The 72,089-nt window shown below is 36.7% G+C and overlaps 6 protein-coding genes across 6 annotated transcripts in view; 4 read left to right on the forward strand and 2 right to left on the reverse strand.

The window, feature by feature from the left end:
* LOC121751043 (lamin-like protein) overlaps nt 1-401 on the forward strand; it is a 963-nt gene extending 562 nt beyond the window's left edge. The window contains exon 2 of the mRNA XM_042145751.1: nt 1-401. This exon is cut by the window's left edge and continues 101 nt beyond it. Coding sequence (XP_042001685.1) covers nt 1-219 — 219 coding nt within the window. The 3' untranslated portion in view covers nt 220-401.
* A 2,047-nt stretch (nt 402-2,448) lies between these two features.
* On the reverse strand, nt 2,449-5,022 carry LOC121752942 (putative receptor-like protein kinase At1g80870). Its single transcript, XM_042148045.1, has one exon. The coding sequence runs from the start codon at nt 4,836-4,838 to the stop codon at nt 2,661-2,663; it is 2,178 nt and encodes a 725-aa protein (XP_042003979.1). The 5' UTR covers nt 4,839-5,022; the 3' UTR covers nt 2,449-2,660.
* Nucleotides 5,023-19,033: 14,011 nt separating this feature from the next.
* On the forward strand, nt 19,034-21,446 carry LOC121751072 (phosphatidyl-N-methylethanolamine N-methyltransferase-like). The gene is made up of 2 exons (XM_042145787.1): nt 19,034-19,334; nt 20,794-21,446. Exons 1-2 carry the CDS (start codon nt 19,090-19,092, stop codon nt 21,041-21,043), a joined length of 495 nt encoding a protein of 164 aa, XP_042001721.1. The 5' UTR covers nt 19,034-19,089; the 3' UTR covers nt 21,044-21,446.
* A 5,906-nt stretch (nt 21,447-27,352) lies between these two features.
* Nucleotides 27,353-31,013, forward strand: LOC121752030 (probable GMP synthase [glutamine-hydrolyzing]). The gene is made up of 5 exons (XM_042146902.1): nt 27,353-28,226; nt 29,712-29,769; nt 29,860-29,943; nt 30,055-30,196; nt 30,516-31,013. The coding sequence occupies exons 1-5, from the start codon at nt 27,686-27,688 to the stop codon at nt 30,879-30,881; spliced, it is 1,191 nt and encodes a 396-aa protein (XP_042002836.1). The 5' UTR covers nt 27,353-27,685; the 3' UTR covers nt 30,882-31,013.
* A 954-nt stretch (nt 31,014-31,967) lies between these two features.
* LOC121752031 (probable WRKY transcription factor 40) lies at nt 31,968-33,666 on the reverse strand. The gene is made up of 4 exons (XM_042146904.1): nt 33,301-33,666; nt 32,872-33,216; nt 32,666-32,782; nt 31,968-32,566 (listed from the first exon to the last, which is right to left on the reverse strand). Exons 1-4 carry the CDS (start codon nt 33,448-33,450, stop codon nt 32,210-32,212), a joined length of 969 nt encoding a protein of 322 aa, XP_042002838.1. The 5' UTR covers nt 33,451-33,666; the 3' UTR covers nt 31,968-32,209.
* Nucleotides 33,667-37,386: 3,720 nt separating this feature from the next.
* LOC121752615 lies at nt 37,387-38,882 on the forward strand. The gene is made up of 4 exons (XM_042147736.1): nt 37,387-37,462; nt 37,649-38,024; nt 38,082-38,256; nt 38,343-38,882. The coding sequence occupies exons 1-4, from the start codon at nt 37,387-37,389 to the stop codon at nt 38,880-38,882; spliced, it is 1,167 nt and encodes a 388-aa protein (XP_042003670.1).
* The last annotated feature ends 33,207 nt before the right edge of the window (nt 38,883-72,089 follow it).

Consider the following 72,089-nt stretch of genomic DNA (forward strand, 5'->3'; position numbering starts at 1 on the left):
AAGGATTTCATACTCCTCGACAAGGCCAAGAGGTACTACTTTATCTGCGCCAATGGCGGCTGCTTCAGCGGCATGAAGGTCTCTGTTCTTGTCCACCCCCTCCCGCCTCCGCCCAAGTCTTCCATGACCGACCACACCTCTGCTGCAGCGCCTCCGCCGATTCGAATTTTGGGGGTGATTTTCGGTGCATTGCTCTCTGCTTGTTTTGGAATGGATTAGGCTAGTGTGGCGATAGTGGTTGTGGTGTGTGCGTAGAAAGTTTTTGGACCCCATTTCTATTTCCTGTTTTTTTTTTTTAAATTTTTCTCTCACTCTTCATATATCCAATTGTTGTACTCCACTTCGAGAATTTGAGTGTAAACTGGGACATTATGAATGATTATGATTTATGAGATTGATTATGTCGTGTATGTTGTTTTAGCTTTGCGTTGAGCTATTTATAAATAGACTCGATAAAATAAATTTGTAACTTACTTATATGCATCAAATTATAATCGAGTAATCCCTCGTAAAGTGGTTGACTTAAATTGTGAAGTTATTAACTTGGTACGACTTATACACCTTAATTAGGGCATCTCATATTAACTCTATCTTTAATAAGAGAATAACAAGTTTTGATAAATGTAGCTTACCTTAGTTTTATAATAGTATTTTTTAGGATTCACCAACTATAAGTAGGCATAAACAAATTAATAAGAGCATCTCCAAAAGGAGAGGTAAATAGAGAGGTAAACTAATATAACTATCATATTTATCTTTTTTTTAAAAAAAATTATTCTCCAAGGATAGAGGTGTTTGAGAAGGTATTATACATTTTCCTATTTTGAAGATATATCTTTACCTCCCCATCAATGGGGAAGTAAAATCTTATAACTACCATATTTGCCTTCTTTTTATGAAAAAACCTTTCTCCAAGGGGAAATCTATTTGAGAAGGTATTACACTTTATGTTTTTTTAATGCATTTTGTACTATTATTTTATTTTAAAAAATAATTTACCTTTCAATATGTCTTTTCCATTTGGAATGTTACTTTTTAAAAGGGTATATTTCACTTTTTTAAGAAGGTAAATACATAATATATTTTTTCTATATACTTTCTTCCCTTGGAGATGCTATAAGAGAGCATAATCTTCAATATAATAGTAATGAAATGTTTTTGTTAAAAGAAGAAAAGATGTGATCAGTAGATCATTTAGTTATGTTAAATAAGAACGGAACATTTGTCTGGTAGGAGTAGTTTACATTAGATAAATATATCCAATAAAAACAGCTATCTCACACCCATAGTCCCACAGATTCATACCCAATTGGAGGTCTCTGTCGGGCAATGACTACTTTTTCTATTTAAAATATAAAAAAATAATAAATACAATACTAGTAAAGTATAAAGAACACCGATATAGTTGAAATTAAACACACACAGGTTCTTCTATTTTTAATCTTATAATCGAATTCGTTCATTTTTAATTGACTAGTTAACTATATAAAATTATCTATAATTTTTTCGGTATTTATGATTATAAGCACAATTTAAATCACATAATCAGACGCTTTGAAACAAGTTTTTGTATGATTGTATCTAATTTTGACATAATATGATGTTAGACACTGATATGGGCGATCAATTAGATTACAAGTTAAAATACCTAGTATGTATTATTTCAAATATACATAGATAATTTATACTCCATTTATTTCCACAAAAATGTATTCCATTCGCAATATCATTTAGATAAGGCTCTTTCTCACATAAAAAAGCAAATGATATTGCATAATTTTATATCTAAATTGAGTTTCCAAAATTTATTGCAACTATATTAACTTAATGCGCATCAATAATAATTTCAAACGGAAAACTATATCGGATAATATTAAATTACATATATTGAATGGGCGGCATTAAATTTGAATTGAAGACTATTGTCCAGAATTAATGACTGGTCGATAGCTGCCTATGTAATCAACAAACAATGATGTACTAGTATATCTTCTTGAAAATACAAAATTATAAGAGAGAGTTCATTTTCGCAATCCTTCTAAAATTTCTACATTTTCAACCAAATTACAGAGTAAAAATTGGAGAAAGAAATCATTTTTATAATTTATATTCCCTGTTATATTTAAGCCTCATTTTTTGGGCTAGCCAATTCTCACATCATAAACAAAAATGATTCTACCAAACATTTCAAACATTAAATACTGTTTCGGCTCGTTTGGTTTTAAAATATTCCTACACAACCAAATATTACTACTACTTAGGTGAACCATAATAAATCATGATTCCAATGCAGCTGGGGTGGCTCATTTTTGTAATAAATATCCCTAACTACTGAGCCAAGACCATACTTCAATTGTCTTGTAGATTCCTTGTCCCTTTCACACTAGGACTTTCTTCACTTGTCAATTGTCATATTAAAATTTTGTAAGTTTGTTAGTTTTCTTAAACTCAATTGGAACACAAGTTCTTGAATTCAAAAGGGTCTAACTCTTAATATTGAATCCTATCTTGTGTAAGTAAGAATCTGATCAATCCACATAAAAGAAGGCAAAGCTTAAACTTGATCACATCAATCCACAATTATAAACATCATTTGGTAAAAATATTGAAACATTCTTGATCAAGCCCTTTTCCTGGTCCGATCCTACGAAATGACCAAGCTAATCCGCGCAGCTCTTGAGTCTTCGTCTTGACCGGCTGTGAAGCTTGGGAGGCGGGGAAGGGGAGAACTCGAATGGCAGTGAAGGGAGCTCCATTTCGCCTTTCAAAACCTTGACAATGTCGCTGATTTCCGGCCTTAACTCGGGCATTTTTTGAAGGCAAGCAAGGGCTAAATTTATGCACAAAGTGGCTTGTTCCTTGCTGTACTCATCTCTCAGCCTTTGATCAACCAGCTCAAGTGTGTTCCCAGAGTGAGCCAAGCTCTTGCACCAGCTGATCAAGTTGGCCTTCTCAAGCTTCATGGGCGAGGACAGCACGTGCAACGGCCTCCTCCCGGAGATTATCACAAGGATCAGCACTCCCAAGCTGTAGATATCAGCCTTCTCCATTAAGTAGCCATAGCCGTTGTACTCTGGCGCCACATAGCACAACGTGCCCCTCATGCTCGTTGTGCTGCTCAGCTCCCGGCTGAAAAGATCCTCGCTCCCCATGGAACGTGGTGGATTCTTTCTCCTCCACCCCTTTCTGAAGCTAAACTCCATGTTCTGATCATCTGCATTGTGATGATGATCATCTCCATTCCTCAACTTTTTCCTATTCTTGAACTTGAAGCATTTCCCTAGTCTCAAATGTGGCACTTTGAACCTACCCCTTCTCCAAACTAGAAGCCTACTTGCCTTCTTAGCTTCATCCATTTCCTCCTCTTTCCACCATTCATGCATCTTCCTATGCTTCCTTCCGCGAGCCCTCCGCCTTTTCGAATCCTCCTTCTCAACACCCTCCCCACTAGATTCAAATGCCGGTTCTTGAACAGAATTCTCACCCACTTCCTCACATTTATACAAATGCTTAGCATGATCCGAGCTAGCTTTCTCTTCGACTGCCCCCTTCTCCTCGTCCCAATCAGTCGAATGGCAAATCTGGCTACCAATCCACTCCATCACATAGTCCTTGCTACAAAACTCACCACTCCCATCCTGCTTCCACCACCAATCCTTCCCCCATTGCTTAGCACCCGCATCTTCTCGACTGCCATTATCTTCACCAACGATAGCAGCATTCGAGTTCAGCTCCTTGCTATGATCCACACTGCTCAACTCATCATCATAAGGCACAAATTTACTCCACTCCACCCCACCATTTTCATTTGCTGATAGCTCCTTCCCCTTCAATTCCCCACCCCCCTTATTCTCACTCCCACAATCAGGGCTAAAGTTGAAATTCAAAGAATTTATAGCTAATCCCATAACATTGTGATAAACCCTACAATTACTCTTGGAAGAGGCAGATGCTTGCAAAGCCAATGCAAAATCCACCTCATCATTCTCATGGCTCTCCACAGGAGTCCCTACATTAGGAGTACTCTCATTCTCCCCACCCCCTCCCACACCGGCATTCGAGTTTCCTGAGAGTTCTTGACTCTTCCACAGATCCTGACTGAACATATCAACACCAATCTCACCCTCACTCTCAACCTTCAACCTAGACAAGCCGAAATCGGAAAGCTTAGCTCTGAACTCAGTGTCAAGCAACACATTGCTTGGCTTCACATCCCCATGTATCACAGCAGGATCACATTCATTATGCAAGAAAGCTAAAGCCTTTGCAACATCATGAATTATACCAAACCTCCTGCCCCAACTCAGTCTCGTATCACCACAGTTAAGGCTGTCTGATTCAGAGAATAACGATTCTTGCAAACTTCTGTTAGGCATATATTCATACACCACGAGCCTCTTCTCTCCCTCCACACAAAAACCCAACAGAGAAACAACAAAAGGGCAGGATTTTATCCCACCAAGAATCTTCAACTCATTCTGAAACTCCTGTTCACATTGAAAAGAGGCTGAATCAAGAAGCTTCACAGCCACCAATTTCCCATCCCTCAAGATTCCTCTGAAAACAGTGCAAGAACCCCCTTTTCCTATGCAGTTGGAGCTACTGAAGCTGTTGGTGGCATTCTTGAGTTCTTTGTAGCTGAATCTTTGGAGCTGCTTCAATGGAGAAGCTCCATCAAATGGGCTGGTTCTTGACCTGTGAACTAAAGTGTACCATAAATAGTAAAGAAAATATAGAATTGCAGAGAGAATGATGAGTGAAGTAGAGATTGTGATTGCAAGAAAAATTATGCTGGTTTTAGGCCTTGGATTTGGTGGGAATGGCTGCCTTGAAGCCATTTTTTTCAGTTCTGGCTTTCACAGAATGTTGAAGAAAACTAAATAAATTTGGTGACGTGCAAGTGCTGGAGTTTGATGACCATAGAATTATGTAGGAGTATATATTAGTACTACTGTAGAGTTTGCTGAAATTATGAAAAAATTGAGTAAATTAGATAATACTGTATAACAGATTTAGGGAGATATGGTTTAACTTAATGTAGATGATTGAGTTGAAATTGGGGAGAGAATTGAAGAAAAAATAAGAGGGAACTTCTTTTTTAGGTCCATGAAACTTTACCAAAATATCATTTTAGGTCCGTTAACTTTGAAAATATCATTTTAGGCCCGTCAACTACAATTTAATATCATTTGAGGTATTTTGAACTTTTTTCGGATGAAAATACCCATAAGACCTTCAAAGGTCAATTTGGACAATTCTTTCGCCACTCATCTTGAGTCAGAGACCTAGAGTCCAACAATTTTTAACGGCAAATTTCTATATATAAATTCACTTTGGATGTTAATTGATCTCCATTCTGAAACTCATACAAATAATACTCCGAATGACAATCCAAATTAATAGCTATCTAATTTCAAAATAAATAAACTAAATATATTTCACAAATCACCTATAGTAAATTGTTAAAATGCAGTTTACATTGAAAAAATAAAATAAAGTATCAAGTCTCAATTCACTATCCCTAAATAATTGGTCATCTAAAAATTGAAAAATTAACACATATTTTTTACGGCAATTTTTAATTATATTTAAATTCAATTTGGATGGTAATTGAATTAAATAGTAGTAAAAAAAATTATTGGACTCTAGGTCTTTGACACAAGATGAGTGACGAAAGAATCGTCCAAAGTGGCCTTTCAAGGCTTTAAGGGCATTTTCGTTGGGAAAAAGTTCAAAATATCTCAAATGATATTAACTTGTAGTTGACGGACCTAAAATGATATTTTCAAAGTTCACGTGCCTAAAATGATACTTTGCCAAAATTTGTGAACTCGAAAAGATGTTTACTCGAAAATAAATTGAAAAAGGTGCCCATATATTGAAACTTTTGACTAAACAGACATGCATTTGCAGCTTTGAAGGGAGAATTTTGGGGTATCGGTATGATTGGTATTCCATTTTTTTCTTGTTTTTTAATATCTATTCAAATCCTTTCTTATAAATATAGCTACTGACAAATGTTATTGTTTGATTGCTTAGAAAGCCATGCACGTCGTTATTTGATCGATGTGCCAGAATTACGGAAATGGGTAATTTTTAATATTTATTCCTTTAATGTGAAAAAAGCTTCAATTATTGCGTTATGTACTATGTCCAACTCCACATCGATGATATGAAAAATAAAATATATACTGCATAAAATAAAGAGTTTTTCTATATCCACAAATATTTGTCTTTTTTCATTTCGTTGACCATACGGTGTTGATTTATATTGTCTAAACTATGAAGTATATTCGTATTATACAAAGTGCATGTATACAAATATTATACGCAGTGGTAAATGAATTAAAGTAGACTTATAATTTAGTGATGATAAAATAAAAATAATTGTTATCTGCAAAGATTGCTAAATAAAACAAAATCAACAAAATATTTGAATTAAGATAAATAGTATAAATAATAAAAATAATAATACGATAGGATGCTTAACTCCCCTCTTGTTTCTTTTAGCAACAATTAGAAAGTATTGCTCATTTATCAAGGAGCCTAGTATAAATATGCATTATATTGAAAATTAATTCAAAATGAATTTCAAATTAATTATTCTGCAACAATTTAGAAAACATATAAAATATAAATTAAATATCTACAAATTTAAGAAAAAAATAGTATATATGATATAATTATTTTAAATCCAACTCGAAATCACTGAAAATTTTCATAAATTTTCAATATCATTTATTTTTCATTGTTAAAAACTTACACAAAGAGTACTAATTAACAACAAAATTAATTGGTAATTTAGTTGAATTGAACTTAAAATTTAGGAGTAACATTTATATTAAATCTTTCTGAAAATGACTACATTTTTCAAATTTGGAAATAAGCGTCTTTCTAGGCTTACCAAATTAGCATAATAAAATGCTAAGTCGTACTAATAATTACTAGTAGTATTTGACAAGTGAAAGTAGTCCATACCATATTACCTAGTGGAAAATTCACTTTTTTTAACAGAAAAAATGAATAATTCCAAAATATTGTACTATGTTTTCATGTGCTATTCCATATACTAAGGTTCACTCCCTATTAGAGCATCGGCGCAAAATTCCCGACAGAATTCTCCGCGCAATTCCCAAAAACACCTCCTGCCACGTCATACGGACTTCCCACTGCACTGCCACGTCATAAGGAATTCCCACTGCACAGTGGCGGACATCCCGAAGGACTTCCCACAATTAAAAAAATTCACAAATTAAACAATTTCCGGAAGTAAGAAATTTACGGAATTAAACAGTCGACACAAATACGGAGAAAATGTAACCACTTTATTTAAAAAAACATACTTCATTATAAAAAAAATACATAATTACTAAAAAAATTACATTATTAAAATAAAAACCAGCTTCTCACTCCTCGGATTCCCCGCCGCCGCCGTCACCCCCTCGCCGTCACCGTCCGACATGTCTCCGACCCCAAATCGCGCCGCATACTGTTGATGAGGGGTTTAAGCGACCGCTTGTAATGGGGGTCGGTCGATTGGCGTCATTCAACCATTGCACGTAACAAGGTTTCATGTGCCGCGATGCGGGCGAATGAGGGGTTCTCGGGATCGTTTTGGGCGGGTGCTGCCGATTGGGCCTCGGCGGATCCGCTGTTGCTTCCCCTCGCCATCCGCGACGCGGGCATTTGCCCAACCGGGCGACGGCGGCGGGCCGATGATGTGGGTGTCGGGAACTCTGCTTCGGCGGGGGGGAGTTCCGCGGAACCGGCACTGCTACTGTACTCTCCGGAGTCACTGATCTTCGTCCGCTTCGGCCAGCCAGATTCAACACCCGCAGTGAACTTGGCCAAAGACTGCACCACAAGAAACACCGGCCAATATTTGAATTCCCCGAAGCCCAACTGAGTGTCGGGGAACTGCTGATGAGACAGGAGGTTCACATCCTCGGCAGACATGCTGCTGGTTGCCGAGCGAAGGTTTTTTGTGTAAATGTTGGCAAATCGGTTGAGCTGCCTCTTCAGCCGATCCCACTGTTTCCGGCATTGTTCTTTGTTGTGAGCCTTCCCCCCTGACGGTTTGAACTGGAGGTAGCTTTGGCTAATGCGCCACCACTTCCGGTCGATGTGCTGGTTCGCCCCGATGTAAGGATCCTCCACTACACTAATCCACGCCTTCGCCCACGCGACGCACTCGTCCATGATCCAGACGGTCCTCCTGTTCCCGTTGGATCCCTCCCCCACCTCAGCGGCCCCCTCCTCACCTTCGTACATCGGGTCGCCCCGTCCCCTGCCCCTCCTTCGCCCTGGCCTCCCCCTCCTCACTGTCGCGGGTGGTGCGTCGGTGGGAGAATCCCGAATCGGAGAAAGCCCCAACTCCTCGAGCAAGAACGTGTCATTGCCAGTGAACTGAGTCTCAAGAGAAGAACTCGTCGGGTTGTTCGTCGACAGTAAATCCATATAGGACCGATAGACGTTGTCCACCGGCGATTGGGGGACCCCCTGCCTACTCCCCCGCAGCGACATGCGATCCCGGCATCATCCCGGGCATCATCATCCCCGGCATTCCCGGCATCATCCCGGGCATTCTGGCACTCGCCCCGGGCATCTGGGGCATCATCCTATACAAATGCGGGTACATGTTGTAGTACCCGAGCATCATTCCCGATGGCATTTGAGATTGGGGCATCATCCCCGGCATTCTGGCACTCCTGCCGACGGGAAAATAATGCGTCGGTGACTCGCTAGTGGCGGGGGAATCGCTATCGTGGTGCTCCATTGTTCTTCGAAAGAAATGTATTTTTAGAAAGAGAGATACTCATTAATACAAGTGGTGCGAATGAAATGAAGTTCAACATGACGTATTTATAGAAATTTAAAAAAGAACATTTAATGCAATAAACGGGAATTCCGCGCCGACGTCCGTGGGAGTCAACGCAATGGCGGACGTCCGTGCGGCGTCGCAACGGAATTCCACGTAAACGCCGCGGAACTGCGGTGTCCTCGGCGGAATTCCGTATCCTTGCATACCATGCACAATGGCGGACGTCCGCCGCGGAATTTCGATACGCCGGTCGGAATTTTTGCCGGGACGGACGCCATTGCTGATGCTCTTAGTGCATCACTTCTTATTTTTTGGTTTTTCAAAATATCTATTCCACTAAATTTAACTTACCTCTCCCCTGAGGCCCTGATCAATTCTTTGCTCTCCCACTTGCATTTTGGCTGTGAGTCATTTCTTTGTATTTTTCTCCTTTTTTTTGTTTTTCAAAATGTCACTTTTTTATTTTTGTCAAAATATCTAAAATTAACTTATGTATAATATGTATTCAATTCTTTGCTTGTCAACCTGCACTTTTTTCTGTGAGCCCATTTAAATATTTCCAAATATTATTTGAAAATTCTGAAGAAAGAGACTCGCTAAGTGCTATTTCAAAGGTTTGATCAAATGTTTGAAAGAAAAAATCTCTAGTTGCGAAAACATAAAACTATATTTAGAAAAAACAAAAACTGTTTTAGAAAAAACTAAAACGATATTATACCGTGTAATATGTTAACTACCACAATTAAAAATGAATTCCTTAAATTGAGGAATAGATAAGATGACAAGTAATTAAATGTTAAATGTCTTCTTAATTAAAATTAAGTAGAAAAGATTGATGTGTTATATTTTTGAAATTGTTACAATATTCCGAAATCAAAATTATATAGTACTAATTGTTATATTTAAAAATTATTATCAATAGCGGTCTGGCTATTTACAATAGCCAAGAGGTGACAGGTTTGTTGTATTATATATTCAAGATTTTTGAATATATATATATATAGGGTTACGTTAAAGATAGAACCATTCTTAAGTGTAGAACCTAGAACTCTACATATTTTATTCATTGGATGAGGAAAAAATGACGGTCAAGATTAAAAATCATACATATTAGACTATGTTTTCACGACATTCCGGACTCAACAAGTGAAAAAACTCACATGTTGATGGAAGAATGAATGAAACGAAGAAGAGTCCATGCATGCTTTATTTTTTCACTTATCTGCATTCACCCATTAATAATAGTTTTGGTTGTAATGGGAAGTTGTTGTGCAAATCAACACCATTGGATTAAAAGATCTAACGACCTCCGTTTGGCATTTGTTCTACGTTTAAGAATGGTTCTACGTTTAAGAATGGTTCTATCTTGATCACAATCCTATATATATATATATATATATATATATATATATATATATATGGCAAGATTTTTGAACAACATGTATTTCACGTATTAACCACAAACATAATATGATCGAAACATATCTTGACGATTCATTGCAGAAGCGGTTGAGGAAGGAGAAGAAGATTTCCTTGAACTTTCTTCGGTGTGGTGGCGCACCTCCAACTCCAATGATTTATTTCTCTCTCTCTTTCTATCGTTTATGATGTGATTTGATGTGATCACTACACTTGTATTTATAGGCAGATAGATGATAAACTTTAATTAACCAATTAATGCCTTTTCCTTCAAATTAGCTATTTATCATTTCTTTTTTATACCAAACATAGCCGAATCAATGGAATTGATTCTTGAAATCATTATCATATGTTGGTCTAATAGTTTGACCGCATTATAGGAATTAAATATTTCTTCAATGGGTTATATGATTTTATTCTTCCAAACTCAATCACCAATTGTACCATATATACTTTGAATGGCTAATTAATGGTAAATATATAACATTATATTGCATTTTCCTTAATAGCAATAAACTATTAGGAAACATATATATTTAGTCAATAACTAAAGACTAATTAGAAAACCTTCTCATTCAGATCAATATATTCAATTAATAGCTAATTAATTAGGAAAAAATATGTCTTATACCAAGTTAATAAATTACATCAAAAATTCAATTCTGTTTAGAATTAGCATGTCTCATATGTGAGACAGAAAACTTACAAGATTCACGCTATAAAACGAAAAAATCCAATAATAAAAAAGGTCGTATGATTTTTTTCTATAAAATTCCCCCTGTAATATAAAAGAATAATGAAATGGGAAATTGATCCCTAAAACCATAAACTTTGCCCAAAACTTGGTATTTCCCACGAACTTTAAAATTGGTATATAATATCACTAACTTTGCACTTTGTTTGGTATTTCCCACAACATGTCTATTACTATATTTGACTAACTTACGAGTCATTTTTATCATACTTGACACAATTAAATCAACCTGATTTTCTACATGACTTTTTATCCTACATGCTATGAACTTAAAAGGTGTTTAAAATATCATAAAACAAATCACGGTTGCCTACATAAAATAAGATTTGATGAAAATATCTTATTTGAGTAAGTTTAGAAAATACCAAACAAAATGCAAAGTTTGTGATATTATAGACTAATTTCAAAGATCATGGGAAATACAAAATTTTGGCAAAATTCATGATTTTAGAGACTAATATTCTTTACTTTACAAGAGATTTAAGGCTCGCGCTATAAAATGAAAATAATCCTGTAATGAAAAGGGTCGTCTGAAATTTTTATACAAAAATTCCCCTCGTAATATAAAAGAATAATGAAATCTCCAATATTCTTTTACTTATTCATTGTTAGGCCACTTAAATTTCATATATATATAGAGGAGTGGTAAGATCTAACTAATTTTAAGTGTATAACTAGAGAATAAATCACAACCATACAATATGTCAATCCAAAGGCTAAAAATAAAGGCAACAAATCTTTCATATTTAATTAACAAAAATAGAATAAGGGCATTATTGGAAACCAAATTTTATGGTAGAAGCATTCAATCTCACCCAGAATTGCTCACACAAAATCAAACTTGGCGACACCGTCCTCCGCTCCGCCACCGCTCACAGCACCGGCAGACCTCCATGCCCGTGACCTCGCCTCCTCCTGCTTCTCTTCCGCCTCCTGCAACTTCATATCCCTCTCATCCATCACCGCCAGCCACTAAGAGGTCTCCGACGTCGTCGATGTGGAGCGGCGTGGCAACAATAGGAGAACTCCTTTCTTCCTCGACAAATTCCATCGCGTCAACAAGACGTAGCAAGACTCATGCTGATTTGCTGCAATCTTCATCGTTCACGCTCACCCTCAGCAATCTCCATTGTTAATTGCAAAATCTTCATTGCAAGAGCTGATTTCTCCTTCTCACTTGTGGATTTCGCGATCTACTATATCTATATATCATCTCAAAAGATGATTTCTCCATCGTCAATTGTCAATTTCAAGATCTGCTAATTCAATATTTCATCACAAGAGTTAAATTCACCATCTCATGAATTGAATTATGAGATGATCGAAGATGATGCACTTTAAGATAAAAATTAGTTCACTTTACTTCACTAAAATATCAAACATCATATTTAATTCACTATAAACAACATTTCACTAAATATTATATGCATCACTATATGCTCAATATACTTCACAGAAATGAAAAAAATATTACACTATAAGACATGCAGAATTTACTTCACTATATACACAACATACATCACTATATACTCATTATACATTATAAGACATGCATAATATGCATCACTATATGCTAAATATACTTCACTGAAATGAAAAAATTGTACACTATAAACAATATTCTTCACTGAAATATCAAATATCATATTTACTTCACTATAAACGAAATTTACTTCACTATATACACAATATACATCACTATATGCTCATTATACCTCACTGAAATAAAAATCAGTGCACTAAAGTGATGTATATTGTTCATAAAGTGATGTATATTGTTCATAAATTGAAGTATATTCTACATGTCTTATAGTGTACTGTTTTTTCATTTCAGTGAAGTAAATTGAGCATATAGTGATGTATAATGTGCATATAGTGAAGTATATTGTGCATATAGTGATGTATATTGTGCATATAATGAAGTATGTTCTGCATGCCTTATAGTGTATTGTTTTTCCATTTTAGTGAAGTATATTGAGTATATAGTGATGTATAATGTGCATATAGTGAAGTATATTGTGCATTTAGTGATGTATATTATGCATATAATGAAGTATATTGTGCATATAGTGAAGTATGTTCTGCATGCCATAAAGTGTACTGTTTTTCCATTTTAGTGAAGTATATTGAGCATATAGTGATGTATATTGTGCATATAGTGAAGTATATTATTCTACATGTCTTATAGTGTACTGTTTTTTTTTAATTTCTGCGAAGTATATTGAGCATATAGTGATGTATATTGTTTATAAAGTGAAGTATGTTCCGCATGCCTTATAGTGTACTGTTTTTCCATTTTCAGCGAAGTATATTGAGCGTATAGTGATGTATATGCTTTGCGTCTAGTGAAGTATATTGAGCATATAGAGATCTTTCTCCGCGTCAAGCTCTTTGAAACGTTGTCAACAGAAATACACTGCACAAGATCACACCAAATGAATGTTCAAACCTCACATTTCAATAAGAAAAAAACAGGTAGTGATACTTTTTTCCGATTCTCCAACTATTTCTCAAATAAAAAAAATCAGAAACTTATAAGAGATTTTAATTTTACAAACTAGATTAGAAGAAAACACAATCGCAACGATCGTGAGGCCGTGAGGAATGGAGGACACATCGCCTGAAATTGACGGAGGAAAGAACGGTGATGAGCCCTAACTACGCGACGATGAGGAATGGAGGAAATGGCGGCTGGAATGGAGGAAACATGACGAAGAATGTAGGTCACAGTGGCGGAACCCTATGTATTCGACGGAGAGAGAAGGAGGTTTAGACAAGAGACAGGCGGAAGTGGAATGTTCAAATTAGGGAAAGAGAAGACCCACCTCATTTTAATTCAGCAAAATGACCAATATACCCCCAAGTGAACTAAATTATTCATATAGTGAATCAAAACATGAATATAATGCTAGAATTCTAAAAGTAATCTTAGCCCTTATTCTTGATCTTATGGCTGAAATTTCTCTAGTTATATACTTAAGGGGAACCTGCCCCATATCACTAATATATATATATATAGAGAGAGGTGTGATCAAATACAAACCCCTATCTATAATACAAACTACAAACTTTAATCCTACACACTCCTTGTAAGTAATCAACGGTTAGCAATGAGATTCATATGTCAATGTCAACACCTAATACAAATTATGTCACTGGGGGGAATGTCAACGCCTAATACAAATTCTGTCACTGGGGGAATGTCAATGTCAACGCATAATACAAATTCTGTCACTGGGGGGAATGTCAACGCCTAAAGTTTGTATAGTTTGTATTATATATATATATATGGATGTATTCATTTCCTTTTTGTATCTTTTGTTCTTTGTTCTTTTTAATCTCAGCCCCACGATTTTGTCATCCGACGGTTAGATTGGTGCCACGTGTCATTTAATAATGCAGATTTTTAGTTGAATAATGCACACCGACTAATAATACACCATTATAGTGTAATAATGCAGATTTTCAGTTGAATAATGCACACCGACTAATAATGCACCATTATAGTGTAATAATGCAGATCATCTGGACCGTTGATGAATGAGATCTAACAGCCCATATTAAGAAGAATAAAGAATCTAAGGGATGAATAGGAGAATAACTCGTATATATATATATATATATATATATGGGTGCATTATAATGATAACCCCAATTTCCGTAATAACCCTATAACTAAATCTGGACCATACATTTTTAAAATCACGCGGTCTAGATTCAAACTTAGATTTACTTCATAAAAAAAAGCGCGTGGGTAAATATGTCATTTCGCTCACGATAAAATTTACGTATCCAAATTTCGCTCATTTAATTTCTGAATTTCGCTCATTTTATCATTTTATCAGTCAGTCAAAAGTATCATTTTATCAACTCAGAGTATCATTCTATCCGGCAAAACTATCATTCTATGTAATAAACCTATCATTTTATCAGTCAGTCAAAAGTATCATTTTATCAACTCAGAGTATCATTCTATCCGGCAAAACTATCATTCTATGCAATAAACCTAACATATATCATTTTATCATTTTATCAGTCAGTCAAAAGTATCATTTTATCAACTCAGAGTATCATTCTATCCGGAAAAACTATCATTCTATGCAATAAACCTAATATAATCGGCACAATACATAATATACAAACCTACAAAGCAGTAAACGTATCATTTTATCAACTCAGAGTATCATTTTTATAAGGTTACTGTCATTTTATTCGCTTAGATTATCATTTTATCAGGTAAAAGTATCATTTTATTAAACAAAAATGTCATTTTATACACCAAAAATACCTATCATTCTATCGGCTGAAAGTATCATTCTACCCGGCAAAAGTATCATTCTATCGGCTTAAAGTATCATTCTATCCGGCAAAACAACATTTTATGCAGTAAACCTAACATTTATAAGCTAAAAGTATCATTTTATCAACTCAGAGTATCATTCTATCCGAAAAAACTATCATTCTATGCAATAAACCTAACATATATCATTTTATCAGTCAGTCAAAAGTATCATTTTATCAACTCAGAGTATCATTCTATCCGGCATAACTATCATTCTATGCAATAAACATATCATTTTATCATTTTATGTGATATTTAGCGAAATTCAGAAATTAAATGAGGGAAATGACAGTTTTACTCCCGCGTTTTTTTTTTATGAAATAAATCTAAGTTTGAATCTCAAAACTATCATTCTATGCAATATACCTACCATTTTATCATTTTACGTGATATTTGGCGAAATTCAGAAATTAAATGAGGGAAATGACAGTTTTACCCCGCGCTTTTTTTTATGAAGTAAATCTAAGTTTGAATCTCAACCGCATGATTAGAAATATGTGTGGTCCAGATTTGGTTATAGGGTTATTACGATATTTAGGGGTTATCATATGATCACGACTATATATATATATATATATATATAGGGTTTTGATCTATGCAAAACTAGATTTAAATACAGAAACGCAGAACAATATCATAATTAGGTCACTTTTAGGTCATAATTAGGTAATTTTTAGGTCATGCTAACAAAGCATGACCTAAAACGATCTTAGCATGACATTAAACCCAAATATTATAATATGACCTAAAATTGCTTAATTAAGACCTTCCGTGTTTTTGGTTAATTATTGACCATTAGATCATCTAATCCTAGGGCCAAGATTTGGTCTGCATTTCTGGATTTAAACACATACTTATTTTGATCATCTCCCTATATATATATATATATATATATATATATATATATATATATATATATATATGGGTGTGATAAAATACAAACTCTCTAAAATACAAACTATACAAACTTTAATCATACTCACTTAATACAATTAATCAACGGTTAATATAAGAGATTTTTCTAATGTCAACATTTTGACATCGAAAAATCAGAATTTGGACACCCCCGTCGACAGAATTTGTACACTCCGTACATTCCCCGATGACATAATTTGTACATTCCGTTGACATCGACCCCCGGTGACAGAATTTGTACAGTCCGTTGACATAATTTGTACACTCCGGTGACAGAATTTGTACAGTCCGTTGACATAATTTGTACACTCCGGTGACAGAATTTGTACACTCCGGTGACATAGTTTGTATAGTTTGTATTTTAAAGAGTTTGTATTTGATCACACCTCTATATATATATATATATTGTAACGTTTATAGAATAATCGATCAATCTGATATTCGGTCTGATATCCACAACTTATGTTTCCCATAAAATTAAATCGGATTTGTATTTTTGGTTTTTGAACTAGATCAATATTAATCGACGTGGAGACACTATTTTGATTGGATAAAATGCGAAATAACTATTGAACTGTTTATTGGAGGAAACTTGATTGAGCATCTTTTGGTTTGTCTAGTAATAATGGATTGGTTCACGAAAAGCAACCAAAAGGAAAAATAGTGAGTAAATAAAGTTGTGATTCATAATTCCACTGCATAGATTGAAGAATAAAGAAGAATCAATCATTGAGAGGAACATAAAGTTGTAACATAGGGTCTCTATATATGAACAATGCCCAACCAAAAATAATAATGAAGAAAAGTTTTGAACATTGGGTCTCCACCCTTGTCGTTGCATAAAATATTTTTTTAAGAGGATAAATACCGGTTTCCTATTTACTTCCACAATTATTTAGATATCCGACCTATTGAATAGGGAAAGATTATCTTGCCAACTAAGTTGTGTTTTATTGTTTATAGGATATTCACTATAGGATGTTTCATCAATATTGTTACAATACTATCATTATCATGACATTTGATTCGAGTCTCCTCTGTATAGATAACGTGAAAATTATAAGTAATAATATATTTATAAACATTAATAAATTAACATATGCTAAATTTGATACAATTCATATACGCCCACCAAATGAATTAAACTCCCTATTTATTAATTGGAGATAAATATCTTATCAAATAAGTTTGTGTTTCTTAGGAAAAAATGTGATTATTGAAACCCCTAAAAGATGAAAAATGTAAACACCTTTGTTCGGATATCTTTTTTCTTTTTAATACTACTCTCTTCTCTTCATCCTTGAAAAGTATGAATTCTTTCCTATTTAGTCTGTCCCTAAAAATTAGGAAATTTCTAATTTTGGAAACTTCTTTCCCTCTAATGAAGCGAGACTTATTCTTCGCTAACAATACTTTAAAAGAAATTTATTCTCTTACTTTTCTAACTATATGCATTAAAATCCGTGTCGAACCAAAATGGTCATACTTTTTAGGGACAGGGAAATAGTATGGGGGATGAGGTTTATCTTCCTAATAAAATAATTTAAGAAAAAGTATTTGCATAAAAGAAATTAAACTGTATTCTTTCTAATAAAACACCTTAATGTTTGCTGGCTCTACATGTGTAATATGACAATAACAAATGTCAAATGCCACCAGTCCAGTATGGTGGGCATTTTAGGTATATGATGTAATTCATCTTTTTATTTAGGAATTATTATTCTTATCCTATATGAATTGTGTAATTACTATTATTGCGTGTTGGAAAGTCATGTTAGTATTATTATTTGCGGATATATGAATTTCTATGTTACTTTAGTTTCCTCTAATTAACAATACTCATTAGTAATATACTTCCACTACTGTCTCATTAAAAATGAAATGTTTCCTTTTTGGATTGTTTCATAAAAAATGATATGTTTCCTATAATAAAAACAACTTTATTTCTACTTTTTCATATCTCTTATTTTACTGTCTTTTTTATTAACACACAAAACAACATTAAAAAAAATCCCGTGCCAATTCCCAAATACTTATTGCATATTTAATGGGAATATGTTTTTACAGCTGAATATGTTGGAACGTACAATGAAGATGTGAAAAGCTAAATTTAGCGAAATGGTTGGAGACAACTTGATTGCGAATTATTATTGCGATTAGCGAGAATTTAAATGACAATTATCACTTTTGCATGTATATATCCAACGAAAGTAGCACCACCACCAACTACATGTCACAAATCATCTATATAATCTACGCTCTCAAACCAAAGAAAATGCATGCATTGATTTGTCAATTTATTTTCCATTGATAGATAAGATAAAATGTTTGCCAAAAGCATAGTGCTTTTTTGGTTTATTAATTTGGAAACAAAAGAACATGGGATGGTAGATGGAGTTAGGCCCATTCACCATTAGAAAGTAAAAGAAAAAAGGGGGGAATTTGAGCATGGGGTTATAAGATTCCATGATATTCTTGCTTTTCTAGCATCACTTTTCAACCCTTTTCTTGATAAATCACTTACTGTAAAAAAAAATTCACTCATATTCTATTAATTTAACCTTTGCTAGGTTGGTACATTTTTCAACTTTTCTTTTTTGTCTTTATTCAATGCAACTAAGTTTTTGTATCATATCTTTAAGTTGAGGCCTTGGCCCAATTTCGATCTACAATTTGGGCTAAACTCATAACGATATGTTTTGGCAAAATACGGCCCAAATTTCCAAACCCAAACCCAATTTTCCTGCATTGAAAAACACAAAATGAATACATCAAGCTAGCTCTGTACAGTGAATCTACATCTGCTCCGGCAAAAGAGACGAGGAAGAAGGAGAAAAAATGGGGATATTGGCGTGCATAGGTGTGATATTGCCATTTCCATTTTACTACTATCTTTGGAACCACCCGCAGTCATGGGTAAATCTGTGTGGGAGGAGCCGTGACCCCTGCAAAATCATGGCACTGGTGTCGCATTTCATTAAGATCGTTCAGTTCGTGTCGCTCTTCTCCGTCTCCGATCTTCATTGGCCTCCGCCTTTCTACTTCTGGCCGCTCTTCTTATTCGGTCAATTTCTCAACTTCAGGTTCGCGGCTAACTGCTCTTTGCACGCCATGTGTTTGTTGTTTAGTTTCAAACAGTATTTCGAGAATTTTGATTGGGTTTATAAAAATGTGCGGATCACTATTTGTTGCTCTAGTGAATATTCTGAACTTCTCCAGTTTGTCTCTTTGCTATTGGTGTTCTACTAGATATGTCATTAGCTAGTTTGAAGTTTGTTAGAGGTAAGAGGCGACGATGAGTAGAAGATGTTTGGGAACTGAAATATAATATATTATTGTGAATGGGAAAGCAAAGATGACATATGTAACTCTCCTTCAAAGAAAGCCCACGGCAAGCCGTTCAATACTAGATAACTTTTTCTCCATTCTTCTTCTAACAGCCATAGATTATATAAACTATACTGCTAAGAGAGTAACTCCTGGACTCATCAGCTTCTCCATTATTATTGTATTATTGTAGTCATAAGTAACTGACAGTTTCACTTTATTATTGTGGTAACAGTTCCCTCCTTTCATATTCAGTTTCCCCTAGTCAACAACCCTTTGACTTCTACGCTTGTAGACAAGCCATGGTCGTTTGGTATCAAAGTTCTTGTTGGTTAAGATCTTAAACATAATAGACAAGCTTGATCATAATTTCTATGATCGGTTTTTGGAGAATTTGTGAACGTTTAGCTCAATTAGAGCTTATTTATTGTAGTGTGCTCGTTTCAGTTCTGCTCATCAAATTACAATTAAGAGCCTTATATATAGGCTAAGTAAAAGGCTAACTAACTAATAAAATGCTAACTAATTACATATGATTTTTCTAATTTCAACAGATATGGTGGATAATTTTCAGTTCCTGTAAATGATTCACCTTCCTTTCGGGTGAACTAGTGTTAGTGCAGGCTGCGTTTGTCTTTTCGGATTAATGTATTCCACTGTTCTGCCTATTTGACTAAAAAATTATATGCACGTGAGACATTGGTCGTTTGATAAGAACGGTGAACGCATTTAGGCCGTCTGAGTGCTGACAATGGAGTCTCATTAGATGCTAATTTAGGATCCAATAACAAGTTTTCAATCCTGTGTTAAGTTCCCAGGCCTGAGTAGGCCATTTCAGTTGGATTAGACAGGAAAAGCACAAGTACGAATGTCCATGTGTTTGGATACCGATGGACGAGGCAATTGTATTAAAATGATTGGAATGAAACAATGTAAATGTCTTGATTCTTGCTCATACAACGGATCTTTCAAATTTGTTGGCACTACCATATTTTCAATCTTTCGATTTCTTTTAGTTTAATTCAGTGCCTGCTGTCAAGGAACACAAAAAGAGCAAATGCAGATTAGGAGTGGCTTCAAAATTTAACAGACTAGTAAAATGTTTTACCATGGATAGATGAAGCATTTACCAACCTATTTCATTTAGCACTGTGACACTGTAAGCATATTTGTTCGTATGAAAATTGACGGCTATAATTGGCATGGTGTATGCAGGGTGTACCAGCTGTTGGGAGAACCGGGAACCTATTATGGTGTGCGTTTTGGGAAGAACATACCATGGGTGACTGAGTTTCCCTTTGGAGTAATTAGAGATCCTCAATACGTCGGAAGCATCATAAGCCTTGTCGGCTGTCTTCCTTGGGTACCTTATTTATACATCGGCCTGTGGGTTCTGGGCTACGTATTTATGATACAAGTTGAGTCGAAGGAAGATCCTTCAACTCGTGCAAAGGCTCTCTGTTGAGGTTAGGTGCAGAAGCTTCAATATGGTTTCTTGAATAACCTGTGTGTTGCTGTGAACATGTTTCTGTGAACCTCAGCAATGTGGCTGGTGCATTCGAATCTATTCTTGATAATTAGAGCTGTCGAAATCTAGCTCCAGGCATAATGCCCAAATGGAAGAACTCTCATGTCAGGTCGAGCTTTAAAATCATTCGGATCTAAAAAAAGCATAGCCGCAGCCCAACCCCAAAACTGGGCTGGTTTGTAGCCCAATCTGATGTGAAAAATGGGCTGGCACCGTAGAGTGTAGTGGGTCAAATTTTACTACAATTTTATCGATATTTGACCATCGTAATTCCTAATTTAGTGGTGAAGTATATATGTATTTGGCAATAAGTTTTCCATGCATAGATTGAGATTTAAAAGTCCATCAGTGATATATTTGTCTCCTGATTATGAATCATGTTAAACTAATCAAATCTCAATTTGATCAAAACTAATTTGAACTTGTTCAGTATAGCTCTTTAACCCGACGAGTTGCACTAGTTATTAAATTGATTAGTTATTAAATTGAATGCTAGTACTCCGTATATAATTGCACTAATCATCTCTTTAATCGATTCGTTCCCCCCAGAAAATGATCTTAAATATGAATGATTAATAATTAAAGCTTCAAATATAAATGATCCAACGATGCATATTGATATCTACATGTAACTATGTAAATATGGAAATATATAATCCTCCCCTTGCATTTATATATACATATATAGGGAGTATTAGATCAATTTTTAAAAACCGGACCGGACCGGTTCAATCACGAACTGGTAGGCAGTCTGGTCCAACACTTTTACCACTCCACCATATGACCATTTTGAAATAATATGAACATTAATTATTCTTATACACTAAAATATGATATTTTTATCCACATAAAATAATAATTCATTTTAATTTTATATTCTTTTAAGAAATTGTTAATTATAATATATATTTTAATCATGCTTTAATAATCACTAGATTTTTAAAATATACGAGTTTGTAATTACACATAAATTTAATATGTTTTATATGTAAATATAATGTATTATTACTTAATATTAATATTTTTCTTATACTATATATTTAATTTATATACACTAACCATTAATATTAATATTTTTACATAAAATAACTAATTATTCATGTTTAATAATTGCTTAATATAATATTAGTTCGTTCAATACACTTTTTTTAGTTATAATGAAATTTATCTATTTACATATAAAATATAAATTTTTTATCTACAATAACTAATGAATCATATATTTAATTTTATTTACCATCAAAAATATTTATGAAATTTAGTCATTTACTAGTAAATTTTAATATTTATATTACAACTAAAATATAAGGTTAATATTTTTAATATATTATTAATTAGGGAGATGATCAAAATATAACTAATATTAAGTGTATAACTAGAGAACAAATCTCAACCATTAGATCAAAATGATCTAGTTCATTATATGGGCGATTTAGTTCACTATAAGAGTGGTTTAATTCACTACAAGAAGGAGTGAACCAAAACACCATTATAGTAAAATATTTACTTCGTGAAGGATTTAGTTCACTGTAAAGGCGTTTTGGTTCACTTCTTCCTGTAGTGAACTAAATCGCTCTTATAGTGAACTACATTCGTGTTCTCTAGTTATGCATTTAAGTAGTGGTTTTCCTAGATCACTACTCTAATTATATGTATTTGCAACAGTAAAACAGTTTGACCAGTGATTGAACCGGTTGGACCGGTTGAACCATGAACCAGTAGCTTCGCTGGTTCGGAGACTGGTCCGATTTTTAAAACATTGCATGAGATGAACATAAGTAGGTAGGTTGTAAGTGAACCTCAAACGATAGGTTTCATATTATAAAAACCATAATTTTATTTGCAATGATTGTAAACGTCAACAAATATGTGAAGATTCATTAGGGTCACTATGCGACAAATTTATACGAATTATGTATGAGAAGTGGGGGAATATCAATGCCATCCTTATATTACTAATAACTAACTTTGTCGGAAGTGGACCTTGGCATGTATTCTTAATAGGTTGATTGATACCATTGCAATAAAGTGTAAAGAACTTTCATCTTCCAAGAAAAATAAGATTTTTGTTCAGAAAAATAAAAGTATTTATAAAAAACAAATGGAAATTATCATCTTCACAATATTAACGAGTGAAGAAAGAGGCATAATATTCTTCTTTCACAATATTTGAGGGTCACGAGCTTATTTTAGCTCACACAAACTCTAATAATTTACATTTGAATTTAAGTACATATGATAATAAAATTAATTCATTCATATCTGGTAAATTTGTTTAGTTTGTCTGTCAATATCTCGCCATTTAATACTTCTCTAGCCATGCTAAAATAGTCTATATGATTATAATATTTGAAAGAATTACGAAGTAGGCAAAAGTTAGTGGCGATCATCCTATTAAAAGTACCATCTGTAGACTAACAATTGTATTTATCAATTTCCAGAAAAACGCAATGTTATTATCACAAATTTACAATGTTGCAAATAGAAGCTGTGCGTATATACGATCTGCTATTAAATAGGAGTACTCCATTTGTTCACCGTTAGATTTATAGATTAGTAGTAGTATTATTTTTAGTTTATTCATATTTCACAATTAATATATAAAAATATAGTAGTAATTCATATTCCACTAATTTCTTTTATAGTATTTCTTAAATTCCAAATTAAAGTCGGTTATTTATTAATGGACGTAGAATGTAAGTATCTATCCTAAGGTCATCCATTATGCTGTCTCTATACCGTCACTTAAACTACTATTTGAGGGACCCACTGTACTTTTTTACTTCATCCATTAACCGTCCCTTAAATTACTATTCATTCAATTTCATTTTTTTTATTTTTTTTCTCCAACAAATTTAATTAATAAAAACCGCACTTCATTAAAAATAAAATAACATTACAACTTAAAATTCAAAAAAATAGAAAAAGACATAATTAAAATCCTAAAAAAATAAAAATGACATAATTTAAAATACAATTTTATAGAGACAACCAAGAATGAGTTTGTCTCACATCGAGAGTGGAACATAAAACATTCAAGGATGTCTCTATAAAAGAGAGACAACCAAGAATGAGTTTGTCCCACATCGAAAGTGGAACATAAAACATTCAAGGATGTCTCTATAAAAGAGAGACAACCAAGAATGAGTTTGTCCCACATCGAAAGTGGAACATAAAACATTCAAGGATGTCTCTATTAAATAGAGACAACCAAGAATGAGTTAGTCCCACATCGAAAGTGGAACATAAAACATTCAAGGATGTCTCTATAAAATAGAGACAACCAAGAATGAGTTAGTCCCACATCGAAAGTGAAAAATAAAACATTCAAGGATGTCTCTATAAAACAGAGACAACCAAGATTGAGTTTGTCCCACATCGAAAGTGGAACATAAAACATTCAAGGATGTCTCTATAAAAGAGAGACAACCAAGAATGAGTTTGTCCCACATCGAAAGTGGAACATAAAACATTCAAGGATGTCTCTATAAAAGAGAGACAACCAAGAATGAGTTTCATTAATTTGCAAGTCCATCAAATATATATGGGTATACGAATTTATTGTATTCATTTATTTGTAAAAATTATTTTTAAAAATAAAAACAATTTTTATAAATAAAAAATATTTTTAAAAAAAAATATTTAAAAAAATGAATTATTGCGTCAGCGTGACGACGCCCACTCGCGGGCCGGCGAGTGGGCGTCACGCATGCCCTAGGAGCTCGCCACGTCGCCTCGGCGCGTGGCGAGACGTCGCGTCCTGCGTCGCGTGGTCGCGGGCTACGGGACGGCATGGAGACGGGCTGGGGACGGAACGCCTCGCTGCAACGCGTCCCGCGGCGGTTCCGTCCCTCCGGAACGAAATGCGGGACGGCCGCGGGACGCATAGTGGATGCTCCAATCTAAAGTGCAAGTTTGATGAAAAGTCCTTAATGCCCTTTTTTGAGGGAAAATGAAAGGATGAGGTGTCTTCTATTCAAAAATAATTTTTTATGGCAAAAACAATTGGACAAATAATATCCCAATAAAATGCTAACTTCTTGAAGAAGTTTTAAAACACATTTAAATAGTGCACTACCATTAAATTTTTTATAATTAAGTTATTAAATTTATATATTAATTAGACTTATATTTGAGTTAAATTGGAATTGTGATAGAGAGTTTAGTTTGCCTTCCATTTATTTAGGTTAAAATTGAGATTTAATCATTTATTGCAATACTTTTTCTCCGAATTAATTCACAAGCTAAACGACAACACATATATGTAATGCTTACAATTTCCATCCTATATTTACTCAATTAAAGTTTTTAGTTCTTATATTTTAATTCGCCTCTAATTAAACAATACTACTAAGTTTATAGATTAAACTAAGGAATAAGATGACATTATATATATTTAAAATTAAATCTAACTTATAAAGTTTGTATAACTTCTTAATATAAAGAGTAGTGTAAATTCTCACATTATTCAAAACAACAAGATGCATAAAATATTATCGTTATTTTAAGTGATAGTAGTAATTTACTTTTTATACGTATATGTGGCGGGAAGTAAGAAATTTATTCTTTCCAATATAAAAAATGCATTTAGTCTTTGGCAATGTATATCAAGTTATGCTATGGTCTGAAATTAAAAGAAAGAAATAAACAGTCAACTAAAATGTGATTATTGGATAATACAAAGTTTCTAACTTGACTTCTCAAAGAAGTTTTAAATTTATATGATTTAAATTATTCATATATTTAACGTGGATATGATTCCATATATTTTTTTCAAATAAATTTTTTATAAATTAAGCTATTAAATTTATATATTAATTTGCCTTTTATTTGGATTAATGACTTGCATAGCACTTTCAATAAACATCTTTACTCACACATATTTTCTTTATTTGTATATCTTATTCTAATTAATTCATACTCTTAGATCATTAGTTACCCATCTTATTTTTGTCATTAATTTTATTGTTTTTACTTCACTTAGATTATAAATTAAAATTGCATAAATGTTTCATTCACTGGGAAGTAGTAAATTCTTCATTTTGAGTGAGACAAGATAGTACATTTTTATTTTTTAAATCTCCATATTGCTTTCAATTCTTATTTTTTATATATTTATTATATTTTATATCCATTATTTGAAACTCTTATGTCCCATGCATAGCTCGGGTGTTAATACTAGTTGTTAAAAAGTAGTAAAACTTAAGGCACCCGCAACGCTGTGCCGTTGCGGTTCCTATGCCGTTCCGACGGAACGGTTCCGCGGCGGCACGCGTTGCGGGATGCGTTCCGTCGCCGTTCCGTGCCGTCGCCATTCCTATGCCGTGCCGCGTTCCGTTCCGGAGGAACGCGGAACAGAACGTTCCGCCACGCGCCGAGGCGACGTGGCGGCCTCCCATTCGACGCGTGAAGCCCACTCGCTGCCCCGCGAGTGGGCTTCGTCCGGTGACGCAATAATTCATTTTTTTTTAAATTCGAATTTAATAATAAAAAAAAAAAAATTTGCAACAGTAATGAGACCGTTTTTTTTATATCCGTTTTTTATTTTTTTTTAATTTTTATTTTATTTATTTCCTCTATAAATACTTCTATTTCATACTCATTTCAATCACAAACACACATCTATTCCTCTCTATTTCCACCCCAATTTTCATCTCAAATCAACCCTATTTTCCTTCTCCCAAATTTAATCAAACTAATGGATCCTTATGAACAAATGCGTCAAATATTGGAACAATCACTTGAAATTATTAAAATTGTGTACTTTTATTTTTTTAGGATTTTATTGTGTGCTTTTTATTTTTTTAGGATTTTAATTGTGTGCTTTTTTATTTTTTTAAGTTTAAGTTGTAATTTTTTTTAATGTTGTGTGTTTTTTAATAAAGTGTGTTTGTTTTTTAATAAAGTGTGTTTATTTAAATTGAATTGGGTTGGAAATAAAAAAAATGAAATTGAATGAATAGTAATTTAAGGAACGGTTAAGGAACGGTTAAGGAACGGAGGGTTGCAGGTTCCGTTCCTTAGTTAACGAATGGAGTAAAAAAGTACAGTGGAACTATCAAATAGTGGTTTAAGGAACGATATAAGAACGGTATAGGAACAGCGTTGTGGATGACCTTAGGTTTAATGTTTGATCAAATAAGATGTGTAATTAGTAAAAAGAAAAAAAGAAAAAGGAAAAGGGAGGTCACAGGCTGGCTGGCTGGCTGCCTTCTTGAGATGGCAAGCATTTAATGGTTAGTTTCTGTTGGCTTCTTTCATCACAAATGCACTCACCTACTATCTCTCTCTGTTTCTCACACACACTCGCTTCTCCTCTCTCTCTCTAGAATCATCCATCACTGCCACCAGCTGATCAACCGCCGCAACAGTTTCTCCTCCCTTCCGGCCGACCCGCGCCGCCGCTCCTGCTCCACCACACTTCTCTCTCTCTCTCTCTATGCAGTGCTAATTGCTGCTCTTGTTTCCACTACTGCACAATGCACTTCCTTCAAGCCCTAATTTACTCTACGCTAAGCGAATTTCATAAATTTTGATTTGCTTCTTGTGTCTATAAACCCTAACTGTTTGTAGCCGATAATGTCTGAGCCACCGATGGTAAATTCGATCAATTTTACCGAATCTGAGGCTCGGCCGGTGCTTGGACCAGCAGGAAATAAAGCTAGATCTGTTGAATTGAGAAAACCAGCTGTGAAACCGAAGAGTGTGGATACACAGAGGCCTCCGGCCACCGGCGAGGCAAAGGGGAACAGGTCTCCGGCGGCATTGAAGTCGCCGCGGATGACTGCGGAGAAAACCCCGTCGCCTGTGGGATCCAGGAGGAATGCAGGCGGTGCTGCCTCGATTCTGAGGCAGCGCCAGCAGAACTTGTCGATGAATGCTTCGTGCTCTTCGGATGCTTCTACGGAGTCCTCTCATAGCAGGGCGTCGACGGGGAGGGTTTTCCGACGAACTGCAAATTCTGCACCAACTGTAAAGAGGAAGACGCAATGCGGCTCGAGAGGGGAGAGATTTGAGATGGTGGAAGGATATGTGAGAAGTGTTGGGAGTGAGAGTGATGATGCATCATTGGATGGTTCTTTGGTAAAGAAAAGGTGTGCTTGGGTAACTTCGAACACTGGTACGTTACATCACTTAGTAGTAAAGATTGGTAGATATAATCATACCACACATTAAATGCTCAATTTTTTTGTGTGATTACTGTTGATGTTAGGATTTCTATGCTTGGAGTGAATGGAGCTTCTGTATTTGGTTACTTATGTTTGAATTTTACCAATTTTTTTGGGTGCCATAATTATTTGGACTGGAATAGGATATTCATTTGAATTTGATTTCTAGACATTGGAATTCGTAGTCTATTTTGAGCACTAGATGATGACGAATTGACAATCCATCATTTGCTTTTATTTACTTTGAGATGGATGTCAGAGTGGGAACTGCTATGCGGTGTGTCAAAGTCTATACTATAACATTACTACACCTTCACTAGGCGATTTAACATTGTGTATAATCATCAATTTCCGAAATAATGCAGCATTTGAGGAGAACAAAAATCAATAACATTGGGGGTACTTTAACCACAGATAATTTCCAGATTAAAACGTTTCTAAAACATGCCTCATGCTAAAGTGGATGTGATTTGTTTATGATAAGAGAAGAGAGACAATATTATGTTGCTCGACATTATGCATTCATACATTAATAATACACGGATAAAAGATCTCTAGAGAGAGACCAACTTAAAGTGTTGTTTCTTTGGATATCTTTTATTTTTGCATTTCCCTGTCTAGGATGACTCATCACATTGCTTTTTCTAAATGTGTGTCATGTGTGTCACTGACTAGGTGGCATTTAGACTGGTGTATGTGAATATATGTGACTGATTAGGTGGCATTTGAACTACTCAATTTCATGGCTACCAAGAGGCAACACATTAGAGAAAGAGAGATCCATGTAGGCTAACGAAGAAGATGTCCAAGGAGAACTTTACACAATTCTGTAACTTTCTGATTACACGAGTATTAATCCCTCTGGATCAATGACTACTCCTGTTTATCTGTTTAATTGCCATGGAAAACTGGGGAATTAACTATGAAAATTGGGCCTAAAAGCTATACATTGAGGTTTATTCATAGTTCATACTAAAGAATGTAATGCCAATACCCTTTTCACAATCTTGTGTACACTTATCTTTGCCTAGAATCCAGTGCCTCCATAGAGAAACAAACCATTACACTAGTCACCTGTGCCTCTAACTGTTCTGTAGCCCACATTTCGTTCTTCTACTGGACTTCTTAATGATTTTGGGACATTTTTGATAGAGTGTTTCTCTTCTTACGTCCTGATATGTTTTTCACTTCTCTCATTGACTTCAGTCATCATAACAAATTAATCCAATCCTGTAAATATTGTTGCAATCAAATGGTCCAAATATCTTAACTTATAAACATATTATGTAGTCCAGACTCCAGATGTTTCTTGGTTTTGTTATCTGCCCCCATTGTTTCTTGCTGATTGCCTGTCCATTTATTGTAGCATCTAATCTGAACATGCCTGTGATTGTGCTTTTGTTATTCCCTCTGCTGACGGATTTGTTTTCCACAAGATCCACTGTATGCTGCTTTCCATGATGAGGAATGGGGTCTTCCTGAGCACGATGACAAGTACATATTTCTTCCTTCTCAGTTGACATGCTGTATTTGAAAAGTTAAATATACTAGGCAAGTAGTTTGTTCATTCGTCCCATTTTGCAGGAAACTTTTTGAACTGCTTAGCTTTTCCACAGCATTGGCTGAAATAACATGGCCTGTTATTCTCAGCAAAAGGCATATATTCAGGTAACATAACTACTGCTGTAGAATGTTTAGTTAAAAAGAAATTATTATGACAGTTGTGAAGTAAGCTCTAGATTTCTCAGGATGCTAATTTGTTGTGCAAGTTTTTGACAGAGATGTCTTCGTGAACTTTGATCCAATAGCTGTGTCAAAATTAAATGAGAAGAAAATCGCTACACCAGGAGGTCCTGCCAGCTCTCTTCTGTCTGAAATGAAGCTGCGAGCTATAATTGAAAATGCACGCCAGTTTTGTAAGGTATACACTGAGACCTTGCTTTATTGGCTTTTTTATTTCTTGTGGCTCGATGAGCTTTCTGGTTGCATTCACAAAATCAGAATTGTATTGGATTTACTATATTTTACTATCATTATCCGAGTTTCAAGAAGAGATTGTCTGGCTGCTAGTAGCACTTGAGTATTTTTGTCCGCATAGAAGGATTTTGTATCAGGAAGTGAGCTTGACTAACCCAGAAAGAAAACTCTGACATGTTAAGAAGAATAGGAAGAACAATTGAAAATTGTACAGAATACATTTTTTCAAGTGTCTGATCATTACTCCCATGTTTGTTTTGCAGATAATTGATGAAGTGGGATCTTTTGACAAGTACATCTGGGGTTTTGTGAACCACAAACCTACTGTTAGTAATTTTCGTTATCCTCGTCAAGTTCCAATTAAGACATCGAAAGCAGATACCATAAGCAAGGACCTCGTGAGAAGAGGATTCCGTGGAGTTGGACCTACAGTCGTCTACTCGTTTATGCAAGTTGCTGGGATCACAAACGACCATCTCACCAGTTGTTTCAGATATGACGACTGCATACATGCGGTTGATTTGAAAGAGACAAACGAGGTTACATGCAAGAATGAAGAGAAGGTAGCTGATGATCTTGTTCAATTTGAACTGTCCAGAGATATCGATGCTTTGAATCTGTCAAGGTAGCGCTTCTCCAGGAGCAACATATGATTATCTGTAATCTGTCATATGAAGGGTTTAGTTTCCCTAAATTGGATCGGCTTATTGCCGAGAGATTTATGTACAAATCTTTATAAATTATTTTGTTCTTTTCTTGTAGATTGCATTATAGCACTACATTTATATGCAGGAGAATAAACCTCTCCTGCTTCTTGCTTCAATCAGCTTGACAAATTATGAAGCATATAATGTGTGTGTGTGTGTGTGTGTGAGAGAGAGAGAGACCCTTCCTTCAGCTTCCTTTACATAAACCCTCCACCCACCACCACCATCACAGATTTATTTCCTCCTTCCGTGTGTGTGTTTGAGAGGGATGGAGGCTATAGGGTTTGGACTTAGTGGGTTGAAGGTTTGGTTTTACAAAAAGACTTGTGCAAAGACTCTTTGTATGAAGACATACAGAGGGATGTGAAGTTGTTTAGGCTTGCTTTGAACATAACTCATAAGGTCAATTTGCCCCTTATATAATACTACCATTATTGTTAGAATCATATAATATTCATACATTGAAACTATAGTATTCAATAATTTATACATTGAAAATTGCACAATTTTGTTTCTTATGTCCCTAAACATTCATTTGAAATTTAATCATTGATGTTTAAACGGTATCATCAAACTTTTGTTTTGAAAAGTCATTCAGTTCAACTATTTGTTGTTCTTAAAGTTACAAGTTACAACTATTCTAATTGGACTCCATTAAATGTGACTGCAAAGTTTAAGGTCTCATTTGAACAAAACAAAAGTTAAATCACTAAGTTTTTACTATTCATGATTGCATTCAATAGAAGTTAAAAAACTAGATTACATAACTCTCCCAAACTAAACAAAAAGTTCGAATATGTTCAAGAATCTATCTGTGCATAAGATTCCCATTTCATAAGACCATGTACGCACCTAATCACGAATTTATTATTCTTTGGATCTTCTATTTAGAAATAACACTCAAACCACCGAGATTGAATTGGACATGCTTCGACAAAAGGCATCAAGCAGAATAAGCAGAGAATTTCCCACACAGAATCTTTGCCTTAAAAACAACTAACCATCAAATATCTCAAACCCCAAAAATAAATTTATTCACATCTTTCAAAATCTAATCTAAACAACTTTTCATCAAAAAAAATCCTTCGAAGAATTTCTTTCCCCTCACAACAATGCCACCCGGAACAACAAATCACAAATTGTCTCAACTCTGTCTCTGTATATGAAGATGCAGTTTGAGGTTGTTTCAAGTTCGATTTGGAACATGAGTCTACGCAACACTCATTTCACTACCCCTACCATTTCTCCATCTAATTATTGGACTGAAGAAACTTCCCGGTAATAGCCGCTGCAAGAGCCGCTTTGAAGTTTGGATCTTTAGTTAAGGTAGAAGCCATTTGGTCAACCAAGAACTGCTGCATCTCCGGCGAACCAAGACTACCTCTCTCGTTCGTCGATTCTTGTTGGACCGGCTTCGGCTTAGTGAGATCAAGGGTGACGGTGGCAGGAGCCGAGCTAACAGAAGCCGAACATGGCACGGTGCCTAAGTTATTCGAGTTCTTGTTTGAGGCAGAGGTGTTGGACTCAACCTTTGATGGCTGAGGATGGTTGTGCTCCCCTTCATAAGTTGCAACCAAGATTGATTGATCTTCCACACTTCTTTGAACCTGATGAATTCCACATCAACAAACATTTAGTTACAGAGATATAATAAATCAAACAGTAGTATCACATTGATGTAAAGTAAAGATATTAATCACACCAACCTTCTTTTTGACAGGGCAGGTTGGAGCAAAAGAGCATTTGAAGTAGGCTCTTGGGCAAGGGTTGTCCCTAGTCACCTTCTGCCCATATTTCCTCCATTGATATCCATCCTTCACTATCTGTAAAACACACACTCATTTAGTCAAAGAAGCACACAATATTATTGGTTATTACTATCAATTAAGTAGGCATGAGAAAGGGGACTTACAAGGCTTGTATCGGATGCTTCTGTTTGAACACAAACGCGCGAAATCTTGGCCTTGATGTGCTCTTCTCGTAGCTTCTTCGACGACTCCTCATCGCTCGAGCTGCTCTCGGATGCACCAACGTTGTTCAACACATCAATGTTGTTGTTGTTGCTGCTGCTCTCTGCCTTCCTCTTTCTTGATGCTGCGTTGCTGTTTTCCACTCCACCATTCATCATGTTCTTGCTTGTCTGCTCCACCAACTGGTTCCTCAGCTCTGTGTAATTCTCACACATCACTGTCAGCAATTCAGTCAGCTTCTTGTTTTCAGCACTCACCCTATTCAGCTCCTCAATCAAAGCACCCTTCTGCAACACCAAAACCTTACATTAGATACATCAAATATATCAAGAAAAGCCTCTTCTACTACTACTACTACTAATAATACTCACTTCTTCCTTGACATTCACAACATTTCTTCCCAAGCCAATGAAGCTGCTCTCAAGCACTTGTTGCTTCACTTGCGGCGGCGACTCATCGATGAATCTCAGAGGCTTGGAATTCAGATCCAATGAGCTGTTGAGCAGGCTAGTGAACTCCATAAAATTTTCAGACAAGTTTTTGATATTCAGACAAGACTGATTGTATGAATCTTTGCAGGTGAAGAGATTGATATTGTTGAAGCTGTTTGTTGATGTGTTGATGGTTTTTGCAGCAGTTGCCAATGAAGAGAAGGGGTGTGGGGGGTTTTTATAAGGAGAGAGAGAGAGAGAGAGAGAGGGGAGACAAGTTGTAGGAAGGAAGGTAAGGAGGAAGATGGAGTGAGAGATAAAATAATGGTCCCTTTGAGAGCTGTCTCTTGAAATAATATGGTCTCATTCTAGACACCTTTTTTGTACATTTATATTTTAATTGATTCGTAATTGTAAAGCAGTGTTGGAGTTGGCAAGAAAATAACACCTCAGGTCGGTTGAGTAGAAAATTTGTCTCACGCTTACATAATTTCGTATTTATATACGAGTGTATTTGCATATGTGGGTATTTGATGAATTAGTTATTCAGGCTTTATCCTCAACATAAAAGAAGCTTCGTGCATACCTTAATTTAATTAGGGTTTTTTTATTAGTTACTATTAATTAATTAGTAGATTTGCGTGGCCGGGAATTTTATTGGGATGTCCGACAGATAACACAAATTAATTCAACGTTGAATCGTTGAATTTATTAATATGAGAGAAATAAAGTAAAACTATGTGCAAAAATCAGTTGGAAGGTTACTTTTAGAGTGAGGGGCGATTTTCTCTAATTAATAGGAAAATAAATAATGCGTTTTGACTAATTTTGATCAACTTTAACCACGAAGTCAAAGACTCCCTCCATCCCGGTTTAGGAGTTAGAATTAGTTATGACACTAGTTTTAAGAAATTGGTGGAGTGTGTAATAAATGCAGTGAATTGTTATAGTGTGTAATAAATGAAATGAGTTGGTGGAAAGTGAGTCCCTTTTAACTTTTTGGATATAAAAGATATTTTTTTTACTTGTAAGTCAAATTCATTAAATTATTTAATTTTATGGATTTTAATCTTTCTTCCTTAAATTTATTGAACATGCTGCCAACCTTAAAAAAATTGATTAACACATGTGAAGGAGTGCATCGGCCATCACATCTCAAACAAATTTAAAGAGGGAACCAACAACTTTTTCACTAACTCAAACTCCAAATTAAGGAGGGAAATATTACAATCCCATTAGGCATGCACAAACCGAACCAAACCGTCGGCTCACAAATTGGAATCGGTAGATGGTTCGGCGGTTTATGGGGGGCGGTTCAGGTTCAAGAATTTCAGGAACCGGAACCGGCGGTTCAAATGATTTTTTTTAAAAAAATATTTATTATTTATTATTTATAAAAATTAATTTTATATTTAAAAATCAATCAATTTTCACAAATAAATAAATAAATACAAGAATTTCATAATAGCTCATATTTATTTGTTGGGCCTCTGAATTCTAAAAACCATTCTTGGTTATTTCTATTTTATAGAAGAGGGAACATCTTTTTACGTCCATAAACTTTGTCAGAGTATCATTTTAGGTCCATGAACTTTGAAAATATCATTTTAGGTTCGTTAATTACAAGTTAATATTAATTACAAGGTAATATCATTTCAGGTATTTTGAACTTTTTTCCGGACGAAAATGCCCTTAATGCCTTCAAAGGACAATTTGGACAATTCTTTCGCCACTCATCTTGCGTCAAACACCTAGAGTCCAACAATTTTTTTACTACTATTTAATTCAATTACCATCCAAATTGAATTTAAATATAATTAAAATTTGCCGTAAAAATAGTACTATGTGTTAATTTTTCAATTATTAGATGACCAATTATATAGGGATAGTGAATTGGGACTTGATACTTTATTTTATTTTTTCAATCTAAACTGCATTTTAAGAACTTACTATAGGGGGTTTGTGAAATTAGATAGCTATTAATTTGGATGGTCATTCAGAGTATTATTTATATGAATTTCAGAATGGAGAACAATTACCATCCAAATTGAATTTAATTATAAAAATTTGCCGTTAAATACTGTTGGACTATAGGCTTCTGGCGCAAAATGAGTGGCGAAAGAATTGTCCAAATTGTCATTTGAAGACCTTAAGGGCATTTTCGTCCAGAAAAAGTTCAAAATACCTCAAATGATATTAACTTGTAATTGACGGACCTAAAATGATATTTTCAAAGTTCACGGACCTAAAATGATACTTTGACAAAGTTTGTGAACCTAAAAAAATGTTCCCTCTTTATAGAAACATCTTTGAATATTTTGTGTTTCACTTTCAATGTTGGACAAATATGTTGAAGTATTTTTTCTTATAACTACATGTTTAGCTCATTCATTCATCATTTTCCAATGTAGGATACAAAACGTTCTTTTGTCTTCTACTTTTCTTTAATTTTTTACTATATTTTATTATTCACTAATTTTATCTTTATTTTTGTCATGATTCTTTTCCTAAGACAAATTTATAGATAATAATAACATCAAATAGAATAGTTTAATTAAATTTGAATGTTGCATGTTACTCATAATTTGTATATTTATATAATGTGGATGTGTTCAAATAATATTTGGATTTAAATGTGCTCACCTTTAATAATTCTAAGAAATCATTCTTGGTTGTTTCACTTTTATAAAGACATCCTTGAATATTTTGTGTTTCACTTTCAATGTGGGACAAAATATGTTGAAGTATTTTCTTTTATAACTATATGTTTAGACCATTCATTCATTTTTTTTCCAATGTGGGATACAAAACTTTCTTTTGTTTTCAACTTTTCTTTATTTTATACTACATTTTATTATTCACTAACATTATCTTTATTTTTGTATGATTTTTTTTCTAAGACAAATTTATAGATAATAATAGTATCAACTAGAATAGTTTAGTTTGAATAGTTTAATTAAATTTGAATGTTGCATGTTGCTAATAATTTGTATATTTATAGAACGTGGACTGGTTCAAATAATTGGATTTAAATGTAAGCATGTTGCTAATTTTTCTCAATATATTGATTAAAATGTGAAAAGAACAACAATTAATATAATTTGTATCATAATGATAAAAATAGATAACTAAAGAATGATTTGTATAGCGATATAATATAGTTTATATATTTATATATTAGTAGTAGACTAATAGTATGATTTTGTATCATAACTATTATTCTAATAGATGTAGTATAATTTATATAAATAAAATTATTATTTGTGAATATATTCTTGATTGATACGAATAAACAATTATTGAGTAATATGATTTGTATATAGATAAATAATCATTCATATAATAGTTATCGTTATATTAATACAATTTGTAATAATTATTCTCTTAATGTGTATAATAGTATTTATTAGTTAACATATACTACATAAACTTATACACAAATGAATAGATAATGATAAAGGATTAAAGAATAATACTTTATGTAATAATATTTGTTGTTAAATTATAATTATAATAATAGAAAATAGTCAAGATATAAACAAAGATGATAGAAATCTACCATGTAGTTACAAATAATGACTTTTATCCCACATTGAAAGAAAGAGCAACACATCCAAGAACATGTAGCTATAAAAGAGAATCATCCAATACACTTCCAACATTATAAGTTGTGACTTGTAGTCTCAGTCAAATAAAGACAAAAACAAAAACAAAATTGAACCGCCGAACCGGCCCGGAACAGAAACCGCCTAGAACCTTGGCGGGCCGGTTCAGGTTCAATGAAATTTTGAACCGTGAACCGCCGGTTCCTGCCGGTTCCAGGAACCGGCGGTTTTTGAACCGTGTGCATGCCTAAATCCCATGGAGGGAAAAATCCAAAACATTCAAAAGCTAAACTACACCTATAAATACATTCAAATACATTCACTCCACCATTACTATCAAAGACTTCAATTCCACCAACCAAAAACAAAGCAAACATATTTATAGCTAAATTACCCTCAGAAAAATTCTCATCATAGGGCAATGGAGATGGAGCAAGAGATGGAGCAGGAGCAGTTTCAAGAGGCAGAACAAGAGCAAGGGCCGATGGTTTCTCTGAGTTTGAGCAACCAAGAGAAGAACCTTATTGTGCAGTTCCTTCAACAACAATGATGTGTTGGAGCACTTCCACATGGTTCATTTGAAGTGGCAGCCAAAAAATTCAAAGTGCATGCAAGGACAGCCAACCGCTTATGGAGAATAGCCAAGTAGCAAATTGAAAATGGGGAACCTGTTGTCATGACAGGCAAAGCATCAGGATATAGTAAGAAAAAAGGAAAAGTAATTCTTGATGAAGATAAGTTTAGACACTTGTCTGTGCTTGAGAGATCATCAATAAGAAAACTTGCTATTAAGATGGAAGTTAGCAAGTCCACAGTTGGTAGATGGGTGAAGGATAACCAGATAAGACCACATACAAATGTCATAAAGCCAGCACTCACTGAAGCAAACAAAATTGCTAGAATGAGATGGTATCTTACTCATATTCACCTAACTATAGCTGAAGGTAAGCTTCTTTATCATGCAATGCACAACACAGTTCATATCGATGAGAAATGGTTCTACATAACAAAGGCTTCAGACAGATACTACATGTTGCCGGATGAGGATGAGTCTTACAGGTATTGTAAGTAAAAAAGATTCATCACTAAAGTGATGTTCATGTATGTTGTAAGTAGGTTACAATTTGGCAGTGATGGGCAGACCATCTTTGATGGTAAAATAGGTATATTTCCATTCACACAACAAGTTCCAGCCAAAAGGAAGTCAAAGAATAGGTCAAGAGGGACACTTGAGACAAAGCCTATCCCATCAGTTAACAAGGAAGCCATGAGAGAATGTCTCTTGAATCAGGTATGTACATTTTTTTGTTTTACATTACTATCAGACATTGGTAATGTCATCACTTAGTCATTCATTCATTCATACATCATGCACAGATTATTCCAACAATCAAGGCTAAGTGGCCAGCCAATGCAAGCAAGGAGATATATATCCAACAAGATAATGCCAAACCCCACATGAAATCCTCTCACTTACAATTTGAGGCTCTTACAAGTTCAGATGGTTTTCAATTCCATCTAATTAGCCAACCAGCCAACTCCCTAGACACTAATGTATTGGGCCTTGGCTTTTTTAGGGCCATACAATCACTACAAGATGACAAATTAGCCACCAATATAGATGAATTGTTGGGTAATGTTTGGAATTCTTTTGAGGAACTCACACCACAAACTTTGAACAATGTTTTCTTAACATTGCAAAGTTGTTTCAGCAAGATCCTAGAAGTCCATGGGGGAAACAACTACAAAATCCTCCACTTGAACAAAGATAGGTTGAGTAGGACAGTGGGACTTCCTACCTCACTTGAAGTTGAAGAGAATCTGGTAAGGGAAATCTTGGAGTATCTACTACTCCCTGAGAATGATGTGGGTGCCTCATATGACATAGAGCATCTAAGCAATATTTTAGGTTTCTAGATAGGCTACTTGGGTCATGGGGTTTACAGTATAAGCATCAAAATAGGTTGGTGTTTAGGATGTAAACTTTTTTTTTGGGTTATAGCCTGCATTCTAGGTTAGGGCAACTAGGCTGCATTACAGCTCTATAAGCTGCATTTTGTATGAATTCCAGGTGTAAGTGATGTAGGTGTGTGTTTTTGTTTAAAAACCATCAGAAAAGTTTCATGATAAGGCTTAAGCCTCCAAACCTATTACAGGGGTGACTTATCATCAGAAAAGCTTCATCACAAAGGAGTAATAACACAACATCAAAGCCAACAAACCATTCAAATGCCACAAACATTGCAAATCAGAGCCTCCAAACCATCACAGGGGTGGCTAAATTCACAATAATCCAACCAATGCAGAGAATACATAGATTAGCATGCTTTACTCTTAAAAAAATTGCATCACAAAGGAGCAATAACACAAAATCAGTGCTTAAAAACCATTCAAATGCCACAAACATTGCAACTCAGAGCCTCCAAACCATCACAGGGGTGGCTAAATCTACAATAATCCAACAAATGCAGATAATACATAGATTAGCATGTTTTACTCTCATAAAACTGCATCACAGAGGAGCAATAACACAAAATCAGAGCCAACAAACCATTCAAAGGCCACAGACATTGCAAATCAGAGCCTCCAAAGGGTGGCTAAATTCACAATAATCCATCCAATGCAGAGAATATATAGATTAGCATGCTTTACTCTCAGAAAACTTCATCATAGAGGAGCAATAACACAAAATCAGAGTCAACAAACCATTCAAAGGCCACAAACATTGCAAATCAGAGCCTCCAAACCATCACATGGGTGACTAAATTCACAATAATCTAACCAATGCAGAGAATACATAGATTAACATGCTTTACTCTCAGAAAAACTTTATCATAAAGGAGCATACAAACCAATATAGCCAAGGCAGCAATAACCCTCAATCAATTCCCTAAAACAGCCTCTAAACCCTACACAGTGGTGGCTTAGAATTGAAAAAATACTCACAAATTAGATGAGATCCTTGAGACTAGGCAACAAGATCAACAACATTGCTTTTTCATTCTCGGTGTACTCCACCTTTGATGAAGACGGTGGTTGAGTTTCAGAGTCGTCAAAGGGGTAGGACGGTGGTTGAGTTTCAGAGTCGTCAAAGGGCAAGGATGGTGCCTGTGTTTCAGAGTCGTCATAGGGCTGGGACGGTGGCTGCGTTTCAGAGTCGTCATAGGGCTGGGACGGTGGCTGCGTTTCAGAGTCGTCATAGGGCTGGAACGGTGGTTGACTTTCAGATCCGTAAAAGCCCTCAGACGGTGGTTGGGTTTCAGATCCGTCGAAAACCTCTGACGGTGGAAGAGTTTCAGATCCTTCGATGTCCTCAGATGGTGGAAGAGTTTCAGACCCGTCAACGCCCCCAAACGGTCGTGGATTTCCCGATCGGTGGTACCAATCGACCGCTCGTTTGATTTCCCACCTGTCAATGACCTCCGATGGTGTATCAGGGACGACGATATCCAAAGATGGCAACGATTCAAAATCCAGCGTTGCATCCCATTCATCGGCCATGAGAATCGATTGGTGATGGGATATTGGCGGATATAGAGAGAAGATTATAGGAGGCGCCGATTAGGGTTTCGCCGGATGAGAGTGAGGAGAGAGGAGAAGGTGGAGAGAGAGAGATGAAAGTCAAATGAGGGGTGGCGTTTGGGGGGCAGGTTGTGTTTTTCATTTTTTTTGGTTTATTTTTATGTAAATATTGGCATTTGGGTGTAATTTTGATGAATAATGGGGTAAAATTTTATGTTCAAATATGGAAGATTCTAAATGTGACTCTTAAACTGAGACGGATTTAAATGGTAAAATGTGATTCTTAAATTGGGATGGGGGAGTATTTATTTTCTTAAGTAATGACCTACTCCACATTATCGTGCCGGACGGATTCTTAGTACTGTAAATCTATTTTAATACTCAATATTTAAATACTAATTTAAGAAGATAATCGGTAACACGCATAATACACAAATAAAAAAATAGTCTAAGATACAAAATTGGTTAAAAAGAGAAAGAAGGAAAGTGGAGAGGAAAAAAGAGAAAGTAGGATAAAACATTCAAATCATATGGATATGAAATAAATTGATTAGAGGTCAAAGTCAAGCCCACCTTTGGCAAGAAGAAGAGAACGTACGTACATTAATTTTTCTTATTATTAGTCTTTAAATCTTTATACAACTAGAAATCTCAACTTGACCAGTCTCTCTACTTATCTTCATTTTTACACACACACACACCACGTATTATACACATAACATATGCGCGTGTTTTTAAACTTATAAAGTCTGATTAATTTCTTTTAAATTTTCTTGCTCTCACTGCTGAAAATATAGTACTACTCCGTACTTGTTAAATTCATACTCCGAATAATACATTTACTATAATATTAAATATTGTGATCAAGATAGAACCATTCTTAAACGTAGAACCATTCTTAGACGTAGAACAAATGCCAAACGGATGTCGTTAGATCTTTTAATCCAATGGTGTTGATTTGCACAACAACTTCCCATTACAACCAAAACTATTATTAATGGGTGAATGCAGATAAGTGAAAAAATAAAGCATGCGTGGACTCTTCTTCGTTTCATTCATTCTTCCATCAACATGTGAGTTTTTTCACATGTTGAGTCCGGAATGTCGTGAAAACATAGTCTAATATGTATGATTTTTAATCTTGACCGTCATTTTTTCCTCATCCAATGAATAAAATATGTAGAGTTCTAGGTTCTACACTTAAGAATGGTTCTATCTTTAACGCAACCCTATTATATATATATATATATATATATATATATATAATATGAGTCATGTTAAAATGAGTAGATGAGATTAAAGCTTACAGATTAAAGCTTACGGATTTCAATAAATAGTAGATAAAATATCAACAAAAGGGTAAAATAGTCATTCTGTTATAACATACAATTTTCACGGTATTTTTATATCAACATAGTGTAATACAAATATCAACACAGTGACATGAGAATTTCAACACAAATATCTGGAAATATCAACATAGATTTATTGATATTGTACATGCATTATATTGAGATTTTTTGTTGCATATATTGATATAAAATCTGCTTATCAACATATACGAAAATTGAAATAAAATATGCAATTGAGATCTCATTGAAATCCTTATGAAATTACCTTAATTTGATTATTTTTTACAAAAAAATAATTTAAATCGAGAGAGTTACGTAAAAGTTTTGAGATGATTTTGAGGAGAGAGAAAGTGATTAGTTTTAACTACTACTATCATATAGTATAAAAATTGACTTATATATCCTTTAAGCTTATTTAAATATCATTATGTCAACCACTAAATCTGCTAATTTAATGGCTAAGATTTAGTCTTGGATTGCTAATTAGGTAGTAGTAATTGATTACAACCCTAATTAATAGTATATAGTAATGTACTACATAATATATCTAGACTTTTTTTACAAATCAATTAATGAATATGAAAAAATATTAATTTATGGATATGATTACCTATCTGATATTTAAAGTACGTGATATCATATGTCAAGTTTAAAGGGTTTGCAAAAAAACAAAATTTTGATAAATTTCATGATATTATGCTTCAATATCCCTTTAATTTATCATAAAGCAAACAATTATTGTGATTCACAGATGGTGCCTCTTAATTATGAAAGGCTCTATAAAACTATAAGCAAGATGAAAAAAAATTTAGCAAAACAAATACTCCCTCCACCATATAAAAATTTAAACTATTTTAATTTGATTTGTCCTATTAAAATAGTCCATTTTTACTTTTAGTTACATTCTTTCTCTATAATGAAGGGGACCTCATTCTCCACTAACATATTACTCCTAATATAATTTTTTATTTATGTCTCGTTTCTATGTTATCTAGTATGCATTATAATATGTGTCGTTTCAAATGTCTCAATTTTTATGGAACGGGTACATACATTTTGAATCTAAATCTGGAAGTAAACTACAAAGCTTATGCACTATATATGCATCGATAATTAATAGAGACATCATATCACTTTATAGAAACCCCTACTCTCTATCTCAAGTTTATGACATCTCAACTCTTTGGCCAGTTAATATACACCAAAGTTCAATTGACATTTAAGTGGGATGTAGAGAATATAATTTGTTTGATGTAGCAATACATAGTTGTCAATGACGGGTGGCATCATCTCTTTCTATATCGCATTATTTTAAGCCCCATTTTACAGGTTGGATACATACATATTTATGAGTAGTGCTAAAATGGCTATAATATGGCTTGCCATAAATTTAAAATATTAATAAAAAATTAGTATAATTAATGCTAATTCAACAAAATTAATTCACCTCAAAAACAGCAAGCATATTAGGACAATTGTACCCTTTACTTGAAAGGTAGTACTACTTTGATAATATGTATACGTGTAGTTGCATTCTTTAAATATTTTTAATTATTATAGTTCATATCGATTTTATTTTCTTCTATTTTTAATTTATTTTTTTAACCATTTTATAGTTTGATTCCATTATTCAGTAAATAGTACTTAATTTCTTTTATTATAGCATCATAACATAATTTATTAGTAATAGTTAAAAATAAGAATATCTTAAAATCTATTAATGATTAACTAATGCATTTAATCCATGTTTTATACTCCGACTGATTGTGTACTTAAACTTATCTTAAGTTCAAATGAAGGTTCAATTTATCTCCGACTTGAGTTTAATAAATGAAAAATTAAATTTGATATTGTATTTATTTAATTAAATAATTTGGGATTTCGGTTGTTATTAGATTCAATATATCTTCGATTTAGTTGAATAATTGAAAATTTTAATTTATGTATTAAATTCGATTGGATGATTGAGTAATTCAATATATCTCAATTCAACAACTGGTTCAATTGATTTCAAATTCAGTTGAAGGATTGAAGATTTTAATTCATATTTGATTCAATTTAGGAATTGTAGATTTAAGTTAATCGCTAAATCCAGTTGAGTATTTAATTGATCAATTTGTAGATAAATCAAATTTCTAATGTTTTATTGATAATCATATTTCCAGTCGATACATCTATACTTCAATCGTTTGTAAAATTACTCGAATATTTATTAAAATATTATTATTACATTATTTTTATAGCTATTTTTATTCAATAATAATTCGAAATTATAACACTGTACGTATATAATATTACAAACTATAGCTATTTTTTTCTCATTGGTAATTATATGTACTAAACTATTCATCAATTTAATTTACAAAGTATAATATTCGTTTGCCACTATCTAAACATTAAGATGGTTGGTTGCAATTGAAATTATTTAGTAACAACTACCCATGTATAATATTTGTTTGCCACTATTAAAAATTTTGAACTTTGCATATAGGCAAAATAATTAACTTCGGTAACAACTACCCATCAACCCATGTATGCCCCAAGAACAAAGTATTGATTCAAGACACTATAAAAGTCCCTTCAAACCAAATTTTATGATGATATTATGTTTTTTTTTATTTTTAATAAAAAATGATGTGGTAATTATATAGTTGATTAAGTTAATTTAAATTATTGTGAGATTATTATTATTTAGAATAAAATAATTAAAAATAGAATAAAACCTTAAATTACACTCCATAAAATATAGAGTTAAGTATTTGTTTTGAAATAAATTAAAGTTACTAATTAATTTGATATATGCAAGTACTATAATTTAATAATAATTGTTTTATAAGTAATTCAATCATCATCATCGGCTAGCAGCTCATTTTGAATATAGGTGACTAATTTATACTATCATCATTGTCATTAGTAAGTATTATTTATCAAAGTAAAGTACAAGTACTAAGCTTATAACTTATACTAGTATATGTCATTATTAATAGTAACTAATACTATTAAGTTATGTGGAGTATAAAGCAATAATAAACTCTTAATATTATATACTAGCACATATTGTAATCCATGTTAACAATCATAATATTAGTTGCTATTATTATAAGATAATATCACACCTTATAATTGGAAAATCTTTTACTTTGTAAAATATTATGTATAATGTTATATTTTGTTACTGTCATTAATTTTTTTTATATGTATTAGTATATTATATGCTACAAGTGAAGGATCTTGATTTTCTAAGAGAGTGGGAGATGGCGGCGAGGAATGGAAAATTTCATATTTTTTCAAAAAAATTACTCTATTTTGAGATTTTACTGTATAACTTTTATAATAAAATTTAAGTTGGAAACTAATTATCATACTGTGTTTAAAATAATTATGTTAACGCTACTATAATATTTAAAACAATAATTAGTAGTATATTGATTTATGAAACTATATTAAAATACACTCTATATTTTTAATATAATTAATAATATTAAAATACTATAACATAATAATAATTTTATAGACTAAATGATAGTGTTACACCTTATAAATTATTATTCACTTCAAATTTAGTATAATCGATAATATTAAAATATAATATGATAATATATAGTATCACAACTTATAAATTATTATTGACTTCAACTTTAGTATCGTATAACAGTAAAACATTTTTTTAAATAATAGTTTAATCATAAATTAAAAAATCAGTGTAAAATAATTACTGAAAAAATTACTATAAAAAGAATAAATCTAGAAAAGAAACATTAAAATTGGATTAAAGAAGTTAAATTAATAAAACAACAATAATTAAATAAAAAAGGTAATAGTGTAAAATTATTAGAGCATTAAATGAGAAATTTGAATCATTAATATCTATGACATCTAAATTTACTAAAATGTCATTCTATGGACAGCCACAATTATGGTTGTATAGCATTATTCCATATTAAATCCATTTGTACCTTAGAGCATCTCCAATGGCGGACGTCCGGTCGGACGTCCGCGACGGGCAACCGGGACGTCCGCCATTGTGGCGTCGAAGGTCGGATACGGACGTCCCGTGAGGACGTCGGGTGTCCTCGGACGTGCGGGCGACGGGCGGGCGGACGTCCGCCATTGTGGAGTGGGTCGGACGTCCGGTAATTATTTTTTTTTTTCAACTCTAGTGGGAAGGGCGATGGGAAGGGCGGATTGTGCAGGGGATGTCCTAGTGACGTGGCAGTGAGATGAGAAGTCCTAGTGACGTGGCAGGAAGTGTTTTTGGGATGTCCTAGTGGAACTGGAGATGCTCTTACGACCTTCCCAAATTTATTATAGAACCAATTACTCCACGTGGTTTTCTCATCAATTTCCTAATTTTTTTAATTTTATGTATATGTTACAGATGAACGACTTCTTTTAGTATGGAGTATATTTTTCTATGACGTCTTCTTTTTAATATGAAACTGAAGATTCGAACATGTTTTGATCGATAAACATGTGCTCCTTATATTTAGTAGTACTACTACTTTTTTGAACCCACAGTTTTAATTCCAAGTTCTTGTTATTGAAATTGATTCAAATTCAACTTCCGTCGAGCTTGGTTTGACTTTTGATGTTAAGCTTGTCTGTCCTAAATCCGAATTTGTGAAAAATTGAACTCTAAAGTGACAACACATAACACTAATAACCATTTATGGTAAAACTACTAATCTTATTGTGATAATACTATATGTTTTGTACCCATTTTTATATTTTTTATATAAAAACATTTAAAATTAAAAGCACTATATTTATCTTTTCTTCGCAAAAATTTGTTCATAAAATTTCATCCGGGAAGGATATTTAAGAAGATATTAAGTAGTAGTAATATATTTTAATTTTGAAAATGAAATTTTAAAATTTCTTCATATAAAAAGTAAAATGTTAGTTTTTTTGTTTGTTTTGGAATCTACCTTTTCTCTTAGAGTTCACTATCTTTCAAAAAGTTATACTCCCTCCGTCCCCGGCTAGGATGGCGCATTCCTTAGCCGGCACGAGATTTTAGGAGTTATTGGTTAATGTGTTTAATTGGAGTGAGAAAAAGTGAGTGTAAGTATTAAAATAAAGAGAGATGAATATTTTAATATGAGTGAGAAAAAGTGGTTGAGTGTATTAATTGAAAAGAGATAGTTTCTAAAAAATGAAATGTGTCATCTTAGTTATGACAAACTAAAAAGAAAAACGTGTCATCTTAAGTGTGACGGGGGAATATTATATATTTACCTTTTATGAAGCGAAATGACATTGTATTTTAAGAAATTAAATAATTCATACGCTTACAAAACTAAAATTTGATTAAAAAAATCAGGAATTTACACGCAAATATTAAATAAATGATAAAATTAATAAATGGAGTAATAAAGAGTCATGATCACTAGTCCAATTAATTCATGTGAAAAACACAAATGTGACTATCATTGGTACTAACTATATCCATCATCAATAGTAGTTCTAGAAGGTGGGAATCCACTTGCATATTTCACGTTTTTCTTAATTCCATAATATTTTTCTTTACCTAAAAGGCTAAAACCATAGTAACATCTTTTAGTTGTACGTATTTCACACGAATCCATTTACAATGACCCCACCACCCCAACTTGCAAATTATCTTTAGGGGGGGTGAACAACGAGAGATACAAATTTTTGAGGACAATTTATTCTTCGGAATCAAATTAATAAAGGTTCCTAGTTGTAATTATTTTTTTCTTAGATAAGGCCGTGCAAGAGTGACCGTCTAATTGGAGTCAATATTAGAAGAAAAAAATATTATGATTAAATGTTATACCAATATTTAAGTGGATTTCGAAAATTGTCTAATATTTAAAACATAAAACATTTGCAACGTTTAATCAATTTCACATAGAAATCCCACGACGACATTTACGGTCGTTCAATCGTACAAAAAACTATTTCGAATTTATGTATGTTCATATAAAAATCTTCTACTATTTACATGTTTAGTTATACTATTTTTTTTCTTGTTTCAATTGAAAACTTGAATTCCTCTTGAAATAAATCAAGAAAATGTAAGGTTAAAATTTAAAAACGGGATCAAGTACAATGAACTATGAAAACGTGTCAAAGTTGGCTGGTTGATAGACTTTAATTGCCTATCTTGAAGAAAAGTGGTGATTGGGGTGTAATTAGAGAGAGGTTAGGAGAAATATCGGACCTTACGAGAGAATGATAAATATTAATTTAATTCATGACTCCACACATATTTATAAAACGTGTGGTAAAAAAGATCTCATATAACTTAGGAAAGCAAATTAAAGCAAATCCTAACTACTAGGGAAAGTCATAATAACTAAATAATACTAAAACATAAACAAACTAAATAAATATACGGAGAGAATATCAGCTCCCTTCCGGAATAAAATATAATATCAGGTCTCTTATCACTGTTCCACTTGAGTTGATGTTCAAAAGTATACTAAACTTCATTAATTATTTAATAGACGTATGATTAAGACGTATTTGTAGAAGATAAATCATGATTACTTGTAATTAATTAACTTCTGTTGAATTAACATGAAAACTATAATTTGCGGCTACTTGGTTTGGATTTTTGCATTAAAAGAAGAAATACAACGGTGTCTTTTGCAAATTGAATTTCCGATCAGTTATTATTTGAGTACTCTATTTTGAATATAATACTTAAGCATTTTTTTATAATAGGTGTAATATGATTTGTCTAAGTTCGAATTTTAATATTAACTTTTTAAATATTGTGATGGAGGACTATATATTTGGTCTTATGCACCAACTATTTTGCTGCCTTAGCTTTTCTCGTATTTGATTCTCAACTTCTCATGTTCCAAATGTGGTTGAATTGTGAAATACGAACAATTTATTTATGTTTAGTTTCCATTACTTTTGGAAACTTGTTTTATGAACTGAAGATGTCTCATGAAAGCATGCATTTCTAAACAAATAAAAATGAAATGAATATATTATCGATTTATGCACCGAAAAATGAAAATAGAAAAAGCACTGCATTTATATTTAAATATTTAGAAGAATATTTCAATAAATACATGTATACATGAAAAAAGCAGTATCAATTTTTTAGAAACAATCAAATACCAATTTGATCTTGAAACTATATAATCATGATCGGTTAAAGGAAAATTAGAATATATGCCAAAACTAGTTGAATTCTAAATTTGTAAGCAAAGCAAATAATGGTAGTATCAAAGACTTTAGCATAGACCAAGACCAAATCTACATATGTATGCACGAATGGGTTGGTGTGATATTCATTGAATTGAACCATGTCTTCTCCAACTTGTATATTCATGTCCTAATTCAATTAACCATCCAATTTCTGGTTTATTTTACTCCTTTCGTTTCTTTTTTTGCGTTTTCTGCCTAATTAATTTAGTCGTTTCTATGCAAATGTGCGATATATGGGTCTAAACGTATACAATTAGTGGTTGACATGTATCGTTCTTTAATTAGTGGATAAAAAAGAATTTATCTGTAGGTTAGTCTCCTGGATTTTATGGACAACTTGGAACATGTGTTGTTAATTTAGTCTAGTACTTAGATGTCATTGAGATATACCAATTTGTTTATAAAAGAAAACAATGAAAAATCCAAGAGAGTGTCAAGTGACTTTTTCATCCGTAATTAAATGGTCAGATGATCGATCTCAAACTTTAGATATGGATCAGTCTTAATTTTTTGGACCAACTATTTCATTCTTTGAAGTGTCTACAAATCATCACATGGAAGAGTCCGGTGAATACCGTTGGTATAACAATACAAAAAAAGTAAACAAGGAAAAATTCTAGTAATTCTCAAATTAGCATGTCTAAATACGATTAATTTGACAAAAGGGGTTTACCAGTACTGACTTATACGAGGAACAAGAATTTCAACGCCAATAGGTGGTGTATTAATTAATGTGAATCACATGCATAGATGAGACTTTAGAAATTTAAAGAAAGTATCAAAAAAATGTTTTATGATGTTCTTTAATAAATTCAAGGAAAGTATAAAATAATTTTTTTTATTATTTCAATTAAAAAAAATTAATTCTTCAGTACCCATAATTTGAACCCTTAATTTATCTATAAAATACCAATTAATTAAATTCGATATAATCAATAATCAATAATCATAGTACTAGTAAAAAAAGATCGTCGTACACTTTTTTGGGGTGGTTTGTGGGCCCAGACTTGGATGTCATGGCGGCGGAGATGCCTTAGACTTCGAATTTTCATACTTGGTCGTCTGAAAATACTTTGAAACTTAGTAGGAATTGAATCTTTAGCGAAGACTTTGGGTTCAAATAAGTACTCTAATTTTACTTTTTTATCTAATTCTTTCTTAATATAGGCAAAATAAGTAATTAAGGTAGATAGGTATGAAAAGCTGAGATGGTTCCATATTATTTTTGATGGTTTGGGCGAATTTTTGGTGGTGATGAATGCAGGAAAATACAGATCACGACACAGAGATTTACGTGGTTCGATTTACTGAGGTAAATCTACGTCCACGGGAAGAAAAGAGGGCAGAGTTGTATTGCTTGATCTGTTTTCTACAGCTTACAATACAGACTTGCTATTTGATCTTTTATCTCTAGAGAACTTAACCTCTGTCTATCTGATCTAAGTTCTATTTATACATTGAACTAAGATCGTGGCTTGCATCACCACTAATGATGGTTGTGAGGCGAATTTTTGGTGGTGATGAATGCAGGAAAATACAGATCACGACACAGAGATTTACGTGGTTCGATTTACTGAGGTAAATCTACGTCCACGGGAAGAAAAGAGGGCAGAGTTGTATTGCTTGATCTGTTTTCTACAGCTTACAATACAGACTTGCTATTTGATCTTTTATCTCTAGAGAACTTAACCTCTGTCTATCTGATCTAAGTTCTATTTATACATTGAACTAAGATCGTGGCTTGCATCACCACTAATGATGGTTGTGAATGTCGTGGAGGTCATGGAGATCCTGCATGGGTCCACTATCCTTCATGAGATCCTGCATGAGTCCACTATCTCTGTACTTGGTCCACTATCCTGCATGTGATCCTGCATGAGTTGACTATCTTTCAGTTCGGTCGAATACTGAGACCGAACTGCTGAACTATTGCCGAGCAGCTTTAGCCGATCTGAGAGTAGAGCTTGACTGGTCGGCTTTTACCGAGCTGTAGGCTGGGGCCGAACTCTTTGGTAATGCCGAACTGATTGGTTGGCTTTTACCGAGCTGTAGGCTGGGGCCGAACTCTTTGGTAATGCCGAACTGATACTCTGGGCTGATGGGCCGTCACTGCTATTGGGCTTGTTTAGTACGTACCCCATCACTACCCCCCCCGAAAAGCGAAGTGAATCACTTCGGCGAAGCGAGTCACTTCGGCATTCTGGATAAAGGTACGGGGGAGGCTGACGTCAGGGGACGTGCCTTGCGCGTGGTTTACTACCTGCTCGGTAAGCTGAAATGCCGAACTGACGTAGCTGCTTTGTATTCTTAACTCTCAAGGAGCTGGAGGTACTTCACTGGAAGCGGCTGTACTCTTCGGCTTTAGACGAAGCTGAGAAAAGAGCTATAGCTGACCAGATGAAGAATGACGAACTCTTGGCTCGTTCAATGAAGCTGGAAGCCGATAATAAGGACTTAGAGTCCGAAAAGAAGGATCTGGAGGCCGAGCTGAACACTGCCGTCGCTGAGAGGACTGCGTATGAGGATTTCATCTGCAGGCGTGGGGGAATGACCATCTCTGAAGTTCAGGAACGAGTTGACGAACTGTGGGAGGAATATCATGTACTCCGGAGGAACAATGCGCTGGAGAGCTTGGCTTGCCAACAAGTCGTGAAATCATTGCGGCGCTGGGCTTCTCGGTACGACATAGTTCTTTTCCGGCGTCCCTCAATTGAGAGATTCCTCAGGCATTTCCCGCCAATAGATGCTAGTACTCCAGCTCAAACCTCTGATTCACTTGCTCAAAACCCTACTCCAAGTCAGCAACGAACTCAGGGACAACCAGAGACGTCAAGTCGAGGACGGACTGAAGTTCGCAGAGGAGCTGTGGTTATGAATGAGCAAGATCGGCAAATGCTTCGTGAAGAGACTCTTCGCCGCCGAGGTGCTAGGGCTTCCCGGGCTCAGGGAAGAGGTGGTAGGTCGATTAGAGCATCTCGTCGACCTGCTTATTCTTCAGCTGCCGAGAACGCCCGAACTCGGCTTCACGAGGATTTTGTGAATAGATGGCTCAACTTTAGCAACCCTGGACAGTAGAATAGTCCTTTGTAATAGCGTAACGCCATTTTGTAGGGTAGCGGAGTTGTATGCCGAACAAGATTTGAAAAATGAAATTTTGTTTTCGCTTCTAACACTGTGTATTTACAGCTTAGCGAAAAAATTTCATCGTACTTGTCCTCGGTCTTATGAAGTAAACTTCTTTGACCGGACTTGGTCCTTGGTCTTATGAAGTAAACTTCTTTGACCGGACTTGGTCCTTGGTCTGATGAAATAAACATCTTTGACCGGACTCGTCTTTGGTCTGATGAAATAAACATCTTTGACCGGACTCGTCTTTGGTCTGATGAAATAAACATCTTTGACCGGACTCGTCTTTGGTCTGATGAAATAAACATCTTTGACCGGACTCGTCTTTGGTCTGATGAAATAAACATCTTTGACCGGACTCGTCTTTGGTCTGATGAAATAAACATCTTTGACTGGACTCGTCTTTGGTCTGATGAAATAAACATCTTTGACCGGACTAAGCTTGTGTCCTAATTTGGCGAGTTTTATCGCTTGGATCGGACTTTCCCTTGTCCTAATTCGGCGAGTTTTATCGCGTGGATCGGACTTTCCCTTGTCCTAATTCAGGCAAGTTTTATCGCGTGAATCGGACTTTTGTTGCAGTTCGTTTCAGACGAAGTGCTTGATTCTTAAGCTGAATTGTGGTCTTGCATCCTCTTTAGAAGCTTGGACTTCACAATCGTTGGCTTATTGCAGTTCGTTTCAGACGAACTGCTTGTTTAAGCTGAATTGTGGTCTTGTATCCTCTTTAGAAGCTTGGACTTCACAATCGTTGGCTTATTGCAGTTCGTTTCAGACGAACTGCTTGTTTAAGCTGAATTGTGGTCTTGTATCCTCTTTAGAAGCTTGGACTTCACAATCGTTGGCTTATTGCAGTTTGTTTCAGACGAACTGCTTGTTTAAGCTGAATTGTGGTCTTGTATCCTCTTTAGAAGCTTTGACTCACAATCGTTGGCTTATTGCAGTTCGTTTCAGACGAACTGCTTGTTTAAGCTGAATTGTGGTCTTGTATCCTCTTTAGAAGCTTTGACTCACAATCGTTGGCTTGTATATGTTCTAAGAAGGGGATCAGCCTTCGAAGAACAAGATACCTCAGTAACATTTGTAAGAGACGACACGCACATAGACAGACAAAACGCATATAGACAAATAAAAAGCACATAGAGACAAAAACGCACATAGCCTTAGGACCGAACTAGACACAAGACTGACAGACCGGACTGTCTCTTACAAATGGAACTTTTTGAGGTTGGAAACGTACCATGTTCGGGGTACTTGTGCTCCTGACACGTGAGTCAATTTGTAAGACCCTTTGCCGAGGACTTCTGACACCCGATATGGACCTTCCCATGTGGGTTCGAGTTCGCCCAGCTTTTCTGCTCGGCTTACTTCGTTGTTTCTCAAGACGAGATCTCCCACTTGAAATTGCAGCTTTTTCACCCTTTGGTTATAATACCGGGCTACTTGCTCCTTGTACTTGGCTGCTTTTATGCAGGCCAATTCTCTTCTTTCTTCGGCCAGATCTAGTTCGGCTCTCAGTCCGTCATCATTCATTTCTGAGGAGAAATTTAGAGTTCGGGGACTGGGTATGCCGATCTCAACCGGAATCACGGCTTCAGTCCGTTTGCTTGTGGGTGGGAGACCGAGCTTTTAAACCTCTGCTCTATGACTTTAGAGACGATTTAGTCTTCCCGGCAGGGAGAGCGTCAATAGTTAGGATTACTCCATCATATTGCGGCTCGTTATCGTCTTCGGGATCCTGTTGCCTTTTCGGATCCTGAGGAGCGCAGTTCGCACCTCCCTGCTTTTTGTTCTTTTTCGGCTGCTTGCTTTGGTATTTTTTTAACGTCCCTGCTTTCACAAGGGCATCAATACCTGCAGCCAAATGTCGGCACTCCTCGGTATCGTGACCGTAGTCTTGATGGAAGGAGCAATATTGATCCTGAGGTCGGCGCGCGGCCGATTTCGTCGTCCGCTTTGGTTTTTCGAACATATCGGAATGTAGTTCGAAAATTTCCGCTCTTGACTTGTTTAATGGTACGAACTGAGCGGGCGGCTTCTCAGGATTGAGACGTGGCCCCAATCTGCCTTGTACCGGTGCCCTTTGAATTCTTTCAAAAGGAGTTCGGCGAGGAAACCTCTGATCGCTATGATCGGGCTTCTTTTCGTCTCCTCTAGATGAGCTGTCTAAAGACCGTTTTCGACGGTCTGCCTCATCGGCACGGGAGAACTGGTCCGCAATGTCCCACATCTCTTGAGCTGTTTGCGGACTGCATTCCACGAGCTTTCTGTAGAGAGCTCCGGGCAGGATTCCATTTTGGAATGCCGAAATGACAAGTAGATCGTTGAGATCATCTACTTGTAGGCATTCCTTGTGGAATCTCGTCATGAAGTCGCTGATCTTTTCGTCGCAACCTTGACGTATAGAAAGCAGCTGAGCCGAAGTGCTTCGGGCTTCCGCTTTCTGAAAGAACCTCCTGTGGAAAGCATCCATTAGATCTCGGTAAGATCTAATGCTGCCTTGGGGGAGGCTATCGAACCACCTTCTTGCGTTCCCGATAAGCAGCTCGGGAAACAGCTTGCACATGTGGACCTCATTGAGACCCTGGTTCGCCATGTTATACTGATAGCGTCCCAGGAAGTCATGAGGATCCACTAACCCGTCATAAGTCATTGACGGAGTTCGGTAGTTCCGTGGCAAAGGAGTTCGGGTGATATCGTCCGAGAACGGAGTCTTTAATGCTCCGTACATGGTGAACCCGACATCTCTTCGGTACGGAGGAGATGGAGTTCTCCTGTGGTTCCGGTACCGAGGAGGAACATGAACATGTCGGGGTTGAGGATTCTTTCTCCTGGAAGACACGTCACTACTGCGGTAGTGACTTTCATGTCTGGATGAGGAGGGAGAATCCGCCGTTGTCTTCTCCGGCTGTTGGCTCTTCTGCAGGAAGGTTAAGAACTCCTCCTGCTTCTCGGCCAAGAACAGCTTGACAGCTTCATTTAAATCGGGCTGCTGGGAAGACTCGGTGCGATCTCTCCTGGAGTGGCTTGTTCCTTCTTCGTGAGAAGCGGGGGTAGATGTCTCCCGAGGCCGTTTTTCAGACCTGCGAGCTGGACTAGCTTCCTCACGGTTATCACGAACGGTATTATGGGTGTTATGTGATCTGGTATGCATTTTTTTTTTTTTGGGTGGAAAAAGGGTCAAAAATTCGCTTTATCACAAATTTGGTTCTCTGTTTCCCACAGACGGCGCCAGTGATGGTTTGGGCGAATTTTTGGTGGTGATGAATGCAGGAAAATACAGATCACGACACAGAGATTTACGTGGTTCGATTTACTGAGGTAAATCTATGTCCACGGGAAGAAAAGAGGGCAGAGTTGTATTGCTTGATCTGTTTTCTACAGCTTACAATACAGACTTGCTATTTGATCTTTTATCTCTAGAGAACTTAACCTCTGTCTATCTGATCTAAGTTCTATTTATACATTGAACTAAGATCGTGGCTTGCATCACCACTAATGATGGTTGTGAATGTCGTGGAGGTCATGGAGATCCTGCATGGGTCCACTATCCTTCATGAGATCCTGCATGAGTCCACTATCTCTGTACTTGGTCCACTATCCTGCATGTGATCCTGCATGAGTTGACTATCTTTCAGTTCGGTCGAATACTGAGACCGAACTGCTGAACTATTGCCGAGCAGCTTTAGCCGATCTGAGAGTAGAGCTTGACTGGTCGGCTTTTACCGAGCTGTAGGCTGGGGCCGAACTCTTTGGTAATGCCGAACTGATTGGTTGGCTTTTACCGAGCTGTAGGCTGGGGCCGAACTCTTTGGTAATGCCGAACTGATACTCTGGGCTGATGGGCCGTCACTGCTATTGGGCTTGTTTAGTACGTACCCCATCAATTTTAATTTTGGGTTTCATACACTAAGCTTTTATACTTAGAATAATTATGTAAAAATTAGTACCACTAGGGCTGCACACTTTAATAGAGCTTCGTACGGACGTCTTGAATTTTAGCCGTCAAAATTGAACTTTTAGGCCATCCACAATAGGAATAGCCCAGCAATAGTCCAGTCATAGCCTAGCCACTGCCACATCATCAGCACTAAAAATCCTCCTGCCACATCATAAATAGCCCAGCCATAGCCTAGTCACATCATAAATAGCCCAGCCACATCACTAATAACAATTATATAAAATGACATAATTAACAATCACACAATATACGGAATTTAATTTACGAGACATATACGGGAAACATTAATAATACATTTAAAAATTTAAAAAGTACAATAATTTAAAAATATTACAATAATTAAAAAAAGTACAATAATTAAAAAAAAGTACAATAATTCACTCCTCGTCGCCGTCGTCGTCTCCTCCGTCGCTGTTGCCACCATCGCCTCCGCCTCCGTCGCCGTCGCCTCTACTCCCGGCAGCTTCCCTCTGTGCCGCCTCCAAATCCTCCTGCATGCTCAGGAGCAATGTTTGAAGCAAACTCTTCTCCACGGGGTCCACCGCCGCCCGCCATTCGGCCATCGTCTTGACCATCTGAGCGCGCGTTTGTTGACGCGCGAAGAATTTGAGATCCGTTGTGGATTGGCCAAGGGGGGATGCCGACTGGACCTCCTGTGAACCCCCGGCGACCCCCATCGCCTCCAGTTGAGCCTGTCTGTGCCCAACCGGGCGAGTATGGCGAGCAAACGAACGAGGGGTCGGGACCTCCTGGGCCGTCTTAGGGAGGTCGTGGGAACCACCGCTACTGCCGCTGAAATCACCGGAATAGTTCAGCCGTTGCTTCTTCGGCCAGCCAGAGTCGACACCTACTCGGAACTTCTCGGAGTCGTTCAGCACAAGATAGCAGTTCAAGTAGGTGAAGTCCTTGTACACCCCCTTCAGGGGGAAGGCTTTCTCCGCTATCCTCCTGCAGTCGTCCTCAGTTTGCCCACTGCTCATCATGCGGAGGGCGTTGGTGTACAAGCTAGAAAATCGGGAGACCGCAACCCTGATTCGGTCCCACGCCTTCCGGCAATCCTCCCCATTGCGTGGCCTCCCCTCCGGGCAAAACCTCTGGTAGGCTGCTGCTATCTTGCCCCACAAGTTGACGATCCTCTGGTTGTTCGAAACGAGAGGATCGTCGCAAACACTCACCCACGCCTTGGACAGCGCGACGTTCTCCGCGTCCGTCCACCTCCTCCGTACCGCGTTGTCGTCCTCACCCGGCTGCTAGGACTCGCCGACCCTTTTCCCCTTGCCTTTCTTCTTTGGGGCGCCCCGACCCCGCCCTGCGCCCCCCGTTTGAACGGGAGCATCGGGAATACCGGAAAGATCTATCCCCAAGTCATCGAAGGAGAAAGTGTCAAACTGGGCCAGAGTCGCAGCCTCCGTTGGCGTCGATGTGTGCGACGAACCAGTCGAAAAATCAACACTGGGGCGATAGACGTCCCCCGGCGTCCCCTGTGTCGCCGGTACCCCGCCGGGCATCAACTGCATTCCGGGTGCCCACCCCGGCATCTGGACACTGGGTGCCCACCCCGACATCGCCGGAAACGCCCCCGGCGGACTCCCCCCTGGTATCCCGGGCATCATCTGATGCCACGAGTACATGTTGTAGTATGGGTGCGTCTGACTCGGGTGCATCTGACTCGGGTGCATCTGACTCCATCCACCTCCCACGGGGATCGGGGGAGTTTGAGATCCGCTACTCCCTGAAGTAGGCTCGTTGTTGAGATCCATTTACCGTTGTTGATCTTGTACAGAAATTTAGATAGAGAGAGTACTCGTTAATACAAGTGGTGCGAATGAAAATGACAGGCAAGTTGCGTATATATAGTGTTTCGGAATAAAAAAAATTAAAAATTAAAAATTCGCGCTAGGCGGTGCTCTAGGCGATCCGGACGCTGCAATAGCGCCTAGCGGATCGCCTAGCGCACCGCCTAGCGCCGCGGAACCGCCGAGCGCTAGGCGGTTTTTTTCCGCGAAATCGGCTAGGCGGCTGCAATAGTTCGCCTAGCGCACCGCCTAGCGCCGGCGCTCGGCTAGGCGCTATTGTGGATGCTCTTAAGATAGATAATATTCTTTGTACGAATGATCGGTTAAAATAAATTGCTTATTTTGAAAAAAAAGAGGCTTATTTTTTTTATTTTCAGAGAAAATAAGAAACAGTTTTATTACGTAAATATTTTGAGGATTTGTGATAAAATCCAAAGAAAATATCCAATTAGAATTTATTTTTTTTAGATTGAGTTCATCGTACATAGAGGCTTAGTAATTTTATCAGCTTACTTACAAATAATACTACTATTTCCATAGTGTTGTTAGATAATTAAATATATGCTATGTAATGCATGAAAGTTTATATTAATAAAAGTTGTTTGGGTTGTTAGGATTGGTGTACTAAAAAAAGTTTCGAGAAATTTGAATTATTAGAATAGCTTATATACAATAAAAAAAAAGTTTCGGTTGAGTTGTTAGGATTGGAGAACAATTTATTTTTACTCAATGTTAGAAGAAGTTTAGAGCATTGTGTTTGCTTATGCATTTATAAGATGTTTTAAAAATATTTAAATGAATACTCTCTCCGTATGGCATTAGTAGTCTCGATTCACTTTTAATCTGCATGGTAAATACACTTTACTTTCCTTTATCTCATTCCACTCACATTCTAATAGTCTATTTGTGGACGACACATGTTTTAATGAGAAATTGATAAAGTAAGAGAAAGGAGTACGAGGAGAAAAAGTTGGCAAAGTAAGAGAGATAGAAAGAAAAGGTGGGTAAAGTATGAGAGCGAGGAAAACAAGTGAGAAAATAATGAGAGAGAAGCTTTCCATTTTAAGAAATAGGACTATTTTTTGTGAATATCCCAAAATGGCAAAATGAGACTATTTTTCATGGATGGAGTATATATAAATGGGTCTCACTTTCCACTATATTTTCTCACTCACTTTCCTTTATATTTCTTAAAACTCTTGTCTGACTCAAATGAGACACCTAATGACGGACGAAGGGAGCACGAAAAAGACAAATCTAATTCTTCTTTATGGTAAATTGGTCGTCTAACATGTCATTACAAAAGGATGAGGTAGTCGATTCTTTGAGAAGTAAAGCAGTACAGAGTATTCACAGCCTAAATAGGCTTTGACTATCTAATAGTAAAAAAATTGTATTGTCAGTTCGCAAGCCTCCTTGCCTTAGGAAACTAACAGACATTTGTATGGTTTAGTACGTAATGAAAGGATGTGATGTGAATCCGGGTGTCATAAAGAAGAATCGAAGAACCGGATTTGAGGACAAATCCTTTCACAAAGAAGGAGAGGATGATGTGAATCCAGGTATTCACAATCATAGAATGCAACGATGTCGAGGGTCATGGGTTGATTGGGGTCCGAGAAGAGGGTGGAGACATGGCAAGGAGCCTAGCCGGATTGGGAGGTCTGATTCAACCGGAATTTGCCTATGAAGATAAAGTCCAAATCCTCTCTTAAGACAACCATTGTTTTCATCGTCGAAATAGCTTCTCGTGGGTATCTTGCATGCCTCAATCGGAGCCCGGATGAGGAAGTTATGATCGTTTTAAGAAAGCCGCGCAGTGCAGAACAAAATGCGCGGGCGAGCGTTTCCTCATGCAAAACGCCCGGTCGGGCGTTTTTGTCGAGAGATTAGTTTTTGTCCAGAAACTTCGCTCGGGCGGGCGAAATGAACCTAGGGAAACGCCCGGTCGGGCGTTTTGTCCGGGATGTGACTTTTTGACCATGATTTATTTTATTTTGCTCCTTTTCACTCAGTATAAATAGACATGTTAGGGTTTTTTCTATGCAGCTTTGAACATTTTGTAAACCTACCAAAGACTCCATTGTGAGCATTCCTCTTCATCTTTGAAGATTTATCAAAATCCCTTGTGGTTGCATTTTAATCTATTGTCGGGCTTAGATTGAATGTTAAGGTATGCAATTCTAGTTCTTGTGTTGCTAGTTTTGTGGAGACATTAGATTCTTGCTTTAGTGAAAGTTTCCTTGGGTTGTCTTCATTATTTTGTAGAAGGTCCATAGGTTCCAAGCATCTATCTAAATCATAACACCTTCACCTTCTCCCTTTTCCACCATTTTTATTGTTTCATTTCTTCTTGGGTTTGTTTGGGTTACTGAAATATTTACAAGAGCAAGTCCGGGGCAAACATATGTGTCTTGAACCCTTAAGATTCACATTAGGATGCAATAGTAAGGTAAGTTTTTTTAGCGATTTACTTAAAGGCGATATCTCGGCGGTCGTTTCTTAAATCATTGTTGATATAACATTGAACATACGATATTGGTTATACATTACTTTAACTTATCAAAAGGTGATGATTTTTCGTAACCCAGGAATTCTGATATCTTGGGTAATTGTGATCAGCGTCTAGTAGTGCTAGCATTGTTATTGCAATGATTCGTATGATGGGCGAATCTGGTTTAATAAATCCTCAAGAGGTGTTCGGAAAAAAGTTTATTTATTCAGAAACTCAGCCGATTAAAATTTATTCCACAAATAATAAATAAAGTTTTTGAACTAGACCACTCTTTAAAATAATATAGAGTATTAATTAATTAACTAAAGTGAAATAACTGACTTAATTAATTAATTAATTAATTAATATCTATATTTTATAGGTAGAAAATAATAAATTAAATAGGAAAACCTCGTATTACTCGTAATTTGGGATTGGATAGATAATCAATATTATTTGGTTTAGTCTTGAACTAAATTAAAGCTTAATTTAATTTTAAAAGACTAAACATGTTTTGTCTAACTCCAACCTCCATATATATACCCTTGATCTGGAATCTGGTCCATATTCATTTTATATAAATGAGGCTGACAGAATGAGAAGTTCCTCGTCATTTTTTGGAATTTTCAAAAATTCCAGACTTGGGAATTCTTCTTCTCTCTTCTGAGATAATTTTTTTTGGTTTTAGCCCAGTAATTTTAGGTTTTGAAAAGCTTTGTCCACTTAAAGGTCATAAACTGAGTTTGCAAAACAAATTAGAAAACTCATGGTCGAGTACTACATCACTACGTATAGAAGTGGCAAGCAGTTTTTAAATTTTTTTAATAATCCATTTGGTAATTCTGAACGAAAGTATTTTCACAATTTAGAATTTAATTCCTTGTTCATGAATTAATCGTGTTTAGAAATGTATTTATGATATGAATCAATTAATCTTGTAATGAATCAAATAGATCAATTCATCTTATTTATTGGTACATAAATGTCTTTAGCTATACAAGGTTCATCAAAACCCCAATATGGTTTTATTTCATATAACTACAAAATCAATCTTTGATAACCTTTCACTAACTACACTTTCACTATTAGACCATCAGCAGTGGGGCGCCCTATGGCGCGCCACGTCAGCATTTTTATCCTCCTTCTTCTCCACCTGCAGTGGGGCGCCCTAAGGCGCCCTATGGCGCGCCACATCATCAATTTTGTAATATTTACAAAATACATACGAATTAAACAAAAAACTAAAATACATTTAAAATAAGAATTTTAAAAACTTCATTCATTTAATAAAAATTAATACATTACAATGCGAAATAATAAAAAACGCAAACTCAGCGACGGCGGTTACGAGCCAACACTTCTTCAATCATGTCGCTCATGAGCTGCACATGCTCCTGTTGGTTGCGCATTGAGGCCTGCCTAGATAAAACCTCATCGAAACCTAATGATGTGAATCAAATTGTACATTTTTATTCCCCTAACTTTACATGATTTATATAGTTTGATGCTTGCAAAAGTATGTTTTGTGGTGTAGGAAGAGGAGTAAATGGTGAAACAAAGAATGAAGCTAGGAGGGTGAAAAGCTGTGCAGAAAGCTCTCAAAAGTGGTCACCCGGCCGGGTGAATTTGATGCCCAATAACTCACCCGGCCGGGTGGGTTAATTCTAACTGCAATTGCAGTTTCGCAGACGGTTTTGGGAAGGAAAAGTCATACGGTGCTGGGGGAATAAAAGGAGAATATCTGGAGAGCAATTAGAGAGGAGAGACGTGGGAAAACTAAGTGAGGGGGTCCACTCATCAAATTGGGATTGAGTTGAGGGGACGTTTTTTCGGGGCAGAGGAGAAAGTTGACGGCTGGAGGAGAAAAAGGGAGAAAGAGAGGAGGAAGAAGAGGAGGAAGAAATTCCGACCAACATTCCGACGATCCGCCTCCATATCTCCATTCCACTTAACAAGAGCTTGCTTCCTACGGTTTTAATTATTATTATTACCATGTGTTAGATTAAGCTCTTTATGTTGCTCCAAGTTGTGATTTATACTTGTTTGAATGTGTCTGCACTTTGAATTCACGTTTTGACATCATTGATGTGTTTAATGTTAGATTCTATCACTTTAGGGGCCTCTATCGTTATAGATATTTAATCCTTGTTTATCGTCTCTTTAACATGAACTTGGATGGACTAATCAATTGATGTGTTGTTGAATTAGAATTGTTCAGAGGATAATTTGACAATGGATTAGGTAAGTTCTTATAGTAGATGATATTTTATTCCCGCGCTTCCGCAGGAATTTGATATCGTTGAAAGTTAATTCATGGAACAAGTGTTCAGCTGACTGTGAATTATACGTCGCAAACATGTTCAGTGCACACGATTAGGTTGATTAATTAATCCCAAATATGTGCTTTCGATATAGGTGTAGAATGATTCAAGTCTAATGAGCAACTTGGAGTGACATGTTTCTCCCATCTGTTTAGCCTTTCCTTAGTTAACTTGCAGCTTAATTTTATCATTAGCTTATAGATTTCAAAACCTTCAAAACAAAATCCTTTTTAATTTATCTTTTGTTTGTTTTCCAATTAAATAATCTACGCCTCCCTGTGGTTCGACACTCAAAGTACTATACACGAAGCTGTATTCTTGCAGTGTAGTTGTAATATTTGGGTTAATTTATTAAACTTGTGTGAACTTTACCATTAATATTTGAACTCGAAAATTACACATCACCTAACGGTAACCCTCTATCGGGTGTCTCGGTCGATGTGCCGGTAGAGCTAGATGCACGGTCGTCGTCATTCCAATCGGTGATGCTTCCTCCTTCACTCTCGACTATCATGTTGTGCATGATTATGCAGGCATATATGACATCGGCGATGACTTCCTTGTACCAGAAATGAGCCGGCCCTTTCACAATTGCCCACCGTGATTGGAGCACCCCAAATGCCCGCTCTACATCCTTCCGCGCCGCCTCTTGCTTTTGCGCAAATAAAACCCTCTTCTCACCAATCGGGCAGCTGACCGTCTCTAGGAAAACTGGCCACTGTGGGTAGATGCCGTCGGCCAAGTAGTACCCCATATGGTATTGGCGTCTGTTGGCAGTGAACTCTATGGCCGGGCCGTTGCCGTTACATTGGTCGGTGAAGAGGGTGGACGAGTTGAGGACGTTGATGTCGTTGTTCGACCCGGCTACGCCGAAGTAAGCATGCCAGATCCAAAGCCGATAGTCAGCGACGGCTTCGAGGATCATCGTCGGGTGGCTGCCCTTGTATCCACTTGTGAATTGGCCTCTCCACGCCGTCGGACAGTTCTTCCACTGTCAGTGCATACAGTCGATGCTCCCGAGCATCCCAGGAAACCCGTGCGCCCTCTCGTGCATCTGCATCAGACCCTGGCAATCAGTGGCTGTCGGCTTGTGCAAATATGTGTCGCCATAGGCCCCTACTATCCCCCGACAAAAGTACTTCAGACACTCGCGGCCTGTAGTCTCCCCACAGTGAAGGTACTCGTCAAAAAGGTGTGCCGTGGTGCCGTATGCCAACTGACGAATAGCAGTCGTGCACTTTTGCAATGGTGTAAGGTCGGGTTTCCGGATGTCGTCCTCCCGAAACGTGAAGTATTCTTCACGTGAAGACAATGTACGAACAATGCTGAGAAAAAGGTACCTCGACATTCGAAACCGGCGGCGGAACACAGTCGGGCCCCAACGTGGTTGATTGGCAAAATAGTCTTCAACCAGACGCCTGTGAGCTTCCTCGTGGTTGCGTCGGACATACGTCCTATGTCGAATAGGACGATGGACTTGCTCAGCCGCCGCTGCAGCCGCCGCCTTCTCGCGCTGCATTTGCGAATAGCATGCCGCCATGGCCTCTTCAACGGCTGCATCTAATGCTTCGTCAATCGAACGACCGGAATCAGACGAACTAGAACTATTGGTGTCTTCGCCGGGATTCATTTTCGTTGGATGTTGAGAGAGAATATGTTGAGAGATAGTCGATATGTTCGTATGCACAACTGAATGAGAAACGAGATTTATATAAAAAAACGAAACCGCGTGCCATCGTCCGCGGTTTAAGTCGCGCCCGAAGCATAGGCCGCGACAATCGTCCGCGGCATATGCCACACACCCACAGTGGGGGCGGACGATGAATGGCGCGCACGATGCACGCCATCGGGCGTGCCATCGTCCGCCCATTGCGGATGGCCTTAGACCAGTGTGTACTGTCTTCTTGTGCAATAAATTAACTAGGTAATTATCAATCGCAAATACTATAAAATAACAGAATGCACTTAGAGTGTCCACTATGGAGTGGACGCGGCAATAGCCGCGAGGGTGGGCGGTCGGCGGGCTGACTATAGCGGCGAGGTTGTCCGCCCCGGGGGCGGACGCGGCGGACGTGGCGAGCGTGGGCGGACGGGCGATCGCCGCGTGTGAGGCGAGGACGCGGCGGGGGGGACATAGCCGCGCCTATAGGCGCGGCGACTATAGTGCGGACATCTGCCGCGGCGCATGTGGCGGCGATTTTAAATTTTTTTTTCCTCTATAAATACCACTCCCCACCACCTATTTTTCATCATTTTCACAAAATCCATCCACTCACTATCTACATAACCACTCTCTAAAAAATGCACTGAGGAGACGACGAATCACCTGACTCTCAGGAATCGGGATATGGCAGCAATCCATCAAACCCCTCGGCCTATCCTTCGCAGCCATCGGGTTTTGGCGGATATGCTTCTCAGCCGTCGGGCTTTGGCGGATATGCGCCTCCGTCCCTGCATTGGAGTTGGAACCAATCTCCCCCACCGTGGGCATCGAGTCCACCCCTTCCTCTATCTCAGTCGTGGAGGTCTTCTCTAACTCCGCCACCTTTACAGCGGAATCTGAGTCGTTCCGCATTTGGAGATTACAGACCCAACCTAGACGCGCTTCACCAGCCGCGTCCGGGTTCCCCTTTCCAAGCCAACCAATCTTCGTTCACCGAAGCAGATCAAGACGCATTTGATACTATGATAGGTCTGCTCAGTTCTGGCATCCCATATACGCCGGCAGCACGGGTGGAAACGCCCGTTCCGACCCGAGGAGGTAGCGGCAGTCGGGGCGGAGGCGGTAGGGGCGGAGGCGGCAGTCGTGGCACCGGCCACGTCGGTGGGCGCACGGGCAGCGGGGCCGGCATTCCGAGTAGCGAGGGCAGTGGCACTGGCGGTAGCGGTGGCTCTGGTTCTGGGTCCAACCGGGGTAAGCCATACACCAACGACGAGAGCATTGTCGTGGCGAAGGCTTGGGATGCTATCACTTCGGACCCCGTGGTGGGCACAGATCAGGCCGAGGGGAGCTTTTGGAGGCGCGTCATGTTTGCATACGAGGAGTTCAAACCCGACGGCGCCGAGAGGCACGACCCAGAACAGCTCCGGAAAAAGTGGGGTAGGATTCTCCATGCGACCAAGCGGTTCGCGTCCGTATACGAGAACAACCTTCGCCACGCTGAGAGTGGCCGCAGCGCAGCAGATGTTAAGAACCTGTCTGAGGGCCAATACCACACGGAGGGCTGGCCGAAGTTCACCCTGTGGGAAGAGTATCTTGTCCTTGCGGATTGTCCGAAATTCAAGTCGATCATGGCGCACGAGGTGGGAACAGCTCCTGGGCCAAAGCGCACAAGGCTCAACCTTGCCGGCGACTACAGTAGTGGAAGCGGCTCGCAAGAGTTCGAGCAGTCTGGCGAACAAGTCGAAGAGCCATCCGATATTCACACTAGGCGACGACGGCCTATGGGACAACAGGCCTCTATCCGCAGCGCCAGAGCGGGTAGAAGTGCCTCCCGCCTATCGGCCGGCGCGTCCGGATTGCGCATCCAGCAGCCCGCCCCAATCCCACAGCCCACGGTGCAACCCCACGAGGTATTGGCCAATACCATAGACGTGCAGTTGATGCAACAACTGCAAGACGTATGCAGGTCATACGCAGGGGAAACTGACCCGTACGTCAGGAACGTCTACAAGAGGCTCATCACTCGAATTGAGAGTCTACTGGGGTTGGTTGATAATGCGCCTGGGGATACCGCGGCCGGCAGCAGCGAGAGAGGAGGAGGAGGAGAAGAAGAAGAAGAGGAAGACGAGGAAGCCGACTCCGACACCGAGTAGACGGTGACGGAGTTTTGTAGTTCTATTTTATTTTAATTATTCGTTGTATAATTTTACCGGTTTGCAATACAACGAATATTCGGCCCTAATTACCTCGTTTTCTAGTTATTTACACTGCGATTATTTAAATTACATTTGATTGAAACTAAAAATATTTTAAAATGAAAATTGATTATAAAATTTGAGGGATATTGGAGGTGTCTACTATAGTGGCGAAAATAGAATTTTGAGGCTGTAGACAATAAAATTGGGGCTATGGATAAAAACTGGGGCGGAGCTATTGGGCGTGTCCGCCCTATAGTGGAAACCCTTAGAAAGTGGGAATTATGGCAACACATAAGGACAGCAGAAACTGACAAAACATGAGATGGAAAAATTAGATAAAATGAGCACTAATTGACTAATCTCCTCACACGTAAATTGACGATCGTAGAATTGTCGACAGACCAAATTGTCGGCCGTTGACACCGACCTTAACTTTTTTAAACAATCAATTCCTGCTTATTTATTTTATTACTACATTATTTGTCTATACTTTCGTATATTTTATTCCTAATTTTACAAATCACGTGACATAGATGAATTATGGAGTACTATAGATTATTTGAATTTATGCAATGGTAAAAATAAATAATGTACTAATATTGAAACTACACGTGATTTATAATGAATGATATACTGTCTTTAGTAGGGATATAACAATGGTTTGAATTTTAGGTGTCTCAAGAATTTTTTGTTTTCTTCTGTCGATAGTCAATAGGAGTGTGTCCACGTGGTCTTTGGGAAAAAAAAATAGATGCTACCACTATTTTATAAATAGGTTCACAATTTCGACACGCCTTTCAAAATTATTTTTCTTCTAAATATAAAGAAAATATTTTGTCATTTAATTTATATATGGACGTTTCAATAGTTTATAGTAGAGTATATAACTATTTTCATAGGAAAACCTATTGATTATTACTAAGTTGCATCTTGAAATTATATACTCCGATTTTGTTATGGCGTCAAAATTGAGAAAGGTAATTGTAGGAGTTTTAAAAATGTTAATGTAGTCCTAATATTGGATTCAAATAGAATTCTTGACTCTACTATTTTATGTTGACATTAAGAAATTAGTAATCCTACAAAACAATGAAATGATGGTCCACGCGCACTTTTGCCATATTTTGATCGTGACTCGTGGCTTGTGACGCCATTGATTACATCATCAATTTGGACAAACTAGTTTATGTGCTTTGCCTTTGAAAGACATCAATAACAAATAGTATTATATTCAAATTAATGATTGTTAATCTTAATGACACAATCATTTTTTGGTAAAAAACATTATAAATGACGTAATTGTTGAAGAAGACTTTGTTATAGTATTAGAATTACTCTTGAAATACAAATACGTTTGTAGTATTAATATGTTATCTTTGTGACTTCGATTGACCATATTATGATCACATATTTTTTCCCCATAGTTGAAAAGTTACAAAGAGACCTACGTTTAGGGATGTCAATTTAGCCCGCAACCCGTGGGCTGGCCCGAATAGCCCGCCAAATTTATAGGGTTAGGGCTGAAAATTTTCAGCCCGATAAAATTACAGCCCGATTAGCCCGCACCCGACTAACCCGCAACCCGTTAGGGCCAGACCCGAAAACCCGATGGGCTGGCCCGAAAACCCGATAAAATTTCTATTGTTCTATTTGTTTGACTCTAATTCGAATTATTTTATAATATAGATTACTGAAAAAATAACTTTCCATTTTATATATTAAATATATAAATTATATATTAAGTTTTTATTAATATAATAATAAATAAATGAATTAGAAACTTCAAATTCACTAAAAAAAATATATTTAAATTTCTAAACATGCTTTAAAATTTCTTGATGTTTATGTTTTATTTTGAAAAAATCTCAAATATTAGTATTTGATCATATTTATGTATGAGTTTAAGCATATATCTCAAATTTATCATAATTAAATATTTTACATTTTATAAATATAACTAATTTTCACCATTATTTATTGGATTGATCGCATGTTAATTTTATCGGTAGCAACCCGATTAACCCGATGGGCTAACCCGAAACCCGAGCCTTTAGGGTTAGGGTTGAACTTTTATAACCCGAAAAAATCACAACCCGATTAGCCCGCACCCGATTGACCCGCAACCCGAATAGGGTTGGCCCGAAACCCGGTGGGCTGGCCCGATTGACATCCCTACCTACGTTATTGAATAGGATGGGGTACTATTTTGTATTTATGACGCAGTAGATTTGTTACATACGTGCTAATAAATTAATTCTACTAATATACTACTATGATACTCCTTATATATATTGAACTGTAATAATTTGCCAAAAATGTGATTTTATAATAGAGAATTCAAAATTTGTCACACCCACTATTTTGGGTCAAGTATTATTTATTGGTAGTAGAAAATTTGAGCTGCGTTTTTTTTATAATAATCGTTGTGGATTTTCAACGTGGATTAAATTGGTCTTCGGTCTTCTTAGATTCCTGTATTTACTAATATTTACTTTCCTTTAATTTTTTTTTGTCCTCACTCTTCGTGTTTGTGTCTCATTCCAAGTTAGGGTCAAACCGTCAAAGAAACGTAATGTAAGAAATCTAACGTAGCTACTATTATTAACATTATGTCTTAATTAATTAGCAGGTCTTAGTCTTTCTTTAGAATTGCAGCTTTAATTTCATTCATAAATGACCCACTTATATAATAAACCTAATATAATTGTAAATATATAAAGAAATTAATATTAATATTGTAATAACTGATGCAAAACAAGGCATGTGGTAGCCGAAATTGGAACAGTGATTTCGGTATTTTATGAAGTTGTAAATATTCAATGGGCCGAATTAATGCTGATTGAAATTAGACTTTAGTGATAAGTGTTGACGTGTATATATCTTTGTCGGTGTTGCACGTTTTATATCCATAGACTTTAACGTCAGTTCAAGACGCAGAGAGAGAGAGAGAGAGAGAGAGAGAGAGAGAGAGAGAGACTTTATCCACACCTAATATTTATTTAATGATTATCATACTCAATCTGGGCATTATTAGATTGACTTCTTATAATATTCGGTATGAGTATAATTTAATTGAGAAATTTATTGTGTCACCCTTTGTAATATAGCAAACCAATTATAAATTAGGGTGAATTATTTCTTGATTAGTGAAATTAGAGTCAATAGATAAATGGAATTGGCCGAAAGGGGTAAACAAGCAAAGCAAAGAATATTTTATTGATAAAAATTGGTTCATTTATTTTAGTATTAAAAAGTTAGGTGTTGTAGGTGCAGGTACACCGAGAGAGTGAGAGGATTGCAGGCCCAATTAGCCTTTAAGCGCAATGACGCAATTTGAATTATTATTGGGCCAAGAGTAAAGGTTAATATATTGCCCATTGCAAATACTGAAATTTAGGCACCTAGCCAGTTAGACTATCACTCCTACTATTTTATTTTTCTAATTGTATCACAATTCCAGAGTCAAATCAGCTACACTGTTGATTTTAGATATAGAATGACAATCATAGTATGCTTTCTCTCACGAGTTACATGTTGGAATCGTGCTTGGTCAAATGATTTTTGACTAATAATAAATATTATAAGACATATAATTTTGTGAAATTAAATGCAATAACGTCGATCTACGTTCCGAGTAGATGACCGTAATATATTCATTTTCTCAAATCCGATTCCCGGTGAGTGAGAAATAATATATTAAAGTTGGTCACAATAAAGCTAGAAATGAGCTATGTGAAAAGACTAAGAGATTAATTAACAAAGTGTTAATTATCTCACATCGGGGATGATAGACTTCTTTGATGAATTATTTAATCAGATGAATTATTACGTGTAATAATTATCGTGGAATAAGACGGGTGACAGAGCCCACTCGCGCGCACACGCGCGCGCCGCCGCCGCCGCCCGCCCGCGAGCCGGGCATCGTGACCCGTGTCCCATGCCCCGTGCACCGGGTGCCTTGGATCTTGGCAATTGGTCTTTGGGTGGTCTTTGGGCTGTTCTTTGGAGCTGGTCGTTGGAGCTGGTTCGAGCCCCGCTTGTTCTTTTTAGACCACCCCAAACTCCACGGCCTCGACGGGTCTGGTCCACGTCATGGTCCCGCTGGACCCCGACGCATGACGGGAGACAAAAGGTTCCTGCTGGACCCCCGAAGCATAACGGGAGACAAAAGGTCCCCGATGGACCCCGACGGTCCATGGTGTATCCCGTCGTGTAGCATGTCCAGGTGCGTCGTGTCTCTTCAGCTCTCACTGGCTAGTGCACCAGTAAATAACCCCCGGCGGTTACGGTCAAGCCATCATGGCACACATAATGACTGTTGACTCCATCAATGCCCTGCAGGTGGACTTGGCCTATAAATAGACATGCATCCATTGCATTCTAGACATAGAATACACAAGCATTCCTGCATACACACTCTCTCCCTCTCTGCATATCTTCTCGTCGAAGCTCAGCCCCCGCCTTACTCCCGTTTGCCGGAGCTCTGTTGCTAGCGGTGCTGCTACTTCAAAGACAGAAGCCGTTTTATCTTTTGGGACGACACGCCAAACCGAGAGCACTACCGGTGCGTATCTCATCTTGCGGAAAGAGGACTCCTCGACTCGGCTTACCGCTTTCCACAGATATTTTCCCGTGTAATTGTTTCAGTTTTTCCGTGTAATTTTCCTTTGTTTATTTTCATTGTAATTTTCGCCCGGCAAGACTTGTATCTCATTTCGACAACAATAGCAAGACGAGATATTCTTGCCACTAAAGGACTTTACACACACCAACTAAACTGAAATCAACACATTTGCTTGGAGATGTCGACTGACCCGTCTACCGCCGCTGCCACCGTTCCATCCACCGAGTCCCCCGTCGCTCCCGTCAACACGTCGTCGGACATAACGATGATTCCGACTCCTGGCTTCTCAACCTCTTCATCAACAGCCCCTTGGGTGTTTGACAACCCATTTTGGGACGGTTTCTGGATTCACCTCGAGTGGGTCGGTCGGTTCCACTTTCAGTGGTTCCATTGGATCCATCATTGGGTCAAGTGTCGGGGCCTTCGGGCACGGCACAAGTGTTGGACCCTCCGGGGTCGGCACGGGTGCTGGACCCTTCGGGGTCGGCACGGGTGCTAGCTCCTTCGGGGGCAGCACGGGTGTTAGACCCTTCGGGGTCGGCACGGGTGCTGGATCCATTGGGGTCGGCACGGGTGCTGGATCCATCGGGGTCGGCACGAGAGCTGGATCTTTCGGGGTCGGCACAAATGCGAGGGCCTCCATGCTCCACGCAACTGTGGGGGGTACTGTGCCCCAACCAATTGTTAGCTCCTACGGAGGCAACGGATTTGGTTCATTCCATGGGACAAGCTCGGCACCAATGGCACCAAAGATGATGCCACCCGCTGAGAAGCTGTCGAAGTTCACTGGAACGGACTTCAAGAGATGGCAACAGAAAATATTGTTATACCTAACAACGTTGGGCGTCGTTAACTACCTCAAGGAGAATGAGCCAA

Source organism: Salvia splendens, chromosome 10 (genome assembly GCF_004379255.2).
Source record: "Salvia splendens isolate huo1 chromosome 10, SspV2, whole genome shotgun sequence".
NCBI lineage: Eukaryota > Viridiplantae > Streptophyta > Magnoliopsida > Lamiales > Lamiaceae > Salvia > Salvia splendens.

What these genes read in the sequence shown, in the direction of transcription:
- LOC121752942 (XM_042148045.1), bottom strand. Translation starts at nt 4,838, where the DNA reads ATGGCTTCAAGGCAGCCATTCCCACCAAATCCAAGGCCTAAAACCAGC.
- LOC121751072 (XM_042145787.1), top strand. Translation starts at nt 19,090, where the DNA reads ATGGGGATATTGGCGTGCATAGGTGTGATATTGCCATTTCCATTTTAC. An exon ending in GGTCAATTTCTCAACTTCAG is followed by an intron (nt 19,335 to 20,793) that starts GTTCGCGGCTAA and finishes TGGTGTATGCAG; the next exon opens with GGTGTACCAGCTGTTGGGAG.
- LOC121752030 (XM_042146902.1), top strand. Translation starts at nt 27,686, where the DNA reads ATGTCTGAGCCACCGATGGTAAATTCGATCAATTTTACCGAATCTGAG. An exon ending in TTGGGTAACTTCGAACACTG is followed by an intron (nt 28,227 to 29,711) that starts GTACGTTACATC and finishes GTTTTCCACAAG; the next exon opens with ATCCACTGTATGCTGCTTTC. An exon ending in AGCAAAAGGCATATATTCAG is followed by an intron (nt 29,944 to 30,054) that starts GTAACATAACTA and finishes AGTTTTTGACAG; the next exon opens with AGATGTCTTCGTGAACTTTG.
- LOC121752031 (XM_042146904.1), bottom strand. Translation starts at nt 33,450, where the DNA reads ATGGAGTTCACTAGCCTGCTCAACAGCTCATTGGATCTGAATTCCAAG. An exon ending in AAGCATCCGATACAAGCCTT is followed by an intron (nt 32,783 to 32,871) that starts GTAAGTCCCCTT and finishes TGTGTTTTACAG; the next exon opens with ATAGTGAAGGATGGATATCA. An exon ending in CCTGCCCTGTCAAAAAGAAG is followed by an intron (nt 32,567 to 32,665) that starts GTTGGTGTGATT and finishes GGAATTCATCAG; the next exon opens with GTTCAAAGAAGTGTGGAAGA.
- LOC121752615 (XM_042147736.1), top strand. Translation starts at nt 37,387, where the DNA reads ATGGAGATGGAGCAAGAGATGGAGCAGGAGCAGTTTCAAGAGGCAGAA. An exon ending in AGGGCCGATGGTTTCTCTGA is followed by an intron (nt 37,463 to 37,648) that starts GTTTGAGCAACC and finishes TTGTCATGACAG; the next exon opens with GCAAAGCATCAGGATATAGT. An exon ending in GAGAATGTCTCTTGAATCAG is followed by an intron (nt 38,257 to 38,342) that starts GTATGTACATTT and finishes CATCATGCACAG; the next exon opens with ATTATTCCAACAATCAAGGC.